Raw genomic sequence first — 72,089 nt, 5'->3', positions numbered from 1 at the left:
AAAAAACTTGGACAAAGATTGCATCATCGAATGGAAGTAAAGTAACTTCATTTTATTGAACGTCTTATTCATTTTTATCTCTCACTTTATTAGACTATTTACACCGTATCTCCTAGTTTATGTATTGTTTTTCGGGTTTCTTACAATTTTAAGCAAAAAACCTGCTCTAAAAGTTGTTTAAGTAAGTGGAGTGACAGTTCGTTTGCCTGTTGTGCCTCGACAAACAGTATTTGAAGTGGTATGCCGCTTCAAGTGGCTTAGAAATTATTGTCCATGTTCGGAAAGAGTACAAAAATGAACAGTGAACATTTTAGTAAAACATCGCCAAAATTCGAAGTCAGGCTTTGTCTGTGATAGAAACAGCACAAGCGACATTTTTTTTTGTGTGTGTGGATGCGGGCCGTAAAATGAATCAAAAAGTGAACCAGAAGGACATTTTAGAAGTTATTATACTTCTGTGGGCCTAAGAGTACTTCAGCAGTGTAGACTGGACATTTTCCTTCAATTCCACACTGATTCATATGGCCAAAAAGACAAGAGTGTTGGATGGCGCATTGTTTTTGACATGGTATCATCTTTTGAGTGGATGCTCTACTCGCTAGACCTCAATCCTATTTATTACACTGTATGGCCTATTTTAGAGTCAAAGGTCTACCCTAAACTACGTTTAAGTTTGAACTCCCTAAACCATTTGCTTTATTGGGAATAGGATTGATTAAAGGACTTGCGGCCCCTGAATGAAAATTTTAATAAGCAGTTGGATCTCTGTATTACTGCAAAAGGCTGCCAGTTTGAAAACAATTAAATATATTGATTGCGCTAAAGGTCTTCTGTTATATATATTTCATTTTTTTGCTTTGTTAATTTATTAATCTTTACTAATAATAAAGCAGAAAGTCTCTTTGTCTGTCAGGATTTCTGTCCGGATCTCTGTGACGCGCATAGCGCCTAGACCGTTCTGCCGACTTCCATGAAATTTGGCACAGAGTTAGTTTGTAGCATGGGGGTGTGCACCTCAAAGCGATTTTTCGAAAAATCGATTTTGTTCTTTTTCTATAAAAATTTTAAGAAAAAATTTTCCGAGCAAATTATTACAACCTGGAACAGTAAATTACGAAATCATCATAATGTGGAACCGTAACATGGGCGATCCATTTAACATAGCCAATGGGATCGTTTCCAAAATTTTAAAAATATTTTTTTCTGAAAGAGCATGCTTAAAAGCATAGGATCTGACCATTTTTTAAATAGCTTGTTAAAGTTTAATATTTTTAAAAAATTACTTAAACCGACGCGCTTTCAATGTTTATGTTTCTGTCCAATGACATCACAAATGATGATATGCCATTCTGTGTTACCATTCACAGAGCAAAATATTTAATTCGCATCTTTACTCACGTGTATTGACAACGATATGGTTGATAGTAAGCGTGGAACGCGAATTTTAATTTGCTTCTTGATTATCATAACGTGGAATCGCGTTAGAAAGATGCGGTAAAGTGCATCATTTGTGACGTCATCAAGGCCACGCCTTGTTTCAAAAATCGCACATTTTAAAAAATTAATTAAAAAATAACTGTTGGGAAAATGAAAGTATTTTCTGGGTGAATGTTTTTTTTTCTTGCTTATTCTATCAATTTCAGTGACAAAAAGTACTACTTTTGACTGAAGGAAACAACCCAATTGGCGAGAACTTTATCACCCATTTTTTTTAATATACAGGTGAACCAAATGACCCTTTAATTTTCTACTAGGCGCAAAGCCGTGCGGGTGCCACTAGTTTTTAAAAAAGTTTCATGGAAGATTGCTTGCCCGTTTTTTTTTCTGCCGCACCCTGTACATTTGGTTCACACAATCAGCAAAAACATAGTTTTGTGATTAAAGTTATGCTTGTTTGTTTTATGAAGAAGGAAAACAAATTCTTCACTAAGGATATTAGTTTGAGCTTTTTTTCAAAAAGTATAATTAAACGTTTTTTGATTCATATGCAAATTATATTATCATACAATCATACAACTTGCATTAAAGTTACAGTATTCTAATATACAAGGGGAGGGGGGGAATTGCTTCAGAATTTAAGTGTGAGAAATTTCTGATCACTTTTTGCTGAAAATTTCAACTGAAACTTCCTGAAAAGTTGAAAAAATTAATTTTTTCAATTTTTCCGCAGTGGAAATAAACCCTTTCGAAAAAAAAAACGGTTTTTCCGTTTTTTCGGAAATTTTCCGGTTTTTTTCCGACTATTTTCATCTCTAGTCTGAACAAAATTATTTTTCGTTAAAATCGTAGTCTTTCAAAATGACGTAATTGGGAAAGTTTTAATCGTAAAAATAATCAGGAGAAACTTTTCTGTTGCTAATAAATTAAAATTACTTAAACTGCTAGCTTTAAGCTGGATTAAATTAAAGTACACGTTGCTTGATATTACTTTGAAATTGAAAACATGATTTTCTGCTTAAGCATTTAATGAATTGCCAAATAAAATCGGAATATTTTAACCTTTTCGTATTCAAGACAATCTCATTCGCAATAACTTTTCTGTTTTATTGTACTAAAGCAAATTTTAGCTACCATATTGAAATTTGTTTTGGGAAAAAAAGCAGTTAAGATTTTCAAGCAGTGTTTTTGAGTCTTTCAGTTTACTTAAGAATCTGAATAACAGTGATTCAGAACAATAACAACATAATACACACTGATTAAATAGATTAAAAGATTGAAAACCTTTATTAAGCACTAGTGGTACCCCGATGGCTTTGCCCGTAATTCAAGATAGAAAAATTAAAAGGTCCTTTGGTTCGCCTGTATATTTACAAATAATGTATGGTGAGTTTTCTTGCCAATTGGCTTGTACCCATGTTACGGTTCCACGTTATGATAATTTCGTATCTCGCCAATTAGCTTGTGCCCATGTTACGGTTCCTCGTTATGATAATTTCGTAATTTACTCGTCCATCTTATGATAATTTTGTTCTTAAAATTGGTTTAGAAAAAGAATTACATCGAATTTTCAAAAAATCGCTTCGAGGTTTACACCCCCATGCTACAAACTAACTTTGTGCCAAACTTCATGAAAAGCGGCCGACTGGTCTAGCTCTAGGCGCTATGCGCGTCACAGAGATCCAGACATCCAGACATCCTACAGACATTCGGAGATCCTCCGGACAGAGAGACTTTCAGTTTTATTATTAGTAAAGATTTTGCATGCATAAAATGCCGACTTATATTGTTTATTATATTATTTAACAAATGACTTATATTATTTAACAAAAAAAAAAAAAACATACATTACGATTCTTTAACAACAGTGATAGCTCTGAAGAACATTTTTTTGTGTTTGATTAAAAATATAAAGATTTAAACCAAAATCTTCAATAGTTAAAAATATGAAGATTTTACTAGTGAAATAACGTAATGATACCAAAAAAAAAAAAAAAATGCCACGTTCGTCACTGATACAACTGGTCTTTGTCTGCGTCGTCGACATAATGAAAATCGATTTATGATAAACTTCTTTTCCTTCTTTAGTCTAAGTAGTTGAAACTTATTTAAGTCACATTTATGCCACCTTCTGTAAGATAATATATGAAACTCGTATGCTCTTATTTCGAAAAATGATTTACTGAAAATTACTTTATAGTGACGCAAATTACTTCAGGATTGAATTAGATGCTAGCAAGGCTTCTAAAAAGCATATTCTACACTAGCTTTTAAATTACCTAGGTGCGTATAAAATCAAATTGCAACTAAGGGACAAGTACATGGTTTGCAATGGAAAGACGGATGTCAATTTAACTTTATCAAGTGTGTGTCCTACGGTTTGTTTTCAAAATTTGCTGTTAAATGGTTTTTAGTAACTGTACTAAAATTGATTGCAATAATAAAGATGTAATACCGTAAATGTATTGTAATATCAAAATATTATAATGCACAATATTATAATGCACATACTTAAACTAAAAATAAATAGGATAAAAATGATGATATGTTTTTTTTTTAATTTATTAAAACACATTTCAAATTTATAGTCGAGTTCGAATTAGTAATGCACATGCCGTGGTAGACAGAATTATAGACCCAAAACCTTTTGATTTTGTTTTAATAGTTATACAGTTTAACTTGATTTTTTTCTTAAATGAAGATGGTTTTAAAGTTATTACATCTCATCAATTAAATTAAAAAATTAATAAAATTATAGATGTTTGAAACATTACATAAAATTTGTACAGAAGTATCAATTCAAAACTGAAAAATTTGGAGGAGGGGAGGGTATTACGTTTTTTTTTTTTTTTCAAATACGTTGACTTTAAGCCACAAGATGAATAAATACTGCCATTAGTAACTACTAAGTATTTTGTTTCTTAAAACTAATGAGAAATATTAAATTGCACTGCTGGGCGAAATAACAGATTCAAAAATGTTTTCATTATTTTGATCATATTTAACCCCCATTTGTTTGGTGGGGGGAGATGAGTAACTGACTAAATAGTCCTAATTTCGGTATAGCTCATAAGTTTTACAAAACAAATTATATATTTTAAAAAATGATCAACTTTAATAAATTATCATTACGTAAGACCTGGGCAAAAGTTTGAATTCAAAGGTAATAAACTTTAGTTTGGTAGAATGTTATTAAAATATTATCACTATCCATGAATGAATCAATTTTGCATCACAAAATTATAAACTCACGACACTGCATTACAAAACTAGAATCCAATAAAAGTTGATTTCCTTTTAATGGTAATTAACCTACATTTACAATTACTTTAGTAAAACAAAAGCATAGATTTAGAAAGATATAATTTCACATATACATGATAAATTGAAAAAAAAATCAAAATAAGATAATTATAAAAACAAATATAACGTGAAATTACCCATCAGTATAAACTAAAATTTTCAAAATCTAGTTGGATTTTTTTTTAGCACAATTTTCTAAATTACCTCAAAAAAAGCAACTGTGTACCTATACATTTTACGGGTGTTTCCAATAACTACAGTGGCAATTGGTTCTATGCTGAAAGTACTTTACATCATGTGTTTTTTTGGTACTGGAATCCATCATGTTTACCTTTGCGATTTACTGTCCTCAAAAATATTTTTAGTTGGATTAAGATCAGAACTACGAGCTGGTCACTCGCTAACTTTCTATTCTAGCAGTGGAACAATGCTTTAGTACTTTTCGCTGTGTGTATAGTTGAGTTATCATGCCGGATTAATAAGTTAAATCCAGAAATAGTAAGACATCCGGATCATACAAATTATTTTTTTTTCATCAGACCAAACATCTGATTTCCATGTTTTCTGTCCATGACATATGTCTCTGTGCAAGGCAGTGTTTTTATTTTTCTCCTCATCCTACTAATCACCTTTAGCTTTAAAGTCTTTACAATTTTGCTGGAAGAAGTTCTGGTGTTTGATGCTTTACTTAGAATATACATTCAATCTCTTTCAATTAGCTCCGATTGCCTCTTTGTCTTTTTTCTTTTTCCATAAGCCAGTGGATCCTTCAGCCTACACTTTTCACTGATTCTTGGGAACATTTTACTATCAAGACAATTTGAAGCTGGGTTTTGCCAGCATCTTTGTTAGCCTCAAATTTACCGACTTGTCGTTCTGTAAGTTTTAAATCTGGAAGCATTTCAAAACTGTTTGAGTCTCAATGCACGAAAAACTTAACGTCTTGACAAAATAAAAAACTTGTAACAAAAAACTCAAATCCTTCAGAACTTAAACACAGACGATAGAGAATTTAACTTAAATTTTAAAAAAAGTATGGAGAAAATAACGTTTGAAATGAAAGTAACAGTTAGCGTAAATCTTTATTTCAGTGGCACTTTTTCGACTGAGATACTTTTAAAGCAAATAAACGGAAGATGTTATTTTTTTACTATCCAGGAAACAATTTTGCAAGGAGAAAAATCCATAAATTATGTAATATACGCTAGAATCTATACAGTTTATTTTTATTTTATTTATTTAAAAAAAACTGCTAATGGAAACATTGATTCGTTTCCAGACACTAAATGATTAAATATTCAAACAAATTTCTACCAAACTTTAGTTTTAGGACCTTTGACTTGATTCTTTTATACAGATTTCACGTCATGATAAGATATTAAAGTTGACCATTTTTTAAACTGTATTATCTGTTTTTCGAAGTTTATGAATTATACTGAACTTAGTATTATTTAGTCAGTTAGTCACTTTTAATTTAGAAAAAAAACCTAGGTGCACCTTATAATTAAATGAATGAAAAAAAAAATCAGATTGAAATTTTGTCCAACAATGCATTTTAATTATTTACATTAATTCTGAAAACATTTAACAATCACTAAGGGCAACCTTTGTTCATCCTACGACTTTAAGTTAACTTATTCGAAAAAACCTTACTGCAATAATGTTTTTTCCCTTTTGAATTTATACTTTTGTCTAGGCTTAACGGTTAACGCAACAATAAAATATAAATTTGAAAAATTCTAATTTCATTAGGTTTTTAATTAATTCGATGAGTTGTACTAATTTCAAAACTATTTTTCCAATTATTCATGTTTGATTTAGTGAAGAAAAGTTAAACTGAGTTAAGTTATGATTAAAATAAAATCAAACATTTTTGAAACTATAATTTTTCCTCCATTGTATGGATAAATATCTTACCAGGTACGTTTTGCAAAATTATTTTATAACTCCAGTAATTCATCTGATGAAAATGTTTCTCTTATTCTTATAAACGTGAACAACGAGAAAACAAAGAGTGGGGAAAATATGGTATGACATTATTCCAAGAAGAAATGGCTGTTTTTATTTGTTTCGTTTCTCACGGAGTAATTTAGGAAGGATGCTTGTTCCGCAGAATTCCCACCACTGGAGTAATGTGGGTTAGTGAGATTGCGTAACGAACCTTAGCATTCCATGTCACACCATTTTGAATTAATTAACTCTGTTTATTTTGAAAATATTGTTTATTTCTGGAGTGAGTAGCCATGGGCACAAGATAAAGCATAAAATGTAAAGCACGTTTTCCTAAGCTACATTAAGTTTCAGAATCATGTTTACGTTTTCTTGGTCAAGCGAAAAATGACGATTTCGGATTTTGTTGAATTTTACCTGGTGGAGAAATTTCATTTTCCTTTTGTTTACTCATGGGAAAATCATGTGATCTACCTTTTCTCATTTTGGACTGTTACAGTAGGGTGGGTCGATTTTGACTTTTTTTTTGAAATCGAAGACGCCTGTGGTGGGAAAAGTTGTGTATTGGCATCAAATGCTCGCATAAAATTTTTTTTGGAAATCAAAATATATTTAGATCCCCCGCCAGCCCCTTAAAGTTTGGCCAAATATGTAAAAATTGACATTTTTTTTTTTTAATCTTATGTATAATATTTTTAATCGTCTGTGGCGGGAAAAGTTGTGAATTGACATCTAATGCTCATATAAATTTTTTTTCGGGTAATCAAAATATATTTAGATCCCTCACCAGTCTCTTGAAATTTCACCAAATATGGAAAAATTGACATTTATTTGTTATTTTTTAAATTTCTCATGTTTGATTTTTTTAATCACCCGTAGTGAAAATGATTGCCTAATAAGATTCTTCACTCATAAGTAATAATAATCATAATATTCAAGCTCCACTCAACCGGTGAAATTTGGAATATTTTCATAATTTTTAAAATTTGACGTTAGAAAGCAAAAACTTTTATCCAACACTTTTTTTTTAAAAAATTTAAGCATTTTTTATACTTTATTTTTCTGTAATAACGCTATAGAATTCTTTAGGATTAAAATATAGGTATAAAAGATTAAAGTACCTGAAATAGTCGTCGCAGTTTTACAGCAGCTCTTCGCTCATTTTCCCGAAGTATTAGGGGAAAATGACTAATTCACCTCGGAGTTTTTTGTAATAAAGAAGTTTTACACCTTATACCTTGCTTTGTTCTCAAATTTTGGCTTTAATTTTCGGGAAGCCAATGTTGCAAGCCATCATGGCGTATTACTTCCACAAACAAATAAAGATGCTTCTGTCACCAATCTAACTGCTCTTTCTACCGCTTGTGTATGACATGGTAAATTCCACAACTCACTTTCAATAACGTCACCCGTTTCAGCTACTTTCTCAAGTTCCGCATTGGGTATATGTTTGGTGAGTGGAGGGTCTGTAAGAGCACAATTTTGCCAATTTATCAATTCTGTATAGTTTTTAGCTTGAAAATTTAGAGGTGGAATGACAAAATCACGAACAGTTTCATTAGTAAGAGTTCGGGCCTTAGGATTGTTAGCCAAGATTGTTCTGTAGCCTAATTTCCTTACTGAGGATCGCGTGCCGTTGAACATGGCTATCAGCAGGTTTTCTGGATGACCAAAAAAAAAAAAAACCATTTCTTTGTATAACAGGGTCAACTACTGATTTCAGATCATCGCTAAGATATCTTGAGTAGTGGATAACTTCCCAAAGATGCTGTGCACCGGCTGTGCATGAAGGCTCAGTTTAAACCAAAAACCAAACTGTTGCATACACTTTTATAATGTATTTCCAGCGATGACTCTTTTGTACCAACATACAAACGAAGTACTCTGTTTGCTGTTGTAAGCCACCTAGCATGAGATAGCTTTCCTGGTGATTTGGTGGACAGTGATGTTGAACAATTTCCTGAACATATTGCTTGACATATTTGATACAAGTATTTTTGGTCAGTGCTAAGTCCGTTTGTATCAACTGTTGACAAATCAAAAGCGATTTTTTTAGTTGACATATTGTAGCTGCTCACATGTGCCAAGAAGCTTCCCTATAGGACCATTATATGTAAAAGGATTGTAGTGTTTCCATCAAGATGCCGTAACAGATAGCGTAAAGGTAGCTCATTGGCGTGCAATTGACATATGAGCCACTGCAACGGCCTTTTTAAATGCAGCTCAGTCTTATTACACCACCTTTCACACCAGTATTGACTGCTGTTCCATCTGATTCTACTGCAACTAAATCCACAGTAGATACTTGGGTTGTTTTTAAATAGTCTAATATGCCTGATAACACTTCATTCGCTGTACCAGTTCTTCTGCTCTGAGTTTTTCGTTACTATTTCTATTTGGTTCATATATGCTTGGCTAAGTGCCAAGAACAGACCGATTTGTCAGACTGGGGGGTGGGTGATTTAAATAGTTTCATAATATCACAGAGAAGAAGAAAAATAAACATTCGGAGGAATCACACCATCTGTCTCTTTGACAGTTAAAACTGAGCAGAAGGAGCAAAGAAAAAAAGCAAAATGCGCAATTTCAGATTCCCGGCAGGGGTGGTATACGTAATATGATTTGATAATTATTTTGTTCACAAACAAAGGTCTTACTATTTACACCACGGGTGATTTATAAAAAAATACATAAGAAATGAAAAAAAAAAAAAGTTTTAAAAAAAGTAAATTTTTACATATTTAGCGAAACTTCAGGGACCTGACAGAAAATATAAATACATTTTAATTACCAAAAAATTTTTTTTAATGAACATTAGATGTCAATACACAACTTTTCTCACCACAGGCGATTAAAAATATTATACATAAGATTTTTTAAAAAACATTTTTAAAATGTCAATTTTTACATATTTGGCCAAACTTTAAGGGGCTGGTGGGGGATCTAAATATATTTTGATTTCCAAAAAAATTTTTTATGCGAGCATTTGATGCCAATACACAACTTTTCCCCCCACAGGCGTTTTCGATTTCAAAAAAAAAGTCAAAATCGACCCACCTTACTGTTACAGTTTATATTTGAACATTTTGTCCGTTTGTATATTTATATTTGTACAGTTTTTCAATTACATTTTACATTTGTACATTTTTTCCTTTCGAATTTTATATTTTTACAATTTTTCAATTTTTCATTTTACATTTGTAGATTTTACCTTTTCATTTTTTTATTTGTTACATTTTACATTTTTATAGTTTACTTTGTTGCATTTTTATATTTTAATCTCTCTTCATGTGAGCTGAGTGCAACATCTATGTGCACTCTAGTCAATGAATTCATATGTGCAAGTGCTACTGCTATAAAAAAAAAAAAAAAAAAAAAAAAAAAAAAAAAAAAAAAAAAAACTTTTCTCATTTCTTAGTATTTCGTAAATCTGATGATTGAATTGAAATTGAAATAAGTAAAAAAATAATAATATCTATGAATATTTATTCCAGAAAATATTGTGAGATTTAACAATAAACAATATTTAAAACGTATTTAATGTACTTAAACAAGATTTTAAGGAATCTATTATAACACTTTTATTAATAATTGGTTTTTACACATGATGACGAATGAAGTTGAATAAAAGTAAATATTTCTCTAAAACAGTACTTCGTTCATGCTTTACAAAAATTCGTTTTTTTTTTTTAATAGACTGTATGTAAAAATTATAGGAATTTGGTCACAATAGATAAACAAAAGCTTAAAATAATTTTACTACACCTCATAGAATTAATACACAACAGCACACAAACTGCAATAGAAAGGGAGAATCGTAAATTACATATAACTGTTGCCACAACTTATATAACTTATGCAGCTTAAAAAGTTAAAAAAAAAAAAAAAAACACTGAGCAACATTTTTAGCTGTTCTTTGCATAATTCCACGGATTTTACTCAGAAATAAAATTCAAAAATCGAATTATATCATACAATGAAATGACGTCATTTTTTTTCTCCTTTCTTTTCTTGCTCCTGCTATTCGTAACTCCGAAATTCAAATACGCTAACTTGCGGTGATTTACAAGATTACCGAAAAGGTAAAACATTGTTTTCAACGTATATCATTTTCGGTAAAACAGGAAAGTTGTTATGTGCATTTTTTTAACCTTATTTATCATTTGGAATCATCATCCGCAACATCGTTATATTAATTAATATCTGCTGAAAAATACACTTTTATTTATATTCTTCTGAGTGAATTTGAAAAGATATGAGTTTTTGACTTAGATGAAAAAAGCAGATTTAATAACATGGTTGAGCACTGGGAACATGCTGAAAAATAACTGCTTTTATCTCCCGCCAAACTGAAAAATAATTGACTTATTTAACCTTATTACTACAGCAACCAACTGAAATGGACAGTATGCAAAAAATATTCTTGAAAATATAAATCGCAGAACAAAATGAAAAATGGAGAAAAAAACGTTTAGATTTTCAGCAATAAAAATAAAGGCTGGGAATTTTAATCACCAAATTAGTACGCCAACTTTACTTTATGGCTCTAAAAAAAGCTTTAAACTGTTGGTTTAAGAGAAACAAAGAAATGCCTTTGTGCTGAGAAATGCGTCGGATATTTCTTGTTATTGGTTCAAGAGTTTCACCAAAAATTTGTTTAGCGTTACTGTTTTAGTATTGTGTTAGGAAAGAATGGTGTATCTTGGTGAGATTTTGCTTATAAGTTAAATCATTTCTTATGATGAATGGATGAAATGTATGAATATTACAGAATTTGATAAGTTAAAAACATTATATGTCAATTAAAAGAAATCCACTACCATATTTTTGTGAATATTTTGTAGATAATTTACCTGACGCAGCATGACAGACGTTGAATGCATGTGAAATTCTGCAAAACTTATGAAATAAACATTTAACAGCAGAAATCGGTAATTGCTTACGTAGATCGGGGTTGTTTCCGAACCAAGGCAAACTGCTGACCCCATGCTCATTTTTCCATTTCTGAACCTGCGTGTGAGTTTAGCGAAAAAAATTACCTAACCCCATGTCAATTTAAGTCTAATGGCAGGATAAAGGTTTTTAAATTGTTACTTACCAGTTTTGCCCTATGACACGGAGCAGAATCATCCTGGAAAATGATGTTTGGAACTGAAGTACAGTGATCCCGAATAGTAGGAAGCAATTTCTCCTCCAAAATGCCAATATACACCTGAGCGTTTACTGTTCCTAGCACAAAGTAAAGCCCACCATCTCCTTGATCAGAAATACATCCCCAAATCATCTGGGATATGGTATGGTTGACTGTGGCGCTGGTGATGCATTTTTTTACCACTACCGTAATACTTCACGAACAAAAAATAAAAATCATTCACTAAGCTTGAAAGCAATTTATACGTTATGGCATGCGTTTGTTTTACCTTTTTCAGCCGCCATAAGACAGTCACTGCAGCACCCCCCTAAAATTAATTGGAATTGCGAATACCAAACACTTAATACAAAAACTGGGTTTCATGAGTAAATAGGAAGACGAGGAGAGTAGCGAAACTGCGTGTGTGCGTGAATTCAAGAGACTGTATGTGTCTTTACTGCACGATTCCAAATCTAACTGTAACAAACGATTCCGTTAAAACCCATATTTCATTCGCATAAACAGTTTAACCAGTTGTATGGAGTTTACAGAGAGGACCGAGTAGATCGCCGACAGTTATCTGACTCATTGCACGTTGGTTACAAATGAACAGGTGAATTCATCAGTTTGATTCAACACGCAGAATACAGAATTCTCTTCCCTCTTTGTGTAAGCTGTGTGAATTCATATATTGAGAATGTTGCGAATGAAACAGAGGAAAAGGAAAGGGGGAAATTGTTCAGTTTGAAATTTTTAAAGTTTCTACGAGAGTACAGAATAGGTTTACGTTGACGATATAATGGATGTATCTTTACTGGAATGGAAGGATTTATCAGTTGGCGACGTTCTACAACTGCATTGGAATCACAATATTTTCTGCCGTGTTCCTTAAAGTTACGTAGGAACTACATATTTGGCAATGTTTCGAATCCTTTTGTCTTTTTCTAGTTGCCATTAAATAAACCAAGCTATTAAACAAGATTAAAATACCCGTTTGATGCAAAATTATGCGCTAAACAACTTGTAGGTTTTAAAATGTAAAGTATCCTGTCAAAAGAATAAAACTGGTTGTCATATAATATTAAGAGTTTCGTAAAAATGTGAGACAATCAGGTAACCAACATAAACAGCTACATATCAAATGCCAAATCATCCACCAGTTAAATATGTTACATAATTATTAAACAATAAAACTTCCACTGGAATACAAAATGAGCATAGCCGGAACGTAAAACAACATTTTTCCGTTTTCGTCAAAGTAGGAAGCTAACAAATTATCTAGACTCAATGAATCCCAATTCTACTAGTCGCTCAATACTATCTATGAAAAGTTTTTTCAAAGAATAATATCTCTTGAATCGAGATTTAATGTTTATATACCTTTTTGTTTAAATAAAGAACAATTTTTTACGTTATGACATTGCAAGTCATAAGTTTGAATAGCATCCGATCTTATATTTTTGTGTGACAACCTAATGGATTTGTAACAAACAAAATTGCATGAGCAGATTTTTAATTTTTCTTCCTATGCGTGATTTTTCCCTACTGTCAATAGCGTCAGTCGCTGGCAAACAGCGTTTGATTGACATAAAGTGTAGTGCCCTCAGCGGATATTCAAATTCCAAACAAAATGACGAATTAGCTAGATTAGCACTAAACTTCATTTAAGGGAACAGCCAGAAGTCGCAAAGAGCCATACCAGGAGAGAAAAGAAACCTATTGAACCACAGAAGTAAGATTGTTTGCCAAAAATATCGAAATCAAGTCCGAGAAATGTGCTCAGAAATCGTAGCTGAAAGTCGTCTGTATCTTTTGAATACTTTTTCCTCGGCTGTAGACCTGTTTCTGGCAAAAATTGATGCAACAGCACTGTTTTGTAATATTTATAAAATTAAAAATCCAACGAGAACTCTAAACACTAACTTAGTCAAACTCTGTTTGTCAGCGACTGATGCTATTGAAAGACGGAAAACATCATACACGCACACAAAGGTTCATGGTCAGCTCGTGTCAGCGTGCTTGATTTATATCCCTCTAGTTTTCACAGAAAAAAAAGTTAGATTGTAATAACCCTTTGTATTTTTATTTAAAAAAAAAGCAAGTTCAATATTAAACTCTAAGTGATGTAATTTATTAGTTGCCTTATTCCTTTACAATTCCATGAATAAAGAAAGGGCTCCAAAAATACTTATACTTAAATTTTTTTAAGAGATTTATAAGCGATTTTTTCAAAAAGCATGTCTGGGATAACTACATTGTGAATGACAGCTACTGCTGTCATCATGCTGGTGATGAAATGTATTGGGCATTTAAAACTTTATTAGGAACTTCAATTTATCTATCACTATTTCTGTTTTTTTTATTTCTTTTTTTTCTTTTGTTAATACTTAAAAACATGATGAAAGATGATGTAAAGTCTTTGTTTTATCTTTTGTAATCTTTTAGAACCTTTTTTAATTTAGAAATTAATTAAGAAAAAAGCGGGAAAAACGTAAAACTAGACTCTACAAAATGGTGTTGAAATTCCATTTTCAACTATACTTAAACTAGCAAAATTCATTATAAGTAGAAGTTTGTAAAGAAAGTTTAATGAGCTGAGCTGTAAAGAGAACCCCTCCCCCTTCCCTTTTTTTTTTTTTTTTACAAAACATGGAATGCGAAATTTTATTGAATCAAAGGACAAAAATTTAGTGAAAAAAGGCCGTTAATAAGTAAAAAATAAAATTTTAAATTTATGTAAACTTTAATGATGTTTGATTAAAATGGTTAAATTAGGAGTTTCAGTATTTAAGTAATATTCCGTTACATATTTACGTAAGAGAAATAAGGTTTTCATTTTGCACTTTAAGACTTTCAAAACATATTGTTATAAATTCTGTAAATAATAATTTTTTTTGATAAATTTGTCGTAATCTAGCTAAATTTGGCGTTTATTAAATTATCTTTCATCTAGAATTATTGTAGCAACGTAACCTGTGAATAGTTTCCTGTAATGAATATACAGTCCCCGTACATTTGGCTGAAGTATACAGTCCCCTCATTTATGAATGATAAAATTTGTGAATGGAAAGAAACAAGAAAGTGTAGAACGGTGTAGCATTTTCTGGAATAGTTGAGAGGTCTCTTTCGATGTCTATAAATAGCCGTGTCGCATGATAAAAAGTCAGTCTCGATTGAGAAGTTGTACTGAGAGTGTATTAGCTTTGTTTATTGCGAGGCATTTCGCTGTGTTGTTTCGCGTATTTGAATGTAAATACGTGTGTAACCGTTGAGTTTACGGTGTTGATTGATATTTGCTTAATTGCTGATGGTTAATTTAGCAGTTGTTAACGATCTTTCCTGTACATAGTGTAAATAAATCTCCTGTGTTTTCTCAAGAACTGTGTCGTCATTTCAAGAAAGTTGGAAGTTGCACCGTATCCGTAACAATATTTTTGCCCAGTTTACAGCACATTATAGCACTGCGTTCGAGATGAATTTAGTAGTTAACTATTTCATTCCAACACTGCGCAGCGAAACCATTTATGTTTTAAATGTTAATGCTTAAGTAGTAAAATTTATTAATAATCTAAGATCACCCATAAATATTGAGTTCACAAGCCTAATTACTCTTCCCTAACTTCAGAACTTTATTGGGAGCTATGAACTAGGTGTAGGCTTTGGTATTTTGAAAGTTTTAAAGCAATAATTAAACAATGTTTGTGCAAGGTTTTTACTTCCTTTTACAAAAAAGGAAGTATTGTATTTGAGAAAAAAATTTCACTTAAAAATTGGCCTTAGTTTCCATTTTTCTCACCCCCAAATGAATGTTGAGTTTTTTTTCGACCACACTACACGTGGATATATGCCTAGGAACCTACAGACACCAAAATATCCATTTCGACGACTCCCGAGTTAATTACAACGAATTTTCTCGTGACTTCCGTATGTACGTATGTATGTGCGTATGTGTGTATGCATCTCGCATAACTCAAAAACGGAATGTCCTAGAAAATTGAAATTTGGTACGTAGACTCCTAGTGGGGTCTAGTTGTGCACCTCCTTTTTAGGTTGCATTCGGATGTTCCAAAGGGGATATTTTGCCCTTTTTTGGGGGGAAATCATTGTTAATTTCGATGTAAACTCAAGTGGGGTTATAATTCGGCGGACACTTGGCAATGTATCGCCAGTCATTTGGTCGCTAAGTTTTATCGCCAACTTGGCGACAAATTTGACGATTTTTTTTTTTTTAAATCTGGTTTTAATTTGGCCACTGTTGTTGATATTTAGAGAGTAAACTATTGAATCACATTAAAACTGCCAATAATGAGAAAGTGACATTAAATTGGAGTAAAAGGAAGTCATGTGATGCACACATCAGCTCGTTTTTTTTTCTTTTTAATGAATTCAGAATGTGACTCATGTTTCTATATTATGGAGCTTTTTTTAAGATTAAAAAATAATAATAATATGAAAGTAATGCACATTTTCTGGGGAAAATATATTTATTGATCGTACTTGTACAAAACAAGTTGTTTAAAGTTCTTCAAAATGCTGTCCTCTTGCATCAATACTCTTGCGCAGACGTATTTGCCACGCCTCGAAGGCACCCTGAAACATCTCGAAGGGAATGTCTGTCAGGAACGTTGTAACATGGTTTTGGATGCTTTCCGCAGTAACCTAATGTTTTCCTTTCAGCACGATCTTGAATCTGGGAAACAAAAAAAGTTGTATGGAACTAAGTTGGGACTATAAAGGGGTTGGTGGGCCACCGAGGTGTTGATCCGGACCAGGAAGCTGGTTTATGTTAACACTTTCGGCACGAGCTTCACGCAGACCTTGCGCATTTGCAGATCCTTGGTCACTATTCCATGTACCACGAATGATGGCATGGGTGGGGTGTCATCAAGGGAGTGCTGGATGCTCGATCGACGGTCTGGATGCAAAACTTCGGGCGCACGATCCACGTTTTCGTCTGTTCTAGCCGGTATTGGGAGTGCAGAAAGGGGTTCGTTGGTGACGCTCCTCCCGGCCCACTTAGAACGTCTTCTGCCACCTACCGGACTCTGACCTAAAAATGCAATCGTTCTTGAAGGCTTTTTGGAGCATCTGGAATGTTTCGGTTGCATTCTTTCGAAGCTGCATGCAAAACTGTATGGCGTATCATTGCTCAAGTGAACGAACGCTCCATCGCGCGCCGTGTGAAATAAGTCGAAAACACACTTCACTCAGAGGCATGCCTTTCTGCACACACTGCTCGCAGCAAGCTGGCGACCAGCTGCGTTCAATGAACCACCTGCGTTCCCAAACCACATTTCTTCTCTGTTTTGCCGCACTGCCATCGATCGTCGGGACACAATAAAATCATACGCATTATTTTCATAATGAACTATGTATATATAAAATACACGAATAAAAAATATACGTTAAATAATACTCATATAGAGACTAAAAATTTCTTGAAGTGTAATTGAATAGTAAAGGCACTGCAGTTCAGTACCCATTGGAAACATGTTTAGAACAATTCAGTTCAGAAATTTTTTTTTTTTTTAGTTGCTTGAATGTGCACTAAAATGTATTCCAAATGTGTTCTGTCGAAAAGAGAGTCTGCTGAAACGTCCTCCGACATAGTTCTAAATGTATCCCGCATTGGATACATTTGGTATACAGTTTTAAAATTAAAGCTTGAGAACCATAGTTTTTTTTCGCGTAAATATAAATTCGGCAGCTTTCTTCACTTACCAGCTGGTAGAATTTCTCAATATGGCAATTCTAGAAATTTTGTTGTTACGAATAGCTGTTGGTTGGTGTCTTAAATGCCGCCGAAAAGGATGGCCTTCCCTGGTCATTCCCCTCCATCTTCGTCCGTTGCACGCAACGTTAACAGCTGCACCGAGAGATTTCTGAAAAATACTAGCAAGAATTAAACTGGTATAATCAAAGGAGTGTTCCATAAGTGCTTATTTTTTTCATTTAATACGACATCCTTTTGTAGGTATTCAACGGTGTTAAATGTAACAAATTATAGGATGACGTATGTGAAAATTTACAAACATCCCACATGGGTAACATTCAATTTTGTTATACAGTCGAACCCGCCCAATGGAATAGCCATTTTGCCACGAAAAAGAAATTTTAATAAGCGGGATATTCCATTAACTGGGATCAAAACACCTTACATTGGTTTGGTACATGGGAAATGTATTATATGAGGCGGGATATTTTTCATCTGATATTCTTATAAAGCGGGCACGACTGTATAAAGAAAGAAAATAAATTTTGTTAAAAACAAATATACAGTGACGGATCGTGGGAAGGGCCGGAGGGAGTCCGGGCCTCCTCACTTTTTTCAGACAAAAATTTATAATTTTTTGTTTATTTATTTATTTACTTTATTATTATTATTAATTTTTTTTTGTGCGTACGTGCTTGAAATAAAAAATGGTTTCCTGCGTATAATCCGCGTTTAGAAAAGTAAAATTAATGAGGTGTGGTGAAAAGCCGGTGAAAGTGCCTCCCTTGCAGCCCCTAACCTGCAAGGAAAGCGTACTGGATATAAACGCAAGATTAATAATCTTCGTGATGCATTTCCTAGCTTTTTGATTAATTAAATTTTATTTTTGAAAGTCAGGGAGATGGTGGGGAGGGGGAGTGCACCACCCTGCCGGCATAAACATGTGATTAATATCTTTCGTGATTTATTTAGTAGTTTAAGTATTTTGTAGCTTATCCTATGGTTAAAATGAACTTCGTTTTATTTATACACAAATAATTATTTTAAGGAAGTTCAATATTAAAAAGAATATTTTTCAAAAAAATATTTTTTTTTCTAAATCGGGGGGGGGGGGGGGGGGTGGAGCGCACCCATGATCTGTCCCCCTCACTTTTTCAAGTCACGAGCCTCCACTATATATATATATATATATATATATATATATATATATATATATATATATATATATATATATATATATATATATATATATATATATATATATATATATATATATATATATATATATATATATATATATATATATATATATATATATATATATATATATATATATATATATATATATATATATATATATAGAGAGAGAGAGAGAGAGAGAGAGAGAGAGAGAGAACATACACAAATGTGATGAGAAAACTAAATAAGTAAAAAATGAAATAAAAAAATAAAATAAAAAAAATCTCAATTTCTGACTCTTTTAACTGCTTGTAAAATGCTTAGTGACAAAATAAAATAATAATAATAATAAAGGTGCAGTTAATTGTATTGAAAAAAAAACATTCAAAAAGAAAAGGTTCATGGTCAATTAAGAAAGAAATAAGTTCGGTAACTTTCTTTTTCGTTTCAGGAAACGAACAATAGTTTTTTAAGTTTTGAGTCCATTTGCCTGAAGAACGGATATGGAATGAGGAAGTGTGAATGCAATGTTGAATGTAATGCTGAGGATTTTACGCTAAAAATGGCTGTATTGTATGCGTAAAACTTCATTTGGCATAAATGCACTTGAAAAAGTCAACAAATGCGCACTCTGTTACCGAAATCCTGAAATACAGTTTCTGTGGCATTTTACTTGACGCTGCGTGATACCACAACTTTCTCTTTTTTTACAAATTCTCTTGTATACAAAAGCATTTCCTCTCTAGAGTCTAGTTATTTAAAAATTGTTATTTATCGTTTTTATATTTCAATCGTTACATGGTTATTGTTATGTGTAAAATTATCTACTAACTGTTACGTAAAAGATATTCTTTTAAGGAACTCAATGAAAAATAAATGAATAAACATTTTAAGGAGGCATACATTTAATTTCATTTCATTTTCTTTACAATAAATAAAATGCTCACCATAGTGTGTAATATTGTTGTGAATAATTGTTTGATTTGACTTTCCTGTCACATACACTTCTTTTTCTCCTAAAGTCCAGGCAATAAATTTTGCGATTGTGTGCTTTATGGTATGGAAAAAGCAATGAACTCTACTCCAGGGCAGTACTGATTTCAGTACTATGTTAAATTCCAGTATTGAAAATGGAGTTTTAAAATGCTCAGTAAAAATCATAGCCTTCTAGGGCAGAATACAAGGCCAATGAGATCAAATGAAATACATTTTACTCGAGTTAAAATTGTTTTCTTTTCTTGGAAAAAAGGTTTTTGTTCCCGATTTTGAGATAGTGATTGCTAAAATGAAGTTTTAGATTCAGTCGTAAAGCGATAGATTCTGTTAAATGATGTAATGCAGCTTAATATTTTATGCAGGTTTTCTGTAAATATAACTACGTATCTTGAATCACATTTAAATCCCTTTTTGTGTTGCTATTTACATAAATCAAAGAATTATTTAACTCGAAAATCACAAGACCATAACCTTTAATATAATATTTTAAATATTTTAGACATAAAAAATACAGAAGGGATAGAAATGCACAAATATTTTTCGGTTTCTTTATCAGGAATCCTTCTCCGCTGACTTGGACGGGATATTGTTTGCTTAACAAAATAAATGAACAAGTCCAGCTTAAAGAATTCGGTTAAAAGAGGTTCTAATTAATAGAGTTTTGGATAATTTCAGTTCTACTGACTGATCAAAAATTAAATTTAAGATAGTGGTAAATTTGCAGAAAAAGAAATAATCGCGAATGCTTTACTTTTCGTGCCTATATTATGCAAGATATTTTGAATTTTATACGTTTACTAGCCGACCTGGCCAGTCCGCCCCAGCCCTAACTACCTAGCGGTATGAAATATACTTTACGGCCTATTCTCATACCTACCAAAAATTTGATTAAAATCGGTTTAGCCGAGAGTTCAAAAACAAACACCGTGACATGAGATTTTTATGTATTAGATTTACAAATTTTTTGTTGCCATCTTCGGTGTGTCTACAAATGAAATGTTTGTAATTTATCTTAGTTAGGCTTTTACAATTTTTTTCAACAATAGCTTTTACAATGATTTTAAACACTGTTTTTTTCAATGATTTTAAAAACGGTTGTCACAATAATTTTCAATAATGGTTAAATAACGGTTTTTACAATGATTTTCAAAAAAAAAAAAAAATCTGGCTAGGGACACCTTGATTGCCTAGCTATATTAAATATACTTTGTGTCCTATTCTCATAACAAACAAATAAACATAAAAAAAATCATGAAAATCGGTTGAGCCGTTTCGGAGGAGTTCAAACACTAACACCGTGACAGGAGATTTTTTATCTATTAGATTTTTTCTCAAAAGGTCTTTTACAAAGTGGCAAACTATTAAGTTAAAGTAATAACCCCTCAACGAATTTATTTAATGACTAGTGGTACCCGCACGGCTTTGCCCGTAATAGAAAAATTAAAAGGTCTTTTGGTTCGCCTGTATATTTACAAATAATGTATGGTGAAATTTCTCGCCAATTGGCTTGTACCCATGTTACGGTTCCACGTTATGATAATTTCGTATCTCACCAATTGGCTTGTGCCCATGTTACGGTTCCACGTTATGATAATTTTGTAATTTACTTGCAAATCTTATGATAATTTTGTTCTTAAAATTGGAATAGAAAAAGAACCAAATCGAATTTTCGAAAAAGCGCTTCGAGGTGCACACCCCATGCTACAAACTAATTCTGCGCCAAATTTCATGAAAATCGGCAGAACGGTCTAGGCGCTATGCGCGTCGTAGAGATCCTGTCAGACATACAGAGATCCGGACACAGAGAGATCCTGACACACAGAGAGACTTTCAGCTTTATTATTAGTAAAGATAAAGATGGTAGAAAATCAGATTGAATGATTAAAATTTAAAGTAGTTTGATTGACATGATGTTTCAATGAAAAGGTATATATTTCCTTTTATAAGGAATATTTTACGATTGTGCAAACGTGTAAAATAGTAGTTATCTTTGCTAATAATAAAACTGAAAGTCTCTCTGTCTGGATGTACGGAGGATGTCTGGATGTCTGTAGAATCTCTGTGACGCGCATAGCGCCTAGACCGTTCAGCCGATTTAAATGAAATTTGGCACAAAGTTAGCTTGTAGTATGGGGGTGTGCACCTCGAAGCATTTTTTGCGAAAATTCGACGTGGTTCTTTTTCTATTCCAATTTTAAGAACAAAACTATCATAAGATGGACCAGTAAATTACGAAATTATCATAAAGTGGAACCGTAACATGGGCACAAGTCAATTGGCGAGAAAATTCTCCATACATTATTTGTAAATATACAGTCGAACCAAAAGACCTTTTAATTTTTCTATTACGGGCAAAGCCGTGCGGGTACCACTAGTGTAAAAATAAAAGCTTTACTGATATAAAATAAATCTTTAGTCTCTTTTTTCTGTGAAGAAATTTCGTTCTTTAAGTTTGTGAATTGATCCATTATGTCCTTTTGCCCTATCTTCAAGAAGTATTCTTTCATTCGTCTTTCAGTCCCGTAGTATCTTTTATGAAATATTGCTTTTCCTTTGGTGGTCAATAAACCAATTATGTGATTCATTATCTTCAACTTACATCCGAACAACGTTTTTGTTTTTTTCGACAAGACGATAGAAAGATGTGTGTTTGCGCTTAGTTAGTTTCTGCGTTACAATAGAGTTATTTCCGAGTATTGTGCAGCGAACATTTTAAAGATACGTTAAGGTGTTAGGCGATTTTGTGCGAAACTGAACTGAGATACTTTTCTGTGGGATGCAATCATTCAGAGTAACTGCGAGCTGCTATTTCTCTATTCTAAACTGCTTACTTAGATTTAATTGTGTGTGTTGTAAACTTTTTTTTTCGCAAGAGTGTTCAATTGAATGAATGAATTACCAACGTTTTAATGCACAAAAATTGCAAATTGCTGCAGACACGCGTTTCGGGGTTACGAGAAATCCCTTTCTCAATGTAAGGAAGTGTGAGTTTTTGTATGAAAAGTCATTCCAGGAAAGCAACACGGTGGAACAGAAGACAAAATAAATAGCAAAAAATGGAAATTAACAAAACATATGAGACAAAATGACACTTAGAACCAAAATTTATTTCATAATTCCATCAGGAAAAAACCTGTAAGTAATGAATTTCCAAGAAATCACATAAACAATGCAAATTGTCCAATAAATGAAACCACTCTGAATAAATTAGCAATAAATTTACTGACGAGAAGAATTCTGTACCGAAGAAATGCAGAAACATATTGAAGGATAAACAAATTGGAATTAGTTGATCACAAAACAAAATATAAAGGCAAAAAATTAAAAAATAAAAAGAAGAAAGGTACAGACCAAAAAGCTAGGGGGGGGGGTGCCAGTTTATGTAAAAATAATAGAAAACAAAACCAATTATAAAAATAGAATCCACACAGAAGAAAAATTCGGAATTGCAGTGGGATCGTTCTCTAAATTAGACAAGTTCCTCAGGATGTGGAAAGAGTCCCAAAAATCAAGATCCGACGAATTGGGGCAGTTGCGGATAATTTGAGAAGAGTTGAAATCAAAAGAGTGATTCGAATCCCAACGTTGTTGAGCAATACTGGATTTATTTTATTTAATAACCTTGACTGCTCTGTGCAGCACATGGCGTCTATTTAAAAATTCTTACATATAAAAGGTATAAAACGGAAAAATGATCCTAAATTACTATGTATACTTAGCTACAACTAAACAGGGAGCCACAAGAATAGTATAATAATGAAAAATCTTTAAAGAGGTAGCAATAGAAAAAGCATCATAAAACATATTTTGACGCAAATATTTTTTGCTCTGGTTTGCCCAATATCGAATATAAGGTCTCAAAGTCTGCCGAAATTTTAAGAAAAACACTAAACTGGGGAGAATTTATCACGCAATGGGGTGGTTTCCTTCAGTCAAAAGTACTACTTTTAGTCATTGAAATGTATAGAATGAGCAAAAAGAATAACATGGACCCAGAAAATACTTCCATTTTCCCAACAGATTTTTTTAAGTTAATTTTTTAAAATGTCCGATTTTTCAAACAAGGCGTTGTCTTGATGACGTCACAAATGATGCACTTTGCCGAATCTTTCTACTACGTTTCCATGTTATGATAATCAAGCAGCGAATTAAAATTGCGCTCGACGCTTGCTATCAACCATATCGTTGCCAATGCACGTGAGTAACGATGCGAATTAAATATTTTGTTCTGTGAATGGCAACATTGAATGGCATTTCATCATTTGTGATGTCACGTGACAGAAGAGTAAACAGTAAAAGCGCACCGATTTAAGTAATTTTTTAAAAATATTAAACTTAAATAAATTATTTGAAAAATGGTCAGATTCCATGTTTTTAAGCATGCTCTTTCAGAAAAAAAATACTTTTAAAATTTTGGAAGCGACCCCAATCTACCGTCCGCTGCTATCTACTAATCGTGTGAAAGTTGCTTTATTTACTTACTGAATTTCGCTAACATGGCGACTTTTAATATTGTAAGATTCTGGGCTGTTGTGCCGTGGTCTTTGTGTTGTTACCCCAAACGTTTCGGCCGCATCTGAGGCGTTCATATTCAGCGTTAACGTGGTCGAAGCAAGGTCGAAGCTCCCAGGGAAGCGACTTCCTAGCAACTGTTGCAGATATCGAAGTGTTGTCCATATTTATGTGAGAAGAGCTAGCTCTCCCTTCGTTCTGAGTCAACCCGAAACAACAACCCGGAACCTTACAACATTATTGACACCGGCCGTGAAAGCCTGCATTCTTACATGCCGACTTCTGTTCAAATTTCGGCAGACTTTAAAACTTCATATTCCGATTACGCGGATACGAAGGCAAATAGTTTATGTGCCCAGAAACATGTTTTGCAACGAAGTTGCTACTTATTTAAATCATTATCATTATTACACTATCGTGCGGTTTCCTGGTAAAGAATAAATGATGTTAAATCCATTAAAAATGAATAATTAGCCCGGTTTTAAGCTATGCTACCATTCAAGGTAACTTTGCAAGGATAACTCGAGGTAATGTCAGAGCCACGTCAAGAATGAGATGCAAAATAAATTATTTTGCCAAAAGTATTGCAGCTTTGATAAGAAAATAAAAGTGCCTAAATGTTTAAAAACTCTCTCTTTGCACTTTATAAAACCATGAGATTTCTATCATTTATAATAATGCATAGATTGTACTGTCTGCATACAATACACGCAGAATTTGGCAACCAAGTTAAGAGACTCCATCTGAATGAATCTAGCAGGAGCGAAAGGAAAATGGCAATGATATTTTGATGCTTGCTTTTTATAATGTCAATAGGGCCTTATTAACTAACCTTTATCTAAGTTGAAAATCAGGGTAAACAAAAAGGGTTCAAATGGGGATTACAAGAAGAAAAGAAAATGATTTCATTTCGTCCGGAAATGTAAAAGCAAAATGGTGAGCTCAAAACTTTGTGGTTTAAAAAATAAAATAGTTTTTGTAGTGAAAATGTACATCGAATGCAGTTTAGATGTAAAAAAATATTGACGTCAACAAATTATCATTTTTACAAATTGCCTCTAAATAATTAAGAGGCAAAAGCGCACATCCGTAGCGCACCAGCTACCAGCCCTGTAAACTAATAGATGCGTCGATTTCCGCTTATAAACAGGAAGTTTACCATTCCACTTCATCGGTGGTCAGACATTAGACACTTTTAACTCCTTCAAAAACCAAAGTAGCTTCCATAACTTCATAATGGTTGAATGACGCAATTAGTTGTGTAAAATACTGCCGACTTTTGTTTTGTAAAATAAAAAGTAGAATGCCTTTGTAATAACCTTGCCAGGTTAGTGCAACCCCCAAGGATTTTTTTTTTTTTGTTTGTTTTTTGAAGTCAAAAATACTAAAAAAAAATTGAAGTAGTGCGAAGTTCAACTCTGAATAACGGTGCGAAAAGTAAAATAGGACACCTTAATCAAAAACAAAAATGAAAAAAAAAGCAAACAGCTGCTTCGAGGCCTCTAAATCAAGCTTTTTTTTAATCAATCTTTAAAGGATAGATCAACATTTTCAATGGGAAATCACGAATTGCTTATTATCTTACTTGACCAAAGTGGGTGTTTCTCTGATTTTTCAAATTATCATGACAACGGTTGTTTTTAATATTTAATTAGAGAGCGAAATTTTCATCGTCATAGTTACAAATCGTCTGCGGTTTCATTTTATTCATGTTTTTTCAGGGCTTAACTCAAGCGAACTTTACATTAATAAAGCTTTTTTTTTTTTTTTTTTTGAGCAATCTTGATTGCTTATTGCTTTTATTTGACTGTTTTTGGCGTCCTATCATTTTATTTTCCCACCGCCACCCTCCGCACCATCACCGTCAACCGACTCCTCACGATGCTGCTCCTATAGCAAAAGCCGTCTCCAGGTTGCATCCGTGTCCTACACACACGCGCATACATACACAACTACACACACACGCACATATATACACACACACAAACACATACACACACATACATATACACACATTCATACACACAACTACCCACACATTCATGCCTGCACACAGACACAAACACACATGCCTACACACACATACACATACCCCCTACACACAAACACACATACCCTCACACACAAACACACACGCCTACATACACACACTCGTGATGCGAAAAATATAATTTGAATTCAAGATGTCAAAATTTAAACTAAATTTTCTTTTTCTTTTTTTGTGTGTAAAATTACGTGTTTTCAGGAAAAAACTTTATATAGTGATCACTAAAGAAGCAAAATTTCTTTTAAGAACAAAATTTAATGAATACTAACTCCCATCATTTAAGATCGATAAGAAATAAAAAATACTGTAACGTTATATGCTGTAAATACTCTTTATGCTAAGTGTACTGGGGGATATCGGCCGTAAAACTTTGATTTTATTTCCGGGCCCTATTCAATATTTCTTTTTTTATGGATATGCCCTGTATTACCTATTCTAGAATAACACTAATCATAAGAAGACGGGCACAAATTCAATTCCATTTGTAAAAACGAGACACCCAACGAATAGGGTCCTACCTAATTCCTGATTGGGAAAAACATAATTTGAATTCAAAAGGTCAAAATTCAAATGAATGCTAGATGCTGGGTGGTTGTTTTTAAAAGAATTCTTGGGCATCTTTTTGGCACATATAAGAACCTCTCTTCTCTTTGTCAATGCACCCCTTGGTTTCCCATAGTTTGGGAATCTTTCTTTAAGCCTTTTTTTGATGTCATTCCCTGGGTGTAGTAATCCTTGCGTCATTTCCTTCTTCCTGGCGATTTAACGTTTCCAGTTTTTGATTCTCCATTTTTTGGTTTTATCTGTGTGTATTATCTGCTTTTGGGCCGCTGGGAATTCCTTTTTATTGCGCTAATACTTTTTACATACAAATAAGTGTCACACGTGATTGAATACAACTAGTGATTGTAATACCGGTATACCGAATACCGGTATTTTGAGAAACTTTGCAATTTCGTAAAACTGGTATATCCTGAGGTAAAATAGCGGTATTTTCGGTATTAGCTTAAATTTAATAAATATTTTCAATTAAAGAATTTTCAAAAGAACTTATTAAATATCTACCTATATTTTGAATGTTTATTTCTTTTTCCATGATACATAACCACAATGAATCTATTGATATAAAAATTTGGCTTCAAAAGCACGAACTAATGGAATATCATTAAACAAAATTAGCGGAAAGATTGCAAAATGATACTGTCATTGCAAGATGCTGAGTTGAATCGTATTTTCGTGCGCTTTTGTGCACCATGGTTTTATTTTTTTCATTTCCCTAAATCACTCACTTTCCCTTTTGTGAAAGTTAATTTTGAGTTAATCAGATATTTACATAGTTATAATTGTAAATAATTTTGAAAAAAAAAAGCGAAAACGAATATAAGAGAAACTAAAAACATCAAATTTAATCAAGTTTATCGTAAATTTCAAACCAAAGAGTTATTAAAAAGCAGACACAAACCTCTCCTGCTCAAGAGAAGATGATTTTATTATTGAAAAAGTATCGTCTTTTGGAAAGAAATTACAACTAGCTATACATTTAAATTTAAATAATAATAATTATACACACAATACAAAAGAAACACACACACACACAAGAATTTATCCAAAAAAATATCAAGCAAGAGACCGACTTATTTGAAGATGAAGGATTTCTAGATAATTAGAGGAGGTGCATCGCAAATTGTTAACAGTATCACCGACCTGCGTGAATTCAGAAAGAGTACTTTCAACGGTAGGAAAGTTGAGCACAAAAAATGGTTCCAGGCTGAGACAGTTCAATGAACCCATTATGTTTTTTACTATTTTTGATTTTTATTATGACATTTTATTTGTTCCTTCATTTTATATTTGTTCACAATACGTTTTATTTAATAATACATATTTTGTACAAAAATATGAAGTGTGGCAACGAAACAATATGTTTTCAAGCACTTTTTGAGAAGTTTCAAATACCGGTATTCAGATCGGTATTCCGGTATTACGTTTTAAAAATATCGAATACCGGTATTGAAGTTTCGGTCCGGTATTGCAATCCCTAAATGCAATTGTTAGAAATGGATGTTTAAATAATTTTGAAACTGTTGTGGACGCTAGATTTGGTCATACTGACCAGGTTAATTTCTCACTTTCCTTTACTAAGCATCAATTTATATTATCTCATTTATACTCGTATAACGAACGTTTTAATGCTTTGTAACCCTAATATCGACAAAGCGGAAAGAGAAAAGGGTTTGTTGCTGATTAAAAATATACTTAATTTGTCTGACACCCCCTAACTCACTCAGTTAAAACAAAAAATAAATAAATAAATCTAAATGGTTAAATTACTGTACCTAACGAAAGAGAGAGATTTTAAAGGAAATAAATATATGCTAATTACAGTACAATCCCGATCAGTGGCGGCTCGTGCCTTGAAAAAGTGAAGGGGACAGATCATGGGTGTACTCGCAACCCCTCCCCCACTGTTTAAAAAAAAGAAATTCTTAAAAAAATTAATATTTAAACTTTCTAAAAACATATTTGTGTTTAATAAATAAAATTAAATTTCTTTTAAACACAGGACAAGCTACAAAACACTTAAACTACTAAGTAAATCACGAACGATATTGATAGTATCATGTTTATGTCCTTGAATGCCAGCCGGGTGATGCACTTTTACCTCCTGACTTTCAAAAATAAAATTTAATTAATCAGATCCCTTCTGCATATGAATCTGCCGGCGTTCATGAGCCGGATTTAGAATTTTATGCAAACAAAGAAAATAAATAATGTCGAACTTTTTTTTAATTTTCTTCAAGTTATTGATAACGTGTCACATATTCTTTAAAACTACATGAGCAGTAATTTAAACAAGTAATTAAATCTGTGCAATAATGGAAAGACATTTTTTGAATAAGAAAAAATCTTGTAACGATATATGTGCATACACGTACATACAACACAACACACAACAGTGGCGCAGCTAGAAAATAATTTTTAAGGTTGGGGGGGGGGGGGCACAATAGAAAAAAAATTCTCATCAATTTGATTGATTTGATTTGCTCATCAAATCTCTCAATTTTGAAACTTGTAGTCTTAAAAACACACTTTTAGCCTGTCTTTTGGTAATGTTAGGGGAAAGAACGGTACAGGGGACTCCGCGAAAATTTGTAGAAATTGAAGCCTTAAATCGCTGTGCTATATGCCATATTTATTGACGTCAGAGTAAGGATGGAGCTCCGAGACTCTCCCGATCCCCCTTTCTCTTTTTTTGAAAAAATTATAGAAATCAATTCCTTCTCCTCCTTTTTTCTAATCCTTCTGAAATTGCAGTTGCAAAAACGCAAATGTAGACAAACTTTGAAGATTTTTACGGAAAAGGGTTCTGGAGCTCTCCCCTGAATTTTTCTTCCAAAGTTAAAGTCGTAAAATCGGCCTGAAGGGGAAAAAAATATTCGTATAGTCCACGGCAGCGTATAATCCGCGGATAATACGGTGCAAAAAAAATGAAGTTTTGATTTAACATACAATTTTAGCAACTGAATTAAAAACGTGAAGAAATAATAACTTTTAAAGTATATTCAAAACTAATACAAAAAAAAGTCTAAAAAATAATAGTTCTAATCTTGTGCAAATGAAGGCTTCTTCCTTTACCGTAGGTTGTTTATTTTACATAGCCTGAATCGCGTAAGAAGGACATTCAAGCTATGTAAAATAAGCAATATACATACATGGTAACGGTATCGGCGAATCCTGCTGTAAATATTTAGGTTGTGTTGAGAGGGGGGGGGGGGAACACAGATAATCTGGGGCAGCGTATAATCCGCACCTCATTAGTTCTACTTTTCTAACAGATAATCCATGGATTATATGCAGGAAAGTACAATGCAATCCATTTTTTTAATTTCAACCACGTAAGCACGAAGAAAAAAAAAAGGAAAAGAAATTAAAAGTTTGAAACTTTTGTCTAAAAAAAGTAAGGGGGCCCGGGGCCCCTCTGGCCCCTCCCACGAGCCACCACTGCTCCCGATTATCCACGGAATTGGGTGGCAGAAGTGCCACGGATAATAAATTTCGTGGATAAACCGCAAACAGACTAAAATGACGGAGAAATATGGTAAACATTTCCCTTTCTAAAAAACTTAGTTGTATTGATGCACAATGCTTTCTACAAACAGTAAAAATATATACAGTGCAGTAAAATGTTTTGTATTTTTTCAAAACAGAAATTAACACCAATATTGAACAAGTGTATGTACGATGGAGAAAGCACAAAAATAAATAAATAAATAAAACAAAAACAACTGAGTTTATTTGAATTCGAAAACTTTCAACAAAAATAGCCATTGATATTTGCTCTTTGCTGCGAAAATACATGTTCCTGGCTGTTGATTGAGGACTATCCACGGAGCGAATAATCCGCCCCGTGGATAGTCCACTCGTGGATAATGGAGAGTTTTACTGTATAAATAATACTGCATTGCTTCATGACATATCAGTGTTTTAATAGCAGCCTACTTCTACAAAATAATGGGGGAAATTTTATGTGGCGAGAAATTTTTGTGGTATCCTATTTCTGAAACTTTTTTTTCTACGTTTAATACTGAGATATTTGAAAAAAAAAATGATGTTGAAAATAACCACTGAATACAGTGGGCTTGGTTAAATAAATGATTTTTTTTTTGTATGCAATTCAAATATTTAGTCCATTAAGAGTCATATCTTTTAAATTCACATTTCCCCCCATAAATTATCGCATACAAAGCTTTATATAGATAAAACACTAACTGCAAATTTGTATGGCCGGGTTAAACTCAATAACTACTGGACCTATGTATTTGAAATTTTCAGTTTGTCTAGGTTAGTGTGTGGGAAGGTTTATAGACCAATTCGAAAAAACAAATCGATGAATAGTTCTCTTTTTATTCGATATTTATTTTTTTCGTCACAAAAATGGATTTTTCTACTCGAAATAATTACATTAACGTTTCGATTTTGGTTTCATTCAAAAGAACGATCTAGGTACTTTTTTTGAACTTTTTTCCCTACGGTAAAAAATAATCGAGAGGATAAACTGTCGAAAAAAAAATGTTGTAAGCAATTAAGTAAAGGAAAATCAAAATTTTTTCGACATTTGCATCGTTGCCATTTTGTTGAACTGTGGACAAATAACATGTCTTACTTGCGTTTTTTTTTTCTTTCTCCTTTTCGAGGCATTAGAATCTCAATGTTTCAAAAAAAATAAAAAAAATAATAATAATAATTTGCTACGAAAAAACTTTTTTTTTTTAAATTAGCACAAATAAAACACATTTGCGGTCACACTGTCATGATTTTACTTTTATTGAAGGTAACTTTAAATTGAAGCTGAAATGTAGGTCTCACGATTAATTATTGTTTGGAAAGCAGTTATAACTTTGCATACGTTCTGCACCATATAGACATACGTCCAAAAAGTTTACACAAAGCCTTTTGATCCAATATTCACAAATCTTGACCAACATGAATTTTATGTCCTCGATTTATGTCCGAATTACACTACCAAGCTCACGGTCTTTAAATCATGAAAGAAACATTCGTTGTATTATCTTCAAAAAAATAATCAAATTCCTTCAGTTTCTCATGAGTTGCCAGTTTTAAAGTTCTTAATTTTTGGATTTCTGTGCGATGGCAATAAAGTGCTAAGAGCAAAAATTTTCCTTTTTTATACGATAGAATGATTGAAAACATTTTTCATATTTTTAATTAGCTCTCGATTCAAGAGCTAATTAAAGCGGGACTCTACTTCGCGAGTTTCGAGTGTCTGATCCAAGACTTAACGTCAATCAGTTTTAGTTTTAGAGATGAGTAGCGTTTAATTTGTGACGTTTGATATCAGTTGAAAAACTGCTTTTCATAGTCTTATGTTGAGTGAAAAACCTGATTTAGACGTTGGAGCACGTATACGGAAATTAATACAAAAGTATTGGTTTTTTCCTCTGCTTTTCTGTTGCTGAAACCATATTTTTTTTTTAATTAAAAACTATCTGCGTCGCCCGTCTTTGCACGGTCTACGAAGATAAAAAAAAAATGTGTCAATTTGTATTCAACAATCAATCTTGAATAATAAGAAAATCTGTAAATTTTTTCGACAGATTGCGGAAAAGTATCTAAAAAGAAAAAATTTCAAGGCCCCTGATCACAGGAAAAGCTTTAAAGCAAAGACCAGAACTTTATTTGTTCATATTCGAGAAAAAAAAATGGCAACAGATCTTTCTTCTCAACGATTTTCTTCTCACCGCAAATTTTAATAAAAGCATTTGTTTAACAATGACCGTGATTAAAAACGAATTTCTAATTGAAGGCTTACCTTCATTTTAGCATGAAATTAGTCCAACACAATTATAATTCGCATTAATTACCTTGGAACATTTGAACAAGTTTATTCTGATGCAGAAAAATCAGGGGTTCCAATGGATATTTTGTTCTTATTTTCGCAAGAATTCGCCCTCATGTTATAGAAAAACGCCATTTTCGAGTCATATATTTCAATACATTTATACTTTCATTTCATTTTTATGTTTTGTGAAAAAACATTTTTAGGGCCTTAATTTTTGATTTATATTGAAATTGTATATTTTTGGCAGTCATATTTGTGATACCAAAATGTAGTTTTTGGCATCACTGATATGAAACTCTTTTATTAATGCTTTTGAAAATTTAGGAATATTATTAACTTGCTTACATGGATATTTTCTTTAATGCCTGAAGTTAGAGAAAAGAAAACTGATCGAGAAAATATATCTGATGATGTAATGAAAGAGGCAATAAAAACTGTGTTGAATGACAATGTCCTACAAGGGCTGCTGCTGAAAAATGCGGCAATAAAAAGAGACATTGATTAAACACAGCTTATCTTAAGAAAACTACTGTTGATAGGAAAACTCTTATTTTGAACCCCAGATGTGCTCCAAATCAGGTATTTACATGTGAAAAGGAAAAGAACTTTGCAAGAATATTTGATTATCATGCATTAACAACTGCTGCTTATACGGAAAATTGATATATCAATCGGCAAAAGCCTTAGAAACACCCATGTCTAACAACTGGCACGTGGACGGGACTGGTTGTAAGAGTTCATGAAGCAAATGAAGTTGAAACTTTCACTTTGCTGATACCATAGAATACTAACCATGTCACATGCAAGGTACATGTTGCAATAAGTGTTTGGAAAATCTTTTGGAATAATGCAGAGTAGTGGTTTTTCTAATTATTTCCATCTGTGAAGTAATAAATGTGACGTTGATTTTATGTACAGTAGTTAATAATGAATCTGTCCTAGTATGCCCCGGAGTCGGAGTCCAGTGACACAAAATTGCTGTTGTCCAAATAAGTCAAATTCTTGTAGAAGGAAAAGAGCTGTAATTTCAACTTTTTATCCCTAAACAAGGACATGTTTAAAAAATGTGTAAATTAATAGATTTAAAGAACATGATTACCCATAGCTATTTTATAGCCTAAAATGCATAATCTGTTCCGTTAGAGCCCAGTTTCTTTTGCGCCGGCTTCATTCAACCAACTGACAGCGGACGTTAGGGCACGGTAATTTTTGAAATTGGGTGACTGTTGTTCATGACGCATACACACTATATGACCAAAAGTATTGGGACACTTGTAGTGATTGCAATACCGGTATACCGGATTACCGGTATTTCGAGCGATTTTGCAATTTCGAAATACCGGCATCTGCTGAGGTAAAATACCTGTATTTTCGATATTAAATGAAAATAATGAATAATTTTAATTAAAGAACTTTAATTGAACTAATTAACCTACTTATATTTTAAATGTACATTTCTTTTTCCATGATACATAACCAAAACCAATCTATTGATGCACAAATTTGGCTTCAAAATCACTATTTAATAGAATATTCTTAAATAAAACTAGCAGAAAGATTTCAAAATGATGTGTTCATTACTAGATGGCGAGATAAATCGCATTTTTGTCCATCATGTTTTTATTTTTGCTTCCCTGGTCACTGTCTTTCCCTCTTGTGAAAGTTAATCTCGAGTGTATTTGTTCTACGAATAATTTATTCCAACCATCAATTGCAGAAAACCTTTATGATGTTTTGTTTATTTGTCACAACTGTACTGATTTTTGGGAAAAAAAACTTTCTCTTGTTAGTAAAACAAATGGTAATTGTTGTCACCGATATTGGTTTGTTGTCATGTCTCGCTTCATACTTGGGAAGATAACATTTAGAAATTATATAGTGCTTTGAAAAACTATATAGAGTTTAAGCATACGCATTTGAAACATATTTTCAGCAATTACAATTTGCAATTACAATTATTACATAATTGTAATTGCAAAGAATTTTGAAAAGAACGCGAAAACGAATGAGAGAAACTAACAAGATTCGATTTAGTCAAGTTTATTGTAAATTTCAAACTAAAGGGCTAATAATAAAAATCAAGCAAAAACCTCTTCTGCTCAAGAGAAAATAATCTTAATATTGGAAAAGTATCGTCTCTCAGTAAGAAATTACAACCAGCTATAAATCTATAAAAAGAATTGTAATGCGCACAATGCACAAACACACACACAAAGGATTTTTTTCAAAAATAACACGCAAGAGACCGAATTATTTGAAGATAAAAGACTTCTAAACAATTAGAGGTGGTGTATCGCGCATTGTTAACAGTACCACCATCCTGCGTGAAATAAAAAAGAATATTTTAACTGTTGGAGAGTTGAGCACTAAATGAGTTGTAGGCTCAGAGACAATTCAACATATGGAATGTGTTTTTTACTATTATTGATTTTTTATTATGATATTCGTTCCTTCATTATACATTTGTTCCCAATATGTTTTCATGAATAATACAATTTTTGTACAAAATTATGAAATGTGGCAACAAAACAATATGTTTTCAAAGAGTTATTGAAAGATTTCTAATACCGGTATTAATACCGGTGTTCCGGTATCACGTTTTAAAAATACCGAATACCAGTATTGAGTTTTTAAATAGCTGAGAATAAGCTGTAAATTTCAAAAAATAGTTACCTTATTATGTACAATTATCTTACTTTCGAGAAAATATTACTGTTGTTCATCAAAATATAAGCATTTCTTCCAGTACTACGAATTTTATTTGAAGGTCTTTGGCTCATAACGTGTAAAGTTTTTCATCAAAACTTACCAAACTTTCAGAAAACTTGACAGCACGCAAAAGAACTATAATATTAAAATTTGAAATTAAAATGTTGAAAATTTGTTGAAATACGAACGTTTAAAGCAATTAGTTTTTCTCTGCGCATGCGCGAAAGATAGCAGTTTATAACTTTTATAATCTAAACCCCAACTAGATTTTCCGACTCCTAATAAAATTTCAGTTCAATATCTTAAAAATTAAAAAAGTTATCAGCATTCTAATAAGCTGAATTTGAATAGCGCTTGGGCAGATTACGAATCGTGAGGGATCGTTCGCAAATATTCTGTCTTTATCATGAATCATACTGAGCGATTGCAAGCAAATGTTGCTACCTTGCAAACGGCCCCTGACGAGTCATCGTCTATCCAAGATCTATTATAAATATATTTATATATATTTATTTATTTATTCATTTATTTATTTATGTATATATATAGTTCCGCTTTTCTTTCTCATCTAATTCAGACTTTCTATTAGGATCATTTTAAAATTCTTGGTAAAGTAATATTTCAGCTTGACGCCTTTTCACAACCTATCTTTCCCTGTTTTCTCCTTTTCAATGTCCGTTATGATGTATGAGTTAGAATGAGCAACTAGAACAAAACAAATAAATAAAGCTTTATAATCGTAATATAAATAAGTACTCGCAATGGCACAAAAAACGCCAGAGGAGTGACGTCAAAGAAGTGACAAAAGCACTCATAACCTGTCAAAACAACATCACGCATTTTTTTACCAGAACTACAAACGTAATCCATGATATTTGCACACAATAAACATTTCATTGTAAAAACTCACATTTATGTGACGATAAAATATAAAAACATATACATACCAAGAGAAATACTGCAATTACTGGAGCAAGCACGCTTTGTGACCCTTATAACGGGAATTGATGCAATATTATTTGAATTTTGATCGAAACAGTTCAAGATTTTTGAACAGACACTATTCTTCTGTGACGTAAAAAATCACTAAAGTTTTGCATATTAATAAATATTTTTTCAATGTGTTTTGATGTTTAATCAGGAGTATGATTGTAGTAAAATACATTATGTCAGGTTATTTAAAAAAGAACGCTGAACGTGTTTGTACAACAAGTCGAAAAAAGGAAAGCCAGGGGAGCATACATTTTCAATTATTTTCAGCTTAATTAATGCAAAAATGAAACAGTTATCGAGAATTAACTGTGTGGGCCAAATAAAAGAAGATATTCTTTATAAAATAAGCATGCAATAACAATAATGTAACGTATTTAACCTAAAATGAATCTATGCGCAGTTGAAAATTAAATAGCTTATATTCACCTATATACAGTGGAGGTAAAAAAAAAATTGCATCACCCGCGCCGCAAAGGAAAGGAATATCATCCCAACTGCATTCATCACACAGGAGTTAGTGGGTTTCACTTTGTGCAAGGAACAGTAAACGCTCAGGTGTATATTGGCATTTTTGAGGAGAAATTGCTTCCTATATATATATACTATCCGGGATCACTTTACTTCAGTTCCAAACGTCATTTTCCAGGATGATTCTGCTCCGTGCCATAGGGCAAAACTGGTAAGTAACAATTTAAAAACCTTTATCATGCCATGAGACTTAGATTGACATGGGGTTAAGTAATTTTTTTTTTCTCTAAACTCACACGCAGGTTCAGAAATGAAAATATGAGCATTGGTTCAGCAGTTTGCCTTGGCCCGGAACCAACGCCGATCTACGTAAACAATTATCGGATTCCTGCTGTTAAATGTTTATTTCATAAGTTTTGCAGAATTTCACATACATTCATCGTTAATCGGTCGACCAAAACTTCTCACATAATCCCATTGTTGTGAAAATGCGAGGGTGATGCATTTTTTTTTGCCAGCACTGTACGTCTGCAGCAGTGGGTTAATCATAGTCAATCATAAGTTCAAAGAATTTTTCTAGTGCTGCTTATTATCTGTTTAAAATAAACAGTTAATGTAAAAATATATATTGATATTTTTTTTTTTCATTTTCAAACTAATAAATCAGGAAACTACAAAATAAAGCTTTCAACTCAAAAAAAAAAAAAAAAAAAAACATTCAGTTGAGATTGAGAACCTTAACTCAGCTTTAGTGTTACTTTAATCGGATTATCAAACAATTTTCTGATGCTGGCTTGGATTACTTAAAAAAAACTATTTACTTTCTTTTAACTTCGTAAAAATAGGTGAAAAGTTTTGAACTGAAAAAGTTATAACATCGTTTCATTTAAACAGATGGAATCGCTAGTAACTATATTCGATTAAATTTACTTAAAGTCGGAAGCACTTTGTACCGGAAGATTTAGTAAAAGTGGAAATGTTTCTTAAGTTTCAAGCAATAATTTGCTATGGGGAAATAAAGTAAGTATAATCTTGCAAAATAATTTTCTAAAATAAACGGAAACAAAACTTCGTTAAGGAAAAAAATGGGCAAAATTTTATGTTGATATTTATGGATGTTTTAAAAGGGGAATTCATTTCCTGCGACTGAAATAATATAATTACTGTGTAATAAAAAATGTAATAAATATAAATGTAATAAATGAATCAATATTCATCAAATTTTCGGATTTATTGATACAAACCTCTACTCCTGATGGGGAATGTAATGGATTCAAATTATTCTGGAGAGTAACAAGGGTTTAATTCTTTCAAATCTAAAAAGTTAGTTAAAAATTAAAAGGCGTTATGATAGTTATAAAAATCTGTTTCAATACAAAATTATCTGTTTCAATACAAAAAATAATAAAAGTTATGATGCTATACTTTAATTTTATTAGGTATTCTAGAATAAAAAAAATGTATAGATAAGAAATAATAATGCAGTGTTAAGCAATACAGGACTGCCACTAAGTGTCACTATGGCGGAGGAGGAGGGGGAAATCCCTCTCGGTTTGACTCGGTTGACACCCGAAATTGCTTTATAAGTTCATGAAAAAAAAATAAATAAAGACTTCAACTATGAAATGTTTCCCCAAGTATATCTGAGAGTATTTAATTTATCGAGTTTCAAATAAAATGGAGTACAAAATTGTGGGGACGGTGAGATAACCCATACCCTCTCCTAGGGAAAATCTTACCAAAAATATTAATTTATACTTCTCTTTTAATATGAACTTTCGCTGCACCATATAAAAAATGTAATGTTTACATAACACTTCACACACTTCATGTTTTCATAAAACATTAAAAGTTTATTTTCTTGGAGGGAGGGGGGGGGGGGGAGCTGGTGACACCCGTGCTAGGAATGGCGTTGATGTAATATTTGTTGTAAAACGCACAGCAGGCTACAAAATGATCAACACTGCAAAAAATAAAATAAGGCAAACAAAGTTGTTTCAATAATTGCTTCATTTGTATACTAAACGAAACAGTTTTGATTTATATAATTACTATTACTTCTATATTATTTTATCTAGTCAAATCTTGGACCTGAACAAAAAAAAAATGTTGGAACAGTTCCACATCAGCAACAAACTGGAATCTACTCTTTTCGAAGAGTAGAAAGACATTACTAAAGTTTACTGGTAAATTTACTAATTTTGACTCATTCTCTTACGACATCTAGAACTACAGAGTTTAGCAGTTTTTTCTTTCATTTGGAACTTTTTTCTCATGCTACTTGATCGTTGATATTCCTTATGTCCAAAAAGAGATGATTTTCGAACACATTTTTGAAAAGATGTTGCTTTTATATTATTTATCTTTAACAACGCCAAGCAAAATAAATTTTTCTTCCCACATTGTGAACTGATTTCTGCTAACACTACAGACTTTTATTACGTTCCCCGACCACACGGGTAAAATACTTGTAGGAGGTGACATCCAATATGTATTAAAGAATATATGAAAAATATGAATATTTCATTTTTAAAAAGTCAACTATTTTATATTATGTATAGTCTATCAAAATCATTAGCATTCCTGAGGGCAGAGGAGTGGGTGAACCGGGTGACCCACATCTAAGGGTGACACTCGAAATAAATTTATAACTTTATGTAACACATAAATACTTCAGTTTTGAAATTTCCCCCAATATTTTAAATTATATTTAATCTACGTAGGGGTTTCAAAAAGTAAAGTGATAAGAGCCCTAACGGGTGTACAATATTCTCTGTATGAATTAAAATAACGCTTCTTTTAGGTTCCAAAGAGATGGAAATCCCTTGGTGCGATATCGGGACAGTAAGGAGGGTTGTCGAATACCGCCAACGCAAAAGCCTTACCACACTACTTGTTTCATTTGCGGCACATGTTTCTGCCAACGCAGCCGTCTTCTAGCTGATATTTTGTCTTGTTAGTGGACACCCAGCTCAATTCATCGGTACCGTTTGGAAACTTGGATCGTCTTCGTTATCTTAAGGGTGATAATAATTCATGTAAAGCATATTCGTCAGAGCACTTGTTACCTTACTTTTTGAAACCCCTTTCGTATCAAACGCCATAACATCACTGGAGAGGTGGGGGGGGGGGCTTTGAGAGCTAGCAATTTTGACGGATGACACCGTTATGGATCTAAGAGTTTATAAAAAACATAAAAACTACAATTTTGAAAATTCCCCCAATATTTCAGATTATATTTCATCCATGACACCCAGTAGCGTCACTGCGGGGGAGGCGGGTGGGCGGAGGAAAGGGATGACGCCCAAATGGATTTAAGACATCATACAAAATATCAATACTTTAATTCTTAAATATTTTCCCCAATATTTTAAAACGTATTTGATCTAATAAACGATATATATTTTACTTCTAATAACAAGCTCATCACATAAGTGCTCTCAGCACAAATATACATGATTTCGCATTTCACTGAAAGAAACACAAAAATCGTTACATTTAAAATACCAGGATAATTTCCAACTGGTGTTTGCATTGTTTGCTAAGATCATAAAACATTAATTTTTTGCACATTGGTGGTTTTCGATTTTAACTCGAGCCATCGACCAACTCGTGCATTTTAGGTTAAACAGTAAAACTGGATGTACATGTACCCCAATTGAACCTATTGACAATAGATAACAATTAACATAGAAAAATAGGCCAAAGCTACATTATCTTTCAATTGCTTATTTTTGAATGATAATTGCATTTATTGCATGCGTTTTAACTTGTTGTTGCTTTATTCCTGAATTGAGCTCTACTTGCATTTATTACACAAAAACATACATTTTATAAGTAGAAAAGTTTAGAACAAATTACCATAAATTGCTCATCCACTCTATTTTGTAAATTTTAATGACGATTATTAAATGGATGCGTTCCTATCAGTATCTTCCACAATTTCCTGCAATCAATAAAATTTCCATGAATATCTTGAAGATAATCTAGATTTATATTCGAAGTTTTCGATGCATAGATTACAATACTTTACTTATTTGATGAGACTTCGTAATTACTTTCCTCGGGGAGGGTTTGCCGAAAACGTTGTAGATAAAAGAATCACGATATTAGTACATTTCACTGTAAGGGATTGAAACAAATTTTCTTCAACGAAGTATATTTAAATAACTAGTATAAATACCCAAAGGTTGAATTGCCAACAAAAATGGCTTTCATTTTCAAAATTATAAAGTGCTCTAAGCAAATTGATCGAAATATCTCGACCAATATTTTCTACAACTGATAAGGAACAAGTTATAATAAATTAACTGCTAACTGGTCAGCTGATTTTTTAGTAATGTTAGTGGGGCCATTCCACTAGAAAACGGGCATTTTGTAACACCCGTGACAGTTAATATACAATACTAGCAGTACCCGCACGGCGATGCCCGTGCTTAGAAGTTAAAGGACAACTAACAAAAAAAAAAAAAAAACCCACGCCCCCGCCTCTCTTCTGATGTGAAATGATCATTTTTATTCACCTATAATGCATACACACCTTTTCAAAAGATCTATCAGTCTCTTTGAAATTTAAAACTATTCGCTGAAACACATAAAAATATTAACGGTAGCTTTAAAACTCAAAATAATCCTTCAACTACATAGTTCATTGCTTAACGCGCCGAGCAACCACGCTACCGTAACCCTGCCCTTTAGCGAGTGAAGCGGTTTTTCCCCCTGCAACTTAAAGTGTTTCGCCACATAAACAATGCTATAATAGAAATGTTATAAAGAACAATCACTATTGAATAATCCGACAAATCAAATTATTTACTTAGATAAGTAACTGTCTTCAACTATAAGAACAAAAACAAATTATGTACCTGAACATCGAAAAAAAGCGCATCCAAAAATCTGTTCGCTGATCACAACTTCGTAGCATGGACATAATTCCTCACAGCTATCGACACTGTCGGCCAAAGCCCTCTTGAACAGTTAACTTACCCCGCCTCTATTAGGAATTTATAGAACTAAACAATTAATCAAACATTTAATTTGCATTTACAAACATTTCGGTCAATCTGATTTTAAAAAATAGCCTATAGCCTTCCTCAATAAACAGACTGTTCAACACAAGAAGAATTTTTCAATTCGAACCAGTAGCTCCTGAGATTAGCACGTTCAAACAAACCAACTCTTCAGCTTTATATTAGTACAGATGTAAATTTTACCGTTTTCATAACATTTTCTATTTGCTGCTGCGCTCCTATTAGGCATAGCCTAATGTTATATAGCCGATAGCCTTCGTCAATGAATGGACTATTCAACACAAAAAGAATTTTTCAATTCGAACCAGTAGTACCTCAGATTAGTGCGTTCAAATAAACAAACTCTTCAGCTTTATATTAATAGTTAATAAGAAAAAAAAAAAAAGGACAATGATACGTATATATATTTTTTTTGTTACAAATCATTTTTAGCATCGTATAGGATTTTCTCTGACAAGTTCCATCGAGATTTGCCTCATGGCTGACTCGAACCTACACTCACTGGATCGCGAAGCCCGTACTTTCAGATCGAGTCACCGTGGCAACGCATATTCTGCGTTCCAAGCATTTTATATATTATAATATATTTTTTTCCGTTTTCATAACATTTTTTATTGCTGCTCCACTCCTATTAGTCATAGCGTGATGTTATGTAGCCTATAGCCTTCCTCAATGAATGGACTATTCAACACAAAAAGACATTTTCAATTCGAACCAGTATTTCCTGAGATTAGCGCCTTCAAACAAGCTAACTCTACTGTTTTATATTATTAGTATAGATTAAAAATTAATTTTAAAAGATAAACAAAAGTTTGTTGCTCAAGAAAGCTTAAAAGTATGTGGGAGTTCTCGGGTAAAAATGTTTGTTCATTTCCTCCAAAAAATATTCGTTTTTGATAAAATATAATAGTTTTCATGAGCAAGACAAAATCGCAGTTATTCCGTAGAATGACATAATACAGAGGTGGGTAGTATGTGACCCCCGAATTGTATTTATTCTGCTCACCAGAAATTTTAGCAAATTAAAAGATGAAACCATCTATTGATTCTTGTACTTTTTTTTTGATAATAAATACAGCTGAAACAATATCTTTGAAATATGTAGTAACTTTCACACCACTCCATATGGTTATCATTATTGTAAGTATATTAATCTTTAAAAGAGACCGCAGAAGCCCAATGTTTCACTCTGGGAGCATATTTTTTATATCATTTTTCAAAGCTTAACTTTACAAAATAGGTCACACGTATTGTACATTGCATAACCAAATAACTTCAAAATTACAGTTTAGAAGCTAGTCTTAGATGGTAATTTGTAGTTTCAGAACTATCTCGTCTTATATTGTAATACTTTATTCAATACTAGTGATACCCGCACGGCTTTGCCCGTAATAGAAAAATCAAAAGGTCTTTTGGTTCGCCAGTATATTTACAAATAATGTATGGTGAATTTTCTCGCCAGTTGGCTTGTACCCATCTTACGGTTCCACGTTATGATAATTTCGTATCTCGCCAATTGGCTTGTGCCCATGTTACGGTTCCACGTTACGATAATTTCGTAATTTACTCGTCCATCTTATGATATTTTTTTTCTTAAAATTGGAATAGAAAAAGAACCACATCGAATTTTTGAAAAATCGCTTCGAGGTGCACACCCCCATGCTACATACTAACTTTGTGCCAAATTTCATGAAAATCGGCCAAACGGTTTAGGCGCTATGCGCGTCACAGACATCTTACAGACATCCAGACATCCTCCGGACAGAGAGACTTTCAGCTTTATTATTAGTAAAGATAAGAAGTCAGTAACAGACATGCTTAAGACATCGCTCTCAGGTTAACTCAATTTTCTGAGCCTTTTAATGTATTTAGACTTCTAAAACTCTTTTTCTCTCATGCAACTACTTCTCATCTAACGTTGGCTGCTTCTGAATTCTTTGAGTTAGTTAATTCTATTTTTATTTGCTCAATTTCGAAAAAAGGTCCGACCCCCCAGTAACAGATAGGGTGAGGAAAGGTTGAGTAACAGAAAGAGTACCCATTTTCTCTTTATAATGTGCAAAAGTTATTTATCTTTAGATCTAAAACCTTATTAGGGCAATCCTCGAAAAAATGTCCCGTGCGTAAAGCTAAGTTTTTCATTTTTTCCAGCTTACCAAAGCCTTCAAAAAATAATGATGTTGGGAAATAATACATGCTTTAATATAATATCAAAGCGTAACAGTTAATCTCATATTTAATTAATAGTTACTTGAATAAAATAAAAAAAAAACACGAGATGTTACTGTCTGACCATCGTTTTCATGGAAAGGCTAATATCCGGTTTATAGGCGGAAATGGACGTACCTATTACTTTATAGGAATATTAGTCGGTTTGTTTCATATGTGCACTTTTGCCTCTCTATTATTTAGCCTTAGTTTCGTAAAAATGAAAATTTGCTCACAGCAACATTTTTTATAGTATAATCAAGTAATTCTAGTATCTAAAGTATATTCGATGTATATTCTCACGGCAAAAATTAATTGATTTAACTCACAACAAAGTTTTGAGCTTACCATTTTGCTTTTACGTTCCTGAACGAAATGAAAATATTTTATTTTCTTTTTGTTGTTTCCATGGTAACTATTTTTATTTCCTCGTATTTTATTTTTGAGAATGAAATAAATGAATAAGGCACTAGTGACATTATAAAATGCATGCATCAAAATCACATCGTTATTTTCCCTTCTTCCCTGCTAGATTCAATTAAATGGAATCGTCTTTACTTGGCAGATTGCCGAATTACATACAATCCGTGGTTAAAAAGTATGCACGAGAAATGTTTTCGAGAATCGTCAATATATTCAAATGAACATGAAACACTGGCAGACCTCGTGGTGTCTGTCTGTTCACAACCTTCCACCACTGCCTTGTAAACACCAATTGTTTCATAAAGTCCACTCTGATAATACTAGATGGTTGCACCGTGTTCATGGGTCGCAGTGCCATCAGTTTTACCCGCCTAAAATTATTATTTGAATTCAAACTGAATTTACGTCTGTTTGTTACTGGTGCCGTTACCCTAATAAAAATCATCTGACGCTATGAATGAGAATGGGAAGTTTTGGGGGGGGACTATATACTATATTGTATACAAAAATTTATGGTATACAACACTTTCGGATCAGATGTAATAACATATTAACAATGGGAACAGAAATCAAAAGCTGAGAAATTGTGGATCAAAGTCATCATGTATGAGGTCAGGCACATCAGACAGTGTCTAGAGATTTCAACAATAGCCTAATATTGGATGTAACATAAAAAGAGTATAAGGAAAAGCAAATCTTTTTTACGCTTGACATGGGGAGTTAATAAACCTCGGCAAATCTCAAATGCATCGAGTGCAGTTCCCACACCCTTCAGCCCTTGCAGCATCGAATGTAATAAAACCCCTTTTATTTTCCAACGGAAAAGTTTTTTGATGAAATGCATGGATGAGATATATCTTGATCAAGAATCTGACTGGTGAATAGCCAGGGTTGGGTTACTTATTGTAGCTGAAGGCTGAACGTCTCCTGCGCCAATAAAAATGTCCATCAAATAGATCATCTCACAATTCCACCACAGTATCTTTTAGTTAATTATTTATTGGGAACTACTTGGATGATTAAAGACTTTTTCTATTTTGTTCGCAATAATCCTTTTAGTTTTTATTTCTTTGTAGTTGCGATTTAAGATACTTTTGCAATGTATGAAGCAGTTTTTAATCAAAAATCCTTCTACTACCGTTTCATTGAAGAAATAATGTTTGGAACAACTACATTTCAATAAAAAATATTTGTAATTATTTGTCAGGTACCCATTTTTTCTCAGTTAGTTATTCATTTGGCATTAGTTCTATTGAAATTTTCAATTGAAGTAGTGAGAAACAAAGGGATGTAAGTGCCAAAATTAAAAATTTGGAGATAATCAGTACAAATGCTAGGTGAACATCTCTTTCGTCTTGGGGCAAGAAATAGTACTAGTAGCCTTGGTAGGTGCTGTTATACAGCATGATTCAGAAAAACTTTATAATGAAAGCCTACCAAGGACCGCAACTTTTAACGCTTTTTACACCAAATATGAAAATATCCTCTAGAGACGTACTGAGTGCTCGGTAACTACTCGGTACTCGGCCTACTCGGCCAATTTGCCGAGTACTCGGTACTCGGCCAAATTCTGATCAGATACTCGGCCAATACCGAGTAGTTGCAAAAAATTGAATATTGTCCAAGGCAAATACTAAAATTTATAGAAAAAAGAGCAAGCATTATATTCTGCAAACATTTACAATTAAAATTATAAGTCAAATTTTAAACTTTGAGAATAATGAAGTTTGTAATGCTTCAATGGAATAAATCTTTATTTTAATGTCCCCAAAGTTGATAAAAATTATTTATGTAAAATTATGCAAAAAAAAAGTAGAAAATATGGAATTTTTATGTTGAAAATGGATTTTTGTTACAAACAAAAATTAATTATAAAAAATTATGAAAATACCTTTGCTTAAAAAATAAAAGGAAATAAAACAATGTTAAAAGCACAGTGCAGGAACACTGCAAACATGTGTTTTGGCATTGCAAGGAATTCCTTTTTCAATGCACAACATGGGAGCTCGTGGATTTAAAGGCATCCGACAAAAGTCAGATTTTTTTGTCGAATGTCTTAACATTCTTTAGCTCACATGTTATGCACTGAAAAAGACGTTCCTTGTAACAGGGGGGAGGGGGCAGAAACACATGTCTGCAGTGTTCCTGCACATTTGTTGTATTAAAATTATTTATGTTTTGCGGACTAAAACTATAATTGATTAGTATAAATTTGTTTTAATTCCAACTTGATTAATCATACCTTTTATTTATTTATTTTTAATTTTAAAAATAATTTTTTTGTAAAATTTTTGACACAAACAAAATTGTTTATATAATGCGTAAATTGAATTTCAGCAGGAATTTAGTGTTAAAAACTATTATATGGACAAGGAGGTCTATACTACTATTCCAATAAGTTCAAAATTCATCACATGTGTGTCGGTGGTTCTTCATAAAACATAATTGGTACTTGGTAACTCGGCCGAGTAGTGAAAGGCCGAGTACTCGGTAACTCTGTACTCGGCCGAGTAGTAAAAGGCCGAGTACTCGGTACTCGGCTACTCGGCGAAAGTGCTACTCGGTACGTCTCTAATATCCTCTTAGCTTCTCACTTACTCAATTCATGAACATTATTTCGGTAAGATCACTGCCTTTCTGCATATTATTTTACCGTTCTACATGTTATATCCCTTCCCTTGCACTGAATTGCATGGAAACTTGACGTTCTTTTGCTGGTTTGTGTTTTAAAAGGGATTTTTCTTGCGCAATCTTTCTTCAATATCCTCATTTACAATGTTGAATACTTTAGTTATTGTTGGGGGTATGCTAACAAAACCTTTGGCAGATTGAACTAAATGGTTTTCGTTCATACTCATTCTCTTTTGAGAGTCAGTCCCCTCACATCCTCAACTACTCATTTTCAATGGAAAATAACAAAATACTGAAAGGTAAAAAGGCCTTCATACCTTTTTGTTAATATACAAAGCAATTTTACCATGTACTCAGAGAAAGGTGCATTGCTCCATATAATTTTCTTTTTTAGGATGTTCCCATATTAATTATTTTCTGAATCGCTCATATTATTAACTAACGGTTACCGTACGGTTTTGCCCGGAGTAGAATATTCAAAGGTCATTTGGTTCGCCCGTATTTTTACAGTTAATGTCTACTATGCGTAAGTATTTTTTTTTTTAAATATCTCTACATATTTTTGGCAGGTTTAAAAATTTAGCATGTAGCTTAACAGAAACCAGCAGAAGCCTTAGACATCTTTTAAAAGAAGAAGGAAGTTTCATTTTCTTGCTTAAACACAAAATAAGACATTTTTACAAAATTAAACATTATAGAAAGAACGTTGTAATAGATATATTCTTAAAATTTACTTAACATAAGTCCATTAAAACAAAGAAAATAAAAGCTGATGACTTTTTGTTAACAGTTGAAATATCTCAAGTCAATTCTTTTTTAATAAAAAGAAAAAAACAATTCTTTTGCAAAAATAAGTACGTTAAAAAAAAGAAGAAACAATCAAAGGGAATAAAAGACTTAACCATGGTAACATGCAAAATTTATTAATTTCCGTTTCAAAAAAAAATTTCCATTTATCTTAAATTTTTGATTTTCTTCTCGAGCTTAACTATTTGTAATCGTTTGGCTTGCTAAAGGTAAGCCTTGAATTTTGATTTTCATCAAACGATTCCTACAGCTCTCCTAGTACTCGTAGAAACTTCAAACAAGCTTCATCCTATGCAAAAAATCCCAAGCTTTCAAATGATCTAAATTTTATAACATTTTGCAAAATGGGGGAGAGTGGTCCAAAGCGGGTAGGTTAACGTAGAAAGCTCGAAAGTTGTAAGCTGTAGTTTTTGCATCTTTATCGCAACAATTTCGGTTTATTTCATAGCAGGGTTCTTGAACTTTAAATTAAAAAGGGGTTTTTGGCATTATTTCAAACCCAATATTTATTTATTACTAGCAGTACCCGCACGGTGATGCCCGTGCTAAGAATTTCGGAGGAAGTCCGTTTAATATAAAAAAAAATCCCCCCCCCCCTCTGTTTTTATGCCAAGTTCGCCGTTTACGGCGGTAGTTTAAATAAATTTGGCAGCGGTATTAATTAACCTATATCTATCTTTATCGTATTTTCTATACCTATTTCCAGTTGCGTTTAGTGTCATGGGCACGGAAATATAAAACATGGACTGAGGAGGACTGCGAAAAGGTTTTATATGCTGTGGTTCAGGGATTTAGATCCAGGTTCATGAGAAGGAGCAGCGGAACCTCTTCGTCCGCACCACATTAATCAAGAACCTAAGTATACACCGAAAAACATGTTTTGGGGGATTTCTACGTTTTAGGGACATAATCCCTTGTTCCCGTAGAAAGAATAATGAACAGTGCCAGCTAAGAATTGATATTGACCCAAAATGTGCATCCAACCATGTCTAAACTTTGGCCGAACAGAGATCACGTTTTTCAACAAGATGGCACGCGATGTCACACAACAAAACAAATTGTCAATTTCTGCTCTAAAAACAAATTTATTGTACTGAATTGGCCCGCAAACTCACCGAACTTAAATCCGATTGAAACTTTGTGGGCTATCGTTGAAATACATCTTCACAAGTTTGACAGTACTACGATGGAAAAGCTAATTTCTTCTGTTATTGACATATGGTATAATGCTGTTGAAATTAAAACCACATGTGCCAGTCTAGTACATTCCGTGCCAAAACGTGTCTGTGATGTTATTAAGTCTCAAGAAGTTCATATTAATTATTAGTTTCAAATGTATTCCTGAAAAACTTGAATAAAACGGATTTTTTTGAAAAAAATGCGTTTCCCAATTAATTACCACAATACTGTAGTTTAAGTGCGTAAATGGAGGAATGGGATGTACTTTAAATTAAAATTTACTTCCACTTTCGAAGATAACGTTTTTTAATTCTGACACTTCAGAAACTTTTATGTTATGCTTCTGAAAATAACTGTAAAAGAAATAATATTAAGAAAATGGCAAGAAATAATATTTTTCTCCAGATCACCTCATGCAGTGCTTCATTTGATCAGCTTCGCTAAAACGCAGTCCTTATGCTGTATATCCACTTCTTATGGTGTAGTTAGACTTTGTGCATCCCTCTGGGATTTAACATCCAACGTGTTGATATTCTTGGTACTAGAATCCTGGCAGTTATTCGAAGACCTCACAAAAGTAAAAGGCAGACAGACATCTTGGATGTAGCAAAAACTTTACTCTTAATGACGCTCTAAGCACCATATCACTTCTCGTTCCTTTTTTTCTTTTTCTTTTTTTTTTTGCTTGATCGATATGAAGCAGAGTACATTACTCAGAACTATGCATTAATAATGACACAGCTCCTTGATTTGAATGTGCAATACAAAATATAACAATGCAAAATATTTGCTTTTTTGGTTTTCCTTTTTTCTTCTTCTGTTTTTTTTTTTTTTTTTTTTTTTTTGTCTTATTTTACACAAAGCATTTGAAGCGGATAATAGATTACTCATTTCATTTCAAAATTTATGAACATTAATTAAAACTGAGAGTCAAACTTTTTCATGGATTCTTCAGTTTTTACTTTCAAATTTTTACAGATTTGCCTACTTTAATAGCCACTAAATACTGTTTGATGATTTCAAAAAATGTTGGTTTGTATGTGTGTTTTTATATGGGTTACCATTTTTTGTGGAGAAGGAATGTCATGCTTTTATTTATTTATTTTTATAAAGAAAACGCGAATATAATACTTAGCAATAAACTAAAACTTTATTCAGGCATTTAATGCCATCAAATAGGGGGTGTACCAACAAAGCAAATCGAAAATATTACAATTACACAATCAATGATCTAATGGACTTAATCAATTTAAATTTTTAAAACTCTCCCTCTTGTGAATGGAAATTAGCTAATCGTTAGTTGCGATTCCAAAACTAACTGTAACCATAATGCAAGGAATAGAACAAAATTCAATACATGGGCGAATTTTGTCAAAAAAGGGTGGTGCTGGGGCATTTGACATAAATTGCTCTAAAAGGCGCAGTGGGATGTTTTCTCGTCAAGCATGATTGAAATGTTTTTAAAAGTTTAATGTTGCAAATTTAACAAAAACTACTCTACAGATGGACCCTAACAGAAGCTGGGAAAGTGAGTTCACTTGTAGTACTCAATATACTGATGCAGCGCTTTCTTATCTGAAACAAGTGTTTGCATGTTATTTTGCCTTTTTCTGCCTTAAAGCGAGCCGTATTGATAGTTTCACACTTTTCAATGATTTTAACAATTTATATTCTTACTAGAACCCCTATAACTGGAGAGGCCGACGCATCCGCCATTTTGGAGCAAGCGTACAACAGGGAAAGCTACCTTTATTGGCAATCCTTCGCCAAACAAGGAACGAGAGAGTCGAAGAGCGAAGATGAACATTTCTGAAATTTTCGAAACAGTTGGCGTCGTTTCCAGGCTGCCAGTCACTTCGCGGGCCATTATTTTTCCGTTTCTTTTTTCTTTCTGCATCTGCTGGAATTCTGAAGAGCTGAAATCCTTTCTTGGAGCTGTTTGCACAATTAACAGCCGAACAACCACCTATTTGACTCAATTTAACACATGCTAAAGAAATGTAAACATCAGCAGCAATGCTATCGCTACGAAGTACTGGATCAAGTTTGCTCCAAAATGGCGGATGCGTCAGTTCCTCCACTATAGGGGCCTTAATTCTTACCAGTGGTGCCCTTAAGAAAGACCCTTAAATAAATAAAAATGTAACCCCCTCCCCCTCTTTTTGATGTAAAATTATCATTTTTCTTTCACTAAAATGCGTACAAACCTTTTCCAAAAAAAACCCCTACCAAAATGTCTTTTGAATTTTATAGACAATTCGCCAAAACATTAAAATATCCGGATTGCAAATGCAGCAAAACGGCAAAGAAAATCAATTGACATACGCACAATTAATTTAAGCTAAAATAATAACTGTAAAACATTCATAAACAATAATAACAACTTCCCCAAAATGTTTTTGAAACGAGCTGATGTTATGCATCACATTACTTCCTTTTACTCTAATTTAATGATAAAAGATCTCGGAATAAGCAAAGAAACACTTTAAATATTTTCACCCCAAGTTTGTTGCGAACCAAAGTGAAGAAAACGTTTTATACAGATAAATTTTCCCAATACTGGCAATTTTAATGTGATTCAATGGTTAATTCTCTAAGTATGGCTAAATTAAACACAGATTTTTTTTAAAAAAAGGATGTTGACTTAACCCGTGAGGTTGAAAGAAATGAGAACGGAAGTCCATATTATTAGAAGAAAGACGCATGATGGTAACAGCAAAAGTTAAACGACTAAACTTAAAATTTTCACTCACAGAAATTAAAACAAGTAATATACGAATTTTGAAAGAACGAAAAAATTTCGTTGAATTTCAAAGCATTGATGATCATATCATTTAAAAGGATGTCATAGAGATTAATAAGGATATTTCATTTGCGTTTGATCAACCACCAACCTTAAACTCAGAAGGATTCTAACGTAGTAAATTCGTTATTTTATAGCAGATGTATGCTTATTAGCAGCACAAGCAGCTGTATTTCAACATTTTACGTTTATATAATCTAAATAACGTATAGAGTTGCAATAAAAGCAAAATAACTCATTCATTTAAGGCTACATTTATTGGTGGGCGATTCTCGAAAAAATTTCCTTTGCATAACACTATTTTTTTTAATTTTATTTAAGTATCAATTAATTTCAAATGGGTTTAACTGTTATGCTTCGATATTATATTAAAGCATGTATTATTTCCCAACCGCATTATTTTCTGAAAGCTTTGGTTAGCTGGGAAAAAAAAGAAAACACTTTCCGTTACGCACGAGGCATTTTATATACAATCGACCTGGTATAGTTTATAAAAAAATGATAAACGATGAGGGCAGTGAATTTTTATAAGTGAGGTCGACACTCTATTGTTGTACTGCAAATAGGTGAAAAAACTTTAAAAAAAAGAACTAAGAAAAAACCCATCGTTTTGTACGATTTTTAAAATGTTTTAGGGGCCACCGAAGACTTCTTCCTTGTTACAAATGTTCATGTTTTTTAACTTGTTATGTTTAACCGTTCAGAAAATGTTAACGGTATCTATATAGTACTCTCTTATCCTTCAAATCTAAATTAATGGCTCAATTACATCATGAAATTCAGCTTAAAAAGAACAGTACATCAGACGAAAAGATTCTAAAAATAATGCTAATTTTTCTTGGAATGCGACAAAATGAAGATGGTTTTGCTTCAAAAATGTGAGCCAGTTGACCGTGGTATTTCCCTGCTACTAACTTCTGCTATTCTCAAAAGCGGGAAGATTTCAAAAATGGGAAATTGGTGATCTTTGTTCATTTGTATTTTTGGCACCAGTTTTCGAAATAGGATTTTTTTCCCTTTGCATTCTTAAAAAAAGAATAGGGAAATATCTATTTGCATAGGGGTAACCATAAGTAACTAGATTACAAAAATAAAATTACCCGCGCAAAAATTTGACGACCGTGCTAGTTTCCGAATTATCAATGTGTTCCAGCAAAAGCAGAATCAAAGAGCAAAAATTGAAATTAATTTTTAAGGCCAACAAATAAAAGATTTCAACAGATAAAAATTTTAAATCATTCGGCTTTTCCGAAAATTCACCAACAATTGAACCACGTGAAAGGCTGCCTCGAGCGTACCGCATTTTAATATGATTTATCTCTCTTCACACTATTTTATTAAATGAGCGGTTTTTTACAAGCAAACAATGGCAAAAATCAACCTCCATGAAGCGATTAACGAAAAAATTGAATCATCGCATGTTTCCGATCAGGTTAATTTTTTTTCTCCTAATTTCATCTAAAAAGTGGCATTACTTTTGGAAAAATAGCATTCGCAATGAACAAGAAAGTACGTTCGTTGCACTACGGCACTCACAAGAGCATGTACATGTAATATATATATATATATATACAGGGGCGGACTGGCTGGCTTTGGCCCAGTCGGCAAAAAGAATATTTTGGCCCACTTCTGTAAATTAGTCGAGCAAAGACATTAAACTACCACTAGTTCTTATTTTTATTTAAGTTCCTAAATAAGGATTTAAAGTTCTAAAATAGAAAATTGTGAAACGTAAAATATAGCTAACACTGACACATTTTTTATGTGCCTTGAAAGGATACTTATGGTTATAACCTGAAAAGGCACATCTTTAGGCTTCTATACTGACAACATAGGAATTACACGAGGAAAGAGATGAGAAACCAGGTAAATCCCCCCCTCCCCCCGGAAATTTTTTGAAATTGGTTTCTTTAAGTAGACCTAAGAAAAGAATCGGGACACAGGGTTCTAGTTCCCTTCCAAGCGGTATTTTCAAAGTTGATGTCAAAAAACGCAATTTTACAATTTTCGGTAGCGTTAAAGGAGAGGGAAAACAAGGGGTTCCCTCACAATTTTGTTTTCTTAACTTTTTTTAAAATTAAAATCCATTTTAGTCTATCTTTGTTTACAATATGTCGGGGACTCTTCCCAGTAATTCTCCGAAATAGGAAGTTTTAGAAATGCAATTTTAGGCTACCCTTAGTAAAACTAATGGAACAGCATATGGAGCTCTCTACAAAAACGTTTAGAGTTCGAACTATGTATTAAAAAACGCAAAACTAACTTTGGTCACGTTTGAGAGAATAGGAGGGTCAGTGGAAGCATTTAAAAACTGAAGTATGCTTAACCCAATTTTAAACTACATTTCGTTACTATAGGGAATCTGGCGACTCTCCTTCGAAATTTTCCGACATTGAAATTTTAAAAATATAATCTTATAATATGTTTGTAAACATTGAAAGGAAAAGAGAAAGGTTTCCCCCAAGATTTTTTAGAAGGGCGACGTAACATTCCGCTTTTAAGCTAACCTTCGACCCCTGTCCTTGAAACGCCATCCTTTCGTTTCAGTCATTTATCCACAAGAATCTGATTAGAATATATCTGAATGTTTTTTGCATTACCTTTAAAACTAAACATCAAAAACCTTTAATATTTTTAAATAATTACTATCGAAAACACTTTGTATGTACCTAGTATACCAAAAAGTAAAAGAAGTACCTTTTTTATTCAACAAAACTTCTCTACCCTTTTATCCGTTTTAGCTGAAAGCGCACTGCCCCTTTTTTGGTCTGGAGGAAACACCAGTTCTCTCTAGGCATTTTTTTCTGAAACTGAAGTCAATTTTTGGCTATAGTGCAAATAAAAGGGTTACGAAGCTCTCCCATGAAATTTTCTATAAGTGAAATTCTAAGCTATCTTTAGTGACGTTAAGGGAATGCCTGAGGTTCGAAGGCTTTGTCTGGCAATTTTTCGATATTTAAGGGGGTCCGGGAAACAAAATGTGTAAAATTTTGATTCTTTTTTTTTTCATTTAAAAACCTTTTCCGTCTTTTTCTGCTTAAAAGGACGTTTGAATCTTGTTTCTATCTGAATTAGAACGAAAGATATAATTATTTTTGTTGCATTCTTTTAACTAATATTATATTTAATTTTTAAACATCAAACGCGTTTCTCTTCATGATTCAATTTTCCCGATTTTTCGCATTCAAACTCTTATAATTCAAGAACTGATAAAGATAAAGAAATGAAATTTGGAGCATATCTTTTTCAAACAGTTTACTTTAATTTTTATACGTTGAATTTGAAAAAAGCTATTACTTCAAAAAATGTGATGTTTTTTTAAAAAAGTATCTTTGAATTTTTCGAAATTTTTCTTCAAATATTTTCTATTTTTATGGAATTAATATTTTTTAAATCATCGAAAAAATTAAAACTTAGATATTTGCGCATAGTTTTTTGAAAAAAAAAATGAAAATTGACCAAGAATATTTTGAGTTTTAGCAATTTAAAGCAACCCCACTTTTTTTTAGAAAACAATAACTAAATTTAAATATGTTTTTTTAATATTTATGTTGTGATTTTGCGAATTAAACTGATGGTTAATCAGTGCAAAAAATTTCATAACCCTAAATTGTTTAATACCAGTCCAGACTCACTCATTTTTGGTAAGACCAATAAATAACATTAGTGTCCGATCGAAAGGCTAATATCTTTCCCACATTACTTACTACAAAGCAGAGGTCTAATCTTACATTTGTGACCCGTTGTTGCACCAATCGGAACAACCAATTCTCCACACGCAAAAATGAATTTTCAAAAAAGGAAAAGTTTGGACTTAACTCGTTCCTGCATCAAAGTCTTCAATTGTAAACTTAATACTATCGTGACTTTAGGACTACAAAAGAATCTCATACCTGAAATACCATAGGGACCAAGGTTTCAAACAGCTCCGCATTTTGCGGAGTTGCTGCGCAGAAATGGCGAAACTCGGCGGCTCTGCAAAGAAGTTCTTTTGCTCTGCACTTCTCTGCCGACGTTTTCCAGCTTTAATTTTGCTACTTCATCATAATAAACATGTAAATATGGGAAATTAAAGATGCTTATATTCAAAGATTGAAATTGTGTATAAAGCTGTTTTATTAATTTAGAAATAATTATTTTCATACTAGTGCTTAAAATAATTATTAAAGCTCTAAAAAAATCAGATGAGTGGTTTTGGTTAATTTTATTGATTTTTATAAAAAATTCCGAACTACTAGGCAAAATTTTAAATTGCTCCTCAAAATCGGCACAGATGCTCCTCAAATTGTTTCTCCAAGGTTGACAACCCTGGGACCCCGTTAAGTCTAAGTCTGACCCTGATTGCAACTAATGTTGCTCAAAACAAAAAGAAAGAAAGAAAAAAAATCTTGCCCCTCCCTTGCATCCCCTGGAACTCAGGCCTAAATTCGCCTAGTTCAGGAACTCGTCCTTCAAAGTTGAAATTTTGTCCTGTTTCAGATTCAGTTTATCATAGTCCAGACTTGCTTTCCCGATGCGATTCTGAGATGAAAATACTCGTATAGCGATAAATTACATTAGACTAATGAAATCGATTACCAACTAACAGCATTTAGTTGAATCTGCCGCAACCAGTGAATACCAGGCCAGGGGCGTGTACAGAAATTTTTGAGGCCCGTCACAAATGACTTTTACGGGTTTCACTCCATTTTGTTTACTACTACGTTACTCCCTCATTTAAAAAATCTCGGGCCCCTTCAGGCTCAGAACCGGGCCAAAAGATGTTCCTTCTCTCTCTCTCTCCCTCCCAACCTTGTGCATGCCGCTGCTCATGTATCAACACCCCAAAGCATGGCCCACACATTTATATCAGGGGCGGAGCCGCTTTGTCTAATAGTGCAGGTCAATTGTTGTTAATAGATGTACTAATTTAAGATTTTGAAAGCTCTTTTTTCGTCCCAGGCCCTTTTTCAGGCCGCGTCGAACCCTAATTTCTCTGGACATCCCTCCGTTTCCTTAATGTGGTAGCCATGGACCCCAGAGTTCTAAAAACTAGAGAGAAAGTTGATAAAGAGAGGAAAGCATTCGCACCTGTGGACTTCGGTAACTTACTTTGGCCCCTGCTAAGTATGGGAGAAAAATAAACCTGCTTCCAAACACTTTTTCCCCATAGAGTGAACAAATTTCATTTTTTCTTCTACTATTACGCTTCAAAAAATGTTAGATGTAAATTAAATGTATTAAGTTCAATGAAAAATTGCTTAAGGTGGCCCACTCGGCCGGCGGTTGGCCCAGTCGGGGATCCCCGACTAGCCGACCTGGCCAGTCCACCCCTGTATATATATATATATATATATATATATATATAATATATATATATATATATATATATATATATATATATACTTTATATGCTATTTAGTAGTCACAAGTAACGAGAAAAAACGTTCGATTTCTCAGCCCCCGTCAGAGCTATTGGCAATAAAATAGAATCAGCATTTGTGTCCTTTAAGATCATCATATGGACCAAATTGTGTTTGATTCTACTCGTTACTTCTTGATGTATAACAGACATGCATAACGGAGAAAATGTTTGATTTCTCCACCCCTCTTGGAGGAATTGGCACCAAAACCTAATGGACAAATATTCACATTGGGGTTCATATGTGTAACAAATTTTTTGTATTATATGCCACAGCTTTTGCTGTAGAATGGTCACAAAAAACCAGTCACACACATGCAGACACACATTTTCCAAAAATGGTTGAAATGGACTCAGCACTCCACAAAACGTGCAAATTCGTCAAAATTTGAAATTCAATAATTTTTACGAAACTAATATTTCTTTCTTTTTTGTATATACTAGATGTAGAAAAAAAAGTGAAACTGAGAGTAAATTTAATGTTAAATGTAAAATATATTTTGCGAGTTTCGTCTTTCTTAATTAAATGATTAATGTAGGAATAAAAATGAAAAATTATTAAAACAAAATGTGAATAATTAATCTTGGCATAATATATTTAGTATCGTGTAGACAATGTTTCAGTTATGTGCATTAAAATATGTTGAGGTCCATTAGCCAAAGTTTCGGAAGGAAGTAACTGTTGACAAACCTTAATTGAAATGTATTCTTATCTTTTGTAATTAAATGCAATTTTCTCCGTTTCTGGATAATTCTTAGCGACACAACGTGTTTCCTGTTATCAAAGTGATAAACTAGTTATTGCTTTCTCTATTGTGATGTTTTAAATTTTGATGAAATGTATTGGAAATTACTCAAAAATACTGTGTGTTTGAAATTTTACATTTAATGCTTCTCAAAAACGAGTAATATATCTTCATTATGTCGGGCAAGGATGTCGTCAATTAACCACATAAGAGTTAATTTTTTTTTAAGATAATAGTTCCAACTTAAATTTTACGTTGACTATAGGAATGATTACTCGGTATATTTCTCCTTTAATAAGAATATTCACTTTTACGATTAAAGAAAGAAATTAAAATAAATATTTTACCGCATGTGGTCCTTTCAAGGCAACCTGTTGCTATGTATAAACCATCGAGTTACCACCGATAGGCTATTCCCAAGTAAGAAAAATCGGTGCGTAAATTACAAATATTCGTATCAGAAGATAAATACAACAGTACAAATAAAAATCAGTTTTTTCAAAAAAGACAATTTTTTGCTAAAATTATTTTTTCTCATAGGAGGGACCCCCCCCCCCCCTGTACTCACTTAACGCACAGTTGCTGCATTCAAACGTAGTTCACCACTTGATGATTTCCCAACCTGTGATGTGTGGAAAATATCTTTACATTGCAGTCATGGAACCGGTACACTGACAGAAACCTTCCCCTATATTTTAAACATAAATTTCAAAGTCACATCTCTAGTATATTATATTCCGCAAATGTAAAAATATTTGTGAATTCTTTTATTTCCTAATTCATTCCATGCAAGATATTATTATTTTTTGGAATTTTTACAATTTTTTTTTACAATTCGATTTCTTCCTCGGACACTGTAGCAGAGTAATAATGTCCGCATTATCAAACAATCACGATGAGTGCTAGTTGTCCTAACTTTTATCTTAGATGTCGTAAGGGAGCAAACTACTTTCTTTTCGACTGGTGCAGCCAGTCAGATGGTCCTATTTTTTGATTGTCTGCTCGCAAAATAATCACACAAACTTGAATTATATGTCAAAATTCATCGTAAATATAGCCTCATGTTTTGACTCAAAAAAAGTTAAATTCTGTCAGGAACTTAAGTGATTTTGAAAAATTAATCAATTGACTTTAGCACAAGGCAATACGTTTTATCTGAGACGCCGTTGAAGAAAAAAGGTAAACTTTTGTCTGCAATATTTTTTCACCATAAAACCGTACAAGGATATATGAAGCAGTGAGAAGCAAAGGGATGTATTGCAAAATTAAAAGTTGGAGATATCCAGTAAAAATAAAAGCAGGGAAACTTCTCCTCTGTCTTGGGGCAAGAGATAGTACAAGTAGCTCTGGTAGGTGATGTTATACAGCATGGCTTAGAAAACCTTTTCAATGAAAGCCTATAGTAGGACCTAGCAGTGGCGTAGCCATTGGGGGATAGCGGGGTCAGAACCCCCCCTCCCCCATGAGCCCCAAAAAATCATTTTTCAGTCGAACTTGAAGGGTTCTGTTTATGAGCTAAAAGATTTTCATTCAATATAATAGCTTTTATGACGTTAAAAAGCTTATGTCTTTCTGTTTTGCGCAACATTTTCTCTCTTGGAGACTTGGCTTTCTTTCTTATGACGGGGCAGTATTAATCAAGGTATTTTCAAAGAAGAGATTGGTTTGTAATGTCCCTTGTTGTTTAATTGATAAAGAGTAATATATATATATATATATATATATATATATATATATATATACACACTTTAAACTTCAGAAAAAATTACCCCCCCCCCCCTAAGGATTTTTCTCGCTACGCCACTTGGACCTAGGGCCTTATCTTTAAACGAATTCTACTCAAAACTTGAAAATGTCCACTTACGTACCTTTGCTTTCACTGCCTCATACGATAAACTCAAATATTTACAAAATTTTGATCATCGGTACATTCAAGAGTTTAGAAAAGACCCTAATTTCTCCTTTGTAGTTAGATAAAGTATTTGTATACATTTCAATTATGTCTTTTTTTTCTTTCCATTAATAATGCATTTCTTCTGGCACGTTCTTTCAAACAAATTTAGCGATAAAAGGAATCCATAGACAGGTTCAATCATACTGCGTCAAATTAAATAAATTATGTCACCAATAACCACTGAAGTTCGAGTTATTATCATAACGAGTTCTTATCATAACGAGTAACACTTTATGCGTTTTGAAAAAAATTGACCAAACTTCCTATCAAAGGCTATGATATAGGGGAAGAGTGGATACAGTGAGAAACAAGCAGAATCAAATGGTATAATATTTGTCACTGTAATCTCTACTAATAATAAGGCTGAAAGTCTCTCTGTTCGGATCTCTGTCTGTCAGGATCTCTCTCTGTCCGGCTCTCTGTCTGTCAGGATCTCTTTCTGTCCGGATCTCTGTCTGTCTGTCAGGATCTCTGTGACGCGCATAGCGCCTAGACCGTTCGTCTGATTTTAATGAAATTTGGCACAGAATTAGTTTGTAGCATGGGAGTGTGCACCTCGAAGCGATTTTTTGAAAATTCGACGTGGTTCTTTTTCTATTCTAATTTTAAGAACAAAATTATCATAAGATGGACGAGTAAATTACGAAATTATCATGACGTGGAACCGTAACATGGGCACAAGCCAATTGGCGAGATACGAAATTATCATATGGTGGAACCGTAACATGGTTACAAGCCAATTGGCGAGAAAATTCACCATACATTATTTGTAAAAGTACAGGCGAACCAAAAGGCCTTTAAATTTTTCTATTACGGACAAAGCCGTGAGGGTACAGATATTATAAAAAAAAGTAGTTCTTGAAAATCTACAAGTTCACACAAATGAAAGAAAAAATATAAACGAAATGCAATTTTGTCTTATTGTCCCCCAGTAAGAGTTTCCCCTGACACTTATATTTTCAATTAGCAAACTTTGAAAGAACCCATATTTAAATGAAAAAATAAGAATGATATTTGTCTTTTGGTTCTGATTAGAGCTATTGTCTTTTGAAAGGTAAATTTTTTGTCGCCTTGACACACAGAAAGGATATCTACTCTTATTTGATTGGGACTAAGAAAGATTGATTTACATGACTCTGGATTAGTAAATTGACTTAGGGTGTCATCTTGTGATGAAACATTTGATAAGGATAAAATGCTTTCACTGTAGCCTTTGAGTGTTACTAGTTCAACAGCTTATTTCCTGTCTGTTTCAGAAAATGTCCAAAATACCTTCTCTGACTTTCTTTTTTCTCGGCATGTTGAAATTTTATATGTAAATAAATAAATAAATATTATTTCTCATATTGAAATTAAACAATTAAAACTTAATTTATATAGACTAAGTACGAAGGAAAGTATCTACCTGATGTTATACAGGGTGTATCAGTACAGCGTTTGCAGACTTTCAGGGTAGATAGAGTACACCTAGACGATAGGAAATCACATAGCATGGTCGGAAACGCTTTCTGACGCTATAGTGACGACACGAAGCACAAGAAAGACAAGACACGAATAAGAGGAGAAAATATGTTCATTATTTTTAATATAGCAAAAATACTGATTTTGTCTGGTGCACGCGATAGATGTTGTTACGTAAGCCGAAACATCAGATGACTGTGCATGCGCACATGCGGTTTTTGTTACACCGGGAAGTCCGGAACACGCCCGGTATTTAAGTTGGCTTTCGATATTCAATGAGATGTGAGGCACTCATCACGGTCCGGGGCAGTCGTAATTTCAAACACATACTTTGATGACGATCGTTGGCTCCTTAATGTTCTTTTCTTTTTTAGATTTTTTGCTGTACTAAGGATAATAAAAATGTTTTCTTTTATTATTCGTGTCTTGTCTTTTTAGTGATTTGTGTCGTCACTACCGCGCCTGGAAAGCATTTTCGACCATCCGTTGCTATGTGATTTCCCATTGTCTAGGTGTATTCTATCTGATCTGAAAGTCTGTAAACGCTGTACTGATACACAATGTATAGCTATAAAAGTCATAATTTCATTCAAGCATTCTTATTTTGTTGGTGCAGGGTTTTCGAACTCAATTGCATCAACATTCTAGTTGTAAGTAAATTTAATTCAATGTTTAATTTCGCCACTTTTGATGTAAAAGTATCATGGGAGCAGTGAGTAAAGAATTAATGATGTGTCACTGTTATTGTCTCACTATTCCCTCATTGCAAAATATAAACTCAATAACTGTTATTTTAAGACAAAGAAAATTAACGACATCATTCTACTGCTAAAATGAACGTTAGTAAATGGGCTAATGTAAGATTAATAGCACCAATCTGTAAAATTTATCTAACAATTTAGAAGCAGCGCAACAAACAATGATGGGTTCAAATTATGATGGCATAGTTATTTCTAATACAGTTATTTCTCCTACATAATACTTGAAAGCAACATTGTTTCTATAACATTGCTCACAGTATGTCGATTTGACTTTTAAAAAGTTTTACCAGGCAGGAAATATCCAAACAGAAAATATTTTCACCTCAGAGCAACACTAAGACATCTAATTTAAAGAATAATACTAAGATATCCAACTGTTGCTCTTAGGCGACGATACATTGCTGTTGCATCACTGTTCTCCCTATCTCACTGCACCCACTTCTTCCCTATCCCCTTTAGTCGGAATTATGAAATATTGGACCAAAAATGTTGATATTTGGTACACAGTGTACTTTGGTAAAGGGTATCTTAAAGACAAAATTTTGAGTTTGTAGGAGAAAAATTAAAAGATTTATGGCATGTCCAATATTCCGGACTTATATTTTTGAAATCATTATTTCATATACAAAAACGATAAAATACCGAACAAACTTCATTATAAAATGTTCTACAAATAATTATAAAACATAATATAATCGTTTGAAACGATTAATTAAAGATTATATATTTTTTAAAAAATCAGGAAAAAAAACCTCGCTTTTCAGATGAAAATTCATGGTTGGAAAAATGAGCCACTCTCTAATCTCTCAATCCTTATATGTCATAGTTGTCAATCCCAAAACGAAAAATTATTTCACAGATTATAATAAGTAGAATTTAAAGAGTCAACTACAAAAAAATCAACTAATTAAATCAATTATTAAATGATTAGCAGCTGTTTAAAGTGTGTGTCGGGTATACCGGACACCCGGTCTGAAGGAGCTATACGTATATTTTTGATTTATTTTAATTTTAAAAAAAAAGAAAAAGATAGTAAATTCAGCATTTGATTTTTATTTTAAACTAGCTGGGTTGTTCGGTATTGCACAGTCTACCTCGAAGATAAAAGTTATGTCAAGTGTCAAGAGTTCACCAACCAGGCTTGAAAAAAAAAGTGTAAAATTTCCCGACAGATTGCAGAAAAATAACCATGAAGGAAAATTTTTAAATCCCCGACATGAAAAACCTCAAAACTAGAGCAATTTTATTTTTGCACAGTCGAAGAAAAAATGGCAACAGAGCTTTCTTCTGAATGATTTTATTCATGCTACTAAAAACTGAGCTCGCGGCAGACGATAAATTTCCGATTTAATAATTATGTAACTTTTCTCCTGGTGATTTTACAGCAAATGTGGTCGATAAATCTGGAGGAAGTAAATCCACTTCAGGGGTACATTTCGAATGAGACAGAAATCAAGAGAATCGGATAAATATTTTTGGTAGAAAGAGCCATTTGATGTCATTTTCGGGTCCTGAAATTAAAATTCGCACGGTTCGATACTTTTTGGGAGTTGAATCCCCCCCCCCTCCTACGTTTTTTCTCAGATGCCCTAGTATCTAACTGCCAAATTTGATCCAAATTCGACGTGAACTGGGGATTTATAAAGGGAACATACATACACTCATACATATTTATTCTCTATTTTATTTATACAGACTTTTGCAAAATTATATTTTTCAGACAACTCTGGATTGAAAAAAACTTTAATTTGTCAGAAACGAATTTATTTTTTTATATTTTAAAAATTACATTATTTTATTACTGGTATACTGATATTCTTTTTCGATTAAAATTTGACGTACAGAATTTAGAATGTCTCAGGGTGATCTCAGATTTTAGAAATGTGTATATGTAGCGTGACAACATTTAAATACCGAGACTCATTATGAAATACACAGAAGAAAGTTTAGTGCTGTTCAAAAGATACTAGCGTAATAATGTATTAAGTTTTAAAATAGCTCTTTTAAGTAGTGCAAAGTTATCCAACTTCTTCTACTTTAATCTCCAAAGAGAGATAGAAAAGTATTTTTATTAACTCGTGTAAAAATCTCCTCACTCTCATAAACCTTTGTTTACTTGAATCTTTAGAATAAAATGTTGTCTTTTATGAGAAAATGCTTGTTAAATCTGTTTGAACAAAGTTTCACTATTTTCAATCAATTTCCTCTTTTGATTGTGAGAAAGCACACGTACCACTTTTGTTTACACCTTCATGTACTTCCTAGAAACGTTTTTAGTGTGTTTAGGTTTTTTTTTCTTGTTTTACAGAAACAAAGACAGTTTATTTGATCAAGATATTTTTTGGCGCTTTATTGTCATTTCTTACTTTAAGTTCAAGAAAAACAAAACAAGATTTTTTTTTCCTCCGAAAACAAATTCTAAAACAAAGTTGTTACATTTTTCAGTAAAATGAAAAAAATAAAGCAAAAAAGAAATGAGACTTGCGTGTCACATCCGCAGCATGTACATTGCAAAAATTATTACTTTTTATGTACGGTTTTTTTTTTTATAGTTAAAACTTTATATTAAGACGGATTAATTTTTTTTTTCAAATATATAATAATTAAAGAGCTAAAGCTTAAAGTTCTTGGAATAAAGTGCAATGTATACAGTGCTGGCCAAATTGTTAGACTAAGACTGTTTTAAAAGCAAATTCTTTATTGATTACATAACTATAGACACATTAACGAACAGTGAAATAATTATCTAATATATAGTATGCATTTTCTTGTCCTTGATGAGCATTTTAAGTCTCTTTGGCATACTTTTCACAAGGTTTACACCATTTCCTAACTTTTTATAAAAGGAGGTAAAAAATTATTTATACTCACTATTATATATTCTCACCCTATATATACATACACATACTCACTAATTACCTAAAACTAACTTTAAATATAACAGAACACACTAAGAAAAAGAACTTGTGAACTGTTTAAACTGATTGAGGTTATGTTCCTGGTACGTATAGATAAACAAAGAACATGAACAAAGCAGATTGTGCTGCCACCTGCAAACATTAAATTATGCTAAAATAAGGTAATAACCAGTGTACAGTATGTACTGTATTTTAACGGTAAAATAAATAATATTTTAGTGCAAATAGTTTTTTTTAAAAAATCTTTAGTCTAATAATTTGGCCAGCACTGTATACGTAATTGTACATGTAAAAATTTCAAACTTGCAACAGTAGAGTGAGCATGATGGTGGGCAATTGTAATTCTAGATTCAATACATGTTCTCTGCCTCACGGATTGTATGAGGTAGATATACGTAAAAATTTCTCAAACCTGCAGCAGTGGAGTGAGCATGATGGTGAGCAATTGTAATTCTAGATTAAATACATGTTCTCTGCCTCACAGATTGTATGAGGTAGATATACGTAAAAATTTCTCAAACCTGCAACAGTGGAGTGAGCATGATGGTGAGCAATTGTAATTCTAGATTAAATACATGTTCTCTGCCTCACAGATTGTATGAGGTAGATATACGTAAAAATTTCTCAAACCTGCAACAGTGGAGTGAGCATGATGGTGGGCAATGGTAATTCTAGATTCAATGCATGTTCTCTGCCTCACAGAGTGTATGAGGTAGATATACGTAAAAATTTCTCAAACCTGCAGCAGTGGAGTGAGCATGATGGTGAGCAATTGTAATTCTAGATTCAGTACATGTTTTCTGCTTCACGGATTGTATGAGGTTTATATACGTAAAAATTTATCAAACCTGCAGCAGTGGAGTGAGCATGATGGTGAGCAATTGTAATTCTAGATTCAATACATGTTCTCTGCCTCACAGATTGTATGAGGTAGATATACGTAAAAACTTCTCACACCTGCAACAGTGGAGTGAGCATGATGGTGAGCAATTGTAATTCTAGATTCAATATATGTTCTCTGCCTCACAGATTGTATGAGGTAGATATACGTAAAAATTTCTCAAACCTGCAACAGTGGAGTGAGCATTATGGTGGGCAATGGTAATTCTAGATTCAATACATGTTCTCTGCCTCACGGATTGTATGAGGTAGATATACGCAAAAATTTCTCAAACCTGCAGCAGTGGAGTGAGCATGATGGTGGGCAATTTTAATTCTAGATTCAATACATGTTCTCTGCCTCACAGATTGTATGAGGTAGATATACGTAAAAATTTCTCAAACCTGCAGCAGTGGAGTGAACAAGACTGTGTGTGACTGTATCTCACACTATACATGTAATTCTGCTTACAATACATCTTCTCTGTATCACAAAAAGGGTACGGTAGATTTATAAATCAGAAGAAATCGAAAAAAACATCCAGAAACCGAGGGAGAAAAATGAATTCACGAATTAGTTTGTTGTCTCCAAAATAATATGCTATAAAGATGAGAAATACCACGAATTTCGACAGAAAGCGAAAAATATTAGTTGGTCTTAAATTTAAAAAATGAAGACAATTAGAAAAATAATATCTGTAGCAATGGCTGCTATAAACATCAAATTGTTTTGTTGTTTTGGTAATTCTTCTAGTTTATGCGAACATAAAATAAGAAATAAGAGACATCAAACTGAAAATTTTACATACAGTGATATGGGTGAATATACGGTAGATGAATTTTTTGCGTTCCCAAAAAAACATTTTCTGTTTACTTTAATATTCATTGTTTCACTATTTGCCGATATTTTTGTGGTTGTAAAGATAAAGGTCAAAAGATGTTTGAAATTTCTTGAATTTTATAGGCACTGGGGGAAGAGGCGCTGTCAGGGGGTGACACTATTAATACAATAACTGTGAGATATGTGACAAAACTACACATAACCTACAATAGCAAAATCATGCGTTCTTTTTACCAGAACTTAAACGTAATCACATCAAAACGTAATCACATGATATTACATAAAATAAACATTGCATAGTAAAAACACACATTTAAGTAACGATAAAATATAAAACCATATACTTACCAGGGGAAATACTGCACAGGGAAATCGACTGGCACAAGCATGCTTTAAGAGAGTGCAAAGAGAATTTATGCAATATTATTTGAATTTTGCTCAACCCGTTGGTTATTCGCGGTCAGAAACAACTTTTAGCAGTTTTAATGTTAGATTTCAGTCTTCCGTTCGCACCCAGCGTCACGCGGACGCTACGCAACAATGCCTCTCTTATCAGCCCAGCGGCACGTAACCGCTACGCGCTCTGATCGACGCTGACTTCCCAGCGTCACATATACGCTTTCTCGAAACGGAACGAATTAAATGAATATTTAAACGATAGTAGATGGCGCTAAATGGCTATAACTTTGATCTTATTCGATTCACATGGTATTTGACCTTCATGTACAGGCTTTAGTTTTTTATTTGGGCCTCTCAATGGGATAGATTTTTTTTTATATAAACATCAGTGAATCCGTGCTCTGCGCATATGATTTATGAGGTCTCAATTGCTCTTGTTTATATCTTTGCTTCTCTTTTTTTGTGACGAGTAATTGAAAGAGATATACATCTAGCTGAATAAATTATGGGGGAGGGGAGGAAGATTAAAATATTTTTGCGTATGTGTTCCAGACTTTTGGGATTCCCCGTTTGATGAGAGTACATTAATGATTTCAAGCGGCACTGAAGTTTATGATTATTTTTGAATCCTTTCTGATATTGTTCTTCTTTATTTATTCTTTTTCACTTGGAGACTGGAACATTGCAATAAAAATGGTTAGCGAAGGGAGTGAAAGGGGGTTTTCGAGAGAATTATGAAGCAATTTTGAGACTTGTTGCGTGGGAATTGAACTAGTTTAAATTCGTTGACCTAAGTTGTTTTAATTAAATTTACATAAGGAACATATTTTTTTGCTACATTTCTTTTTCTTTGATTGCACACTCACGATGTCTAACTCTAACTTTGTTTTTGTGCACATATTATTTAACTTTGTGCACATAGTTAAAGTTTTAGTATTCTACTTATTTCACTCCCTTCTAATAATGTAATAGTCTTTATATTAATGATTAGTAATCAGTAGTACATTGTTACAGCAAATTTAAAATTTCAAGTCATTATTTTGAGATGCTGATTTTATATGAATATTTTTGTTCAGCTAGGCTTAACTGCTGTAAATGCTCGGGCCGATGGCGGCGTTCCATTTCGGAACGTTCGGTCCCGTAGCTGCGCTTTGTTTTCCATGCGCTGGTCCTCAAGGGGTTAATTTCGCCAGGTGAGGGTGGCATTATTTTTACGTGACGTGAAAATAAGTATTTTTTTGTATATTAATAAATATTTTTACCACGTGATTTAATAAAATATGTTCGATGTTTATTTAGGTTTATTGATTGTGGTAAAAACATTATGTCAGGTTATTTAAAAAAGAACGTTAAACGTGTTTGTACAAAAAGTAGAAAATAAGGCAAGCCAGGAGAGTACATATTTTTAACTACAGTAGACCCTCGTTTTAAGCAGGGTTAAGTTCCACGGAAATACTGCGTAAACCAAAACCGCATAAATTTAGACTTAATATTAAGGTTAAAATAAAGGTTAGGTTCCGTAGATGAAAAAAAATACTTCATTCTAGTGATGACTAACTGTATATTAAGTTTAATGTGTACTTACGTATATCAATTTCTGTGTACAACATGCATGAAGAAAACATAAATTAATTCCGTGTTCTGTTTATAAAAAGAAGCTGGCTATGATGGTCTTTTGGCAGTCATTAAGAATTTTTCTCTGTAGTTCTTTGCAGAACATTAACGCATTCATGATCACTTACATTATTTCCATAATAGAATCTTTCTTCAGTAACAAATCAGAAAGATCATTTCCAGTGTCTAGGAATTTCTCAAAATTTTCAACGTGAACGTTTTCGGCTATGTGTCATCGATGTCGGTATGCTCGTTGGTTTTGTTCTTCTTTGTCACTCCTGAAAGCTCTTGGTCCGGTGAGTTCTGAACTGTGTAAGTTTATTAACTTTACTTATGGAAAGAGCTCCATATCCAATCGCATAAAATGTCTCCAGTGACCCAAACTCGATTATTAGCACTTAAAAATGCAGTTTATTGCGTGTAATCTGCAATCTTCGGGAGCTTGGATTTTGAAAGAGGGGGAAGTTTTATCTGTTTACATTGTCGCATTCGCGTAAAACCAAAACTCATCCGCGTAAAATAAAATAAAGGTGTCAAATCTTAAACCAAGTATAATCGAAACCACGTAAAATAAATCCACCTAAAGCGAGGACCTACTGTATTTTCAGCTGTTAATATTAAAATGAAACAGTTCTGGAGAATTAACTGTGTGTGAAAAATAAAAAACAATCTTCTTTATTCATTAAAAGTACGATAACAATAATATAGTTAGTTTTACCTAAAGATTTTCTATGCGCCTTAGGAATTCAAATAGTGTATTTAGAGATGAGACGGGTTCAGCCCGGGCCCGAAGCGGGTTCGGGCTCTAGAACCGAAAATAGGTTTCGGGTTCGGGCGGACTCGGGCTCAAGCACAGATATTCAATCGCCAATCTCCATACAAATTCAAAGCAAATAAACATTTTTTACTGAGAGAAAGTGAAAGAAACATTTAAATCAGTTCAATTAATGTCAAATTTACCCCCCTCCTCAAAAAAAATCAAATAAATAAATTAACGCTTATTTATAGTGTTTTTTTGCGATTACTATTGCAATATGTCATACAGTAATGCATTTGAAGTAAAGCATTTTAAGAAAATTTAGAAAATTCTCTCTGTTATTGAAGAACATTTGACGTAACATTTTTCATTAGCAGAGAGGTCATGTCAGACTGTAGAAGGCTCGGTTTTTGATACAAGAAAATATCACTCGGGCTCGGGCGGGCTCGGTTACAAATTTTTGGGCTCGGGCGGGCCCGGGCTCTCAAAAATGAGCCCGAACTCATCTCTTCACCTATATACAAGGGGTTTATAAAGTCTTGCACTGATAAAGAAAATTCAATTTAAAAATTTACTAATTCAAATTTAAACACAATTCTTTTTATTTTCATCGCTATCTCAAAAAGTTTTTTTCACAAAGTTAATATACTTCTGCTTGTGCACCTTTCGCAGTTTTGAAAAAGATTTAGACGATTTTCAACTTTGAGCCATGCGCTATGGTAAACGGAATTTTCTTAATGGGGGATTGAGGTTTTGATCACAAAAATCCTTATGTGGACACAAGCAGTTACTTTAACCAAAGTTTCTAGAGGATTAAGTCAACGGTTCTAGAGGGTCTACCATCAGCTTCTCTAGTTGGCCCCTGGGAGTTTTTTCTTTCAATGTATACATTTCCAGTTGTCGATGTCAGCGTCAACTACGTCACCTAAGCTAATGTTGTACCAATGAAGAAAACACTTGATCAAGCAAAGTTCAAAATCAAAAAAATAAAAACACTTAAATTTTGGCATTTTGAATTCAAATTATGTTTTTCGCACTTACGAATTGCGATAAGACCGTACTCGTTGAATTTCTTGTTTCTACAAATAGACTGGAATGAAATTTTAGAAGAAATGAAACCCGTCTTACATTATGATTAGTGATTTTATAGATTAGGTAATACGAGGCACATTTATAAAAATAAAAAAAAACGGTCATTAGTATGCAGTAAACAAAGATCTGGTATTATGGCAAACTTGCACCCGCATACTCGTCATACAAAATAAATATACAATGTATAACTTTATGGTATTTCTATTTCTTATCAATCTTAAATGATAGTTATTTGTAATCAGGAAATTTTGTATTTAAATGAAGTTATGTTTTTTTATGTTCATCTATACGTTAATGTTTTTCCCTAAAAAACCTAATTTTACGACCTATCCCCTTTTTAAAAGTAAAATCTGCTGAAGTTAAGCCTTGTATGAACGCAAACAAAATTTACCATGTGTGCGTGCGAGAATTTGTCCTCTAAATAATTATTAAAGCAGCAAGCTAGATTATTTTCGTTGACATGGTAATATGAAACATCAGAGCAACTTAAAAAACAATTCGGGATTGCTCCAAAATAGTAATAATAATAATAATTGTTATTATTATTTGTAAAACTTAAATAGTTTTTTAAAAAATAAAGATTTGATATCTATCGCAAGACCTTACAAATACCCATAGTAAAATCACGTGAAGAAATCTTTACCGAGATTGAGAGTTTTATTAGGAGAAAAATAAGAGTTTGATGATATGTCTGCAATCATTTCGAAGTATAAATATTCTGTATAAATACCTTTCTTTTCAACCGTATTCAGATTTCAATAACGTCTCTGGCGAACGTTTTAACAGTCAGTTTTGAATTACTATCCTTTTAAAACTCCACCAAATACTTTTTTCCTCATTTCTTTAGAAGAAATTGAACGTTGCATATAAATCGCGCTGCTTTCTTCCTAGAAACAAATTTGTTCAAGCAAACAAAAAACATGCGTTCGTTGATATGTAGTACAAATCATTGAAAATTCTATGCAACAGATGTTTGAAACACAATTTATCTACAGTTTGTATCCAAGGGAATGCTTTTTAGATTACTCCTTAGTGCTTCCAGGATATTTATGGTTCTGAACTTCACTCTCTTGTATTCCTTTGTAAATGAGGGTATTATTGTATTTCAGTTCCGTGAAGCAATCGGAAGAATGTTATCTAAATCCTTGTGTATTGTTGAAAGAAGAATATATTCGCATGTTTTCCTGGCAAGTATATTTGTCGTTAGTCATGTGCAGTTGTTGGAATAAAGAAAAAATGTTTATTTAATTTCTTATTTTTTTCTTTTTGAAAATTTTCGCTGTGCGTTAAAAAAAAGTAACGTCAAAGAAGTTGGGAAATTCTGTTTGTGGCCGGCCTGCATCTTGGAGACAGCATAGCACTTACAGCCTTGAAATTTTGCAAAAT

The sequence above is a fragment of the Uloborus diversus genome, chromosome 2 (assembly GCF_026930045.1).
Source record: "Uloborus diversus isolate 005 chromosome 2, Udiv.v.3.1, whole genome shotgun sequence".
NCBI lineage: Eukaryota > Metazoa > Arthropoda > Arachnida > Araneae > Uloboridae > Uloborus > Uloborus diversus.
This window is presented reverse-complemented; position numbering follows the sequence as displayed.